At 36.6% G+C, this 72,089-nt stretch overlaps 2 long non-coding RNA genes and 1 pseudogene across 4 annotated transcripts; 2 read left to right on the forward strand and 1 right to left on the reverse strand.

Annotated features, from left to right (window-relative positions):
* Nucleotides 1-20,727: 20,727 nt before the first annotated feature.
* LOC113078464 (alpha-adducin-like) lies at nucleotides 20,728-38,351 on the reverse strand (annotated as a pseudogene).
* Nucleotides 38,352-52,195: 13,844 nt separating this feature from the next.
* LOC113078467 (uncharacterized) lies at nucleotides 52,196-53,798 on the forward strand. The gene is made up of 3 exons (XR_003281521.1): nucleotides 52,196-52,367; nucleotides 52,540-52,727; nucleotides 52,837-53,798. It is a non-coding gene; the product is annotated as an uncharacterized LOC113078467 (long non-coding RNA).
* A 6,221-nt stretch (nucleotides 53,799-60,019) lies between these two features.
* LOC113078482 (uncharacterized) lies at nucleotides 60,020-70,633 on the forward strand. 3 transcript variants are annotated; one of them, XR_003281532.1, is made up of 4 exons: nucleotides 60,033-60,093; nucleotides 64,990-65,045; nucleotides 69,619-69,800; nucleotides 70,014-70,633. It is a non-coding gene; the product is annotated as an uncharacterized LOC113078482 (long non-coding RNA). The 3 variants fall into 3 exon arrangements; XR_003281533.1 differs by having other exon boundaries at nucleotides 60,047-60,093; nucleotides 64,995-65,045; XR_003281531.1 differs by lacking the exon at nucleotides 64,990-65,045 and having other exon boundaries at nucleotides 60,020-60,093; nucleotides 70,014-70,631.
* Nucleotides 70,634-72,089: the final 1,456 nt, after the last annotated feature.

Genomic DNA, 72,089 nt, shown 5'->3' on the forward strand with positions numbered 1-72,089 from the left:
TCCATCATGAGCACCATTTGCCTCTAACATTAGCACACGCTCCACACAGAAATATTTGTACTCATAATAAATATTTCTATGGTCAGGTTTCATCTTAACGAGGTGAGCGTGGACTGGGGGATCAGGCTGGTCAGTAAGCGGGTTTGTGGGCGTTCGTCCCGGACGAATGGGTTTCCTCTTAAGGTCGGAGGTCTCCACCATCCTGAGACCAGACCATCATTACATCATATTAATGAGCTCCAATCGCATTAGAGCCGGCCTCGCATCTGTGAGGAAACACGTACCAGCAGCTGAGAAGGAGTTCAGACACTTGCTAGATTTTCCCAAATTATTTTTTTCTATTTTAATATTTCAGGATTATGTTTTTTTTTTTTTTGTAATGTTCTTGAATTAAAAAATAATATTTAACTAATAAAAAGGATGTCTACAGCAATTGAAATAACGAAACTTGCATGATTAAATTTTTTAGGGCCCTATGAAATTCATTTAATTTTCCCCAATTTCTTTTTTTATTATTATTCTCTGGATTCAGCTTTAAAAGATACATTTAGTTTTAATTTTTTTTTTTACTGTCTAAATGACTTCATGAAACTTACACCATTTTAAAAGTTTATAAAACAATGCAGCCAATAAATTGAATATATGTCCAAATATGTCCAATAAATTCAAATGTTTCAAGTTATACAATTTATTATCAATTAATTAAAAGTATAATATTTTTTTATTTAATACATTTTCCAATTAAATATTTTGGGGTTGTGTTTTTATTTATTTATTTATTTTATGAATTCTGTTTTAATGGTTAAACTGTAAACATGTCTAAATCACTGAAATCATGAAACTTATACAATTTAACAACCATTCATTACAGGCTTCACAAAGCCTGAGTTTTTAGGATTGTACGAAATAAATTTTATTTTCTCCAAAATTCCATATTTTTGTTTTAATTCTTCTGAATTATTTTAATTGTGTAATTACATTTTAATGAAGAAAAAGCATGTCTAATAAATTAAAATAATACAATTTTAACAATTTCAAAATGTGCTACAAATTTTGTTTAATTTTTATTAATATTATTATACTGGGAACACTTTTCCGTCATAATTTCTTCAAGTTAAACTGAACTTTTATTTTGACGGGTTGTGCTGAAGACGCATCCCTGCTTTAGATGCATTGATCTGAGCTAGATACAGAGTTCTCCGGTGAACTACTGCTGCTGATGATGTGTGAGTCTCTACAGATCAACATCGCGTCACACGCATGGATTTGGGTGTCAAAATTTGCCATGCAGAATGTTGTATCCATGGCAACGGTCAATATGTGTGTGTGTGGGGGGGGGGAGGTCCAGTGTGTGATTATTAAGCAGTTGATCTGTAACAAACAACATCAACATTGATCAGTTCAGCTGATGAGTGACAGATTTACTCTCTGTGTGTGTGTTTGTGTGTGTGTGTGTGTGTGTGTGTGTTGTGTGTGTTTGTGTGTCTGTGTGTGTTTCTAATTGCTTGTCTTGTGTTCGAGGGGCTTCTGCGGGAGACACACGTTTGGTAACAAAAGAAGCCCCATCTGACCGCACCCCACACTTCTGCAAGCAAACACCCCTCCCGTTCTCTTTCTGACGGTGTGTGTGTGTGTGTGTGTGTGTGTGTGTGTGTCTCGTCACGCCCTAATTAACTTCCTGCGGCCCAGCCTGTAATGTGGCATGTTTATTGCGGTAACTAACCACTCATTAGCCTGGCTGATGCTTTGTCAATATTAATTCATCCATTTAAACCAAGTCAAGTCTTAAACAAAGATGTCCGCTCTGAAAAATAGACTCGAACTGTTTGGCCCACCTGAGAAACACAGGACAATAAATTAGCAGGTTATTTCCTCCCTTGGCTGTCTTCTTCCTGTCCAGACAGGAAGTGGTGTGTAGATCAATGTCTCTGTCTCTATATGAGTCTCTCTGGTCCACATTACAGCTCAAGTGCTGCTCATTTAGACAGGAAGTGTAGAGATGTTTGAGAGCAGGTTCACCTAATTAAAAAAAATGTCTGTGTAAATATATGCACTACAAGAATATTTTTTAAATAATTAAAACATATATATATATATATATATATATATATATATATATATATATATATATATATTTTTTTTTTTTTTTTTATTATTATTTTTTATTTTATTATTTTTTTTTTTTATTAAAAGGAAAATGTAAATTTTGAATGCAATTTTTTTATTAAATGTAAATACATATTTTGCAGTGCAAATATTGCTGTAATGCAAAAATATATTACATTTAAATAAGCAAAAATTAAACTCAGTACAACAATATTTATTTATTTATTGTATTAATATAATATTACATTACATAATTTGGACTAATTAAAAAAAAAAACTAAAAAAATTCTTTATTTTTTGTAAAAAAAATTCTTGACAGTTTTGCTGAGTTTTACTCTAAATTTCGTAATTACATTTAATTAAGCAGTCATTATTTGATCCAGTAATCCCGACTAAAGGTCGCCAGGAGATGTAATGATCCGTGTTTATTCAGAGACTTTAAGAGCAGCTCTTCAGTCGAGTGTTTAAGGTTAAAGTCACACGTTGCTCACTTCCACACTGCTGGATTTGTGTCACGGTGTTGAGAATCAAAGGCTGGATTAATCTACAAACCGCATTATTACTCTTAAACCGCGACGCTCCGCTCCGGATCACACCACTGCAGCCGGAACCAAGCAGTGAATCCCCGGAGCGCCGGAGGAGCACTGACAGACGGAGACATCCGGTCACACGGAGACAGAGTTCAGATCAATACTGACTGACTGACCAACACACACACATGCACGCACACACACACACACACACACGTTTGTTTTTGTGTAAAGTGTGTTCATCCCATAGGTGTAATGGTTTTTATTCTGTAGAAACTGTATATTCTATGGCCCTTCACCAACCCTACACCTAACCCTAACCCTCACAGGAAACTTTGTGCATTTTTACTTTCTCAAAAAAACTCATTCTGTATGATTTATAAGTGTTTTGAAAAATGGGGACATGGGTAATGTCCTCATAAGTCACCCTCTCCTTGTAATACCTGTGTCATACCCATGTCATTATACACACACACACACTCACTCACACACACACACACAGACTATGGAGAGTCCCCATAAAACACATATACAGATCTGCACACATATTTCTGATGCATTTAATCAAATCACGTGATTACAGTCAGAGTTTATCAGTCGGGTTGTTTTCGCTGCTTACAATGACAATAATATAACAGAGCACATTCATTTTGACTCCTGTCATTATAATAGAAGAAAATGGCTCTGATGATTTTTTTTTTTATATTTCACATCAGATGCAATAAGCGACCGAGCAAACACTCAAATATCATTCCGTGTCTGGGACACAATATTGATTTATGAACTGTATCGACGGCGTATCTATAATACAGCACAATCTATTGTAATTTCATTGCACGTGAACCGCTCTCTGACATCATGGATTATCAGCTCCCATGATGCACTGCGGCCTGCACGCACATTGATCACCGATTCGCAGGCAGGTGACATTTGATTCCAAGGATTTTAAAACAACAAACAGAATTCACTTTTAGGTGTTTGCATTATGTAGTTATCATAGTAGCTTCTAACAGTGCAATGCATTTATATTTAAAAAATATAACTATATAGTCTATATGTGTTTTTTAAATAACTGTTTGATGATATTATACATTATTGTATTATTACATAATTTAAAAAAAAAAATATATATATATATAAATTCAGTTTAATGAAATTATTACTTAAGTTGCTTAAACCAGTGCAATACAAATAATATTTTAACTTTTTAATTAAATGTTAATATTTTATTTAAAATGTTATTTATAAACTAATAGTATTATAACACAAATATATAATGTTGTAATTATAACGGGTGCTGTTAGGATGTGTCTATGACATTGTAAAGTGTTACTATACAGGGTGGTTGCTATGTGGTTGCTGGGGTGTTTCGGGTGGTTGTTAGGACGCTGCAGATCGAGAGATTGACGGAGTTATAGATTGGTGTTTGAATAGTCTTTGGTCAGTGTAACTCAATGGGATTTTGGGAGTTTTGAGGAAAAAACTACAAAAAATAATAAAGATATATAGATGTAAATATATCTAAAATAATATACAGTCTTGTTCAAAATAATAGCAGTACAATGTGACTAACCAGAATAATCAAGGTTTTTAGTATATTTTTTATTGCTACGTGGCAAACAAGTTACCAGTAGGTTCAGTAGATTGTCAGAAAACAAATGAGACCCAGCATTCATGATATGCACGCTCTTAAGGCTGTGCAATTGGGCAATTAGTTGAATTAGTTGAAAGGGGTGTGTTCAAAAAAATAGCAGTGTGGCATTCAATCACTGAGGTCATCAATTTTGTGAAGAAACAGGTGTGAATCAGGTGGCCCCTATTTAAGGATGAAGCCAACACTTGTTGAACATGCATTTGAAAGCTGAGGAAAATGGGTCGTTCAAGACATTGTTCAGAAGAACAGCGTACTTTGATTAAAAAGTTGATTAGAGAGGGGAAAACCTATAAAGAGGTGCAAAAAATGATAGGCTGTTCAGCTAAAATGATCTCCAATGCCTTAAAATGGAGAGCAAAACCAGAGAGACGTGGAAGAAAACGGAAGACAACCATCAAAATGGATAGAAGAATAACCAGAATGGCAAAGGCTCAGCCAATGATCACCTCCAGGATGATCAAAGACAGTCTGGAGTTACCTGTAAGTACTGTGACAGTTAGAAGACGTCTGTGTGAAGCTAATCTATTTTCAAGAATCCCCCGCAAAGTCCCTCTGTTAAAAAAAAGGCATGTGCAGAAGAGGTTACAATTTGCCAAAGAACACATCAACTGGCCTAAAGAGAAATGGAGGAACATTTTGTGGACTGATGAGAGTAAAATTGTTCTTTTTGGGTCCAAGGGCCACAGGCAGTTTGTGAGACGACCCCCAAACTCTGAATTCAAGCCACAGTACACAGTGAAGACAGTGAAGCATGGAGGTGCAAGCATCATGATATGGGCATGTTTCTCCTACTATGGTGTTGGGCCTATTTATCGCATACCAGGGATCATGGATCAGTTTGCATATGTTAAAATACTTGAAGAGGTCATGTTGCCCTATGCTGAAGAGGACATGCCCTTGAAATGGTTGTTTCAACAAGACAATGACCCAAAACACACTAGTAAACGGGCAAAGTCTTGGTTCCAAACCAACAAAATTAATGTTATGGAGTGGCCAGCCCAATCTCCAGACCTTAATCCAATTGAGAACTTGTGGGGTGATATCAAAAATGCTGTTTCTGAAGCAAAACCAAGAAATGTGAATGAATTGTGGAATGTTGTTAAAGAATCATGGAGTGGAATAACAGCTGAGAGGTGCCACAAGTTGGTTGACTCCATGCCACCCAGATGTCAAGCAGTTTTAAAAAACTGTGGTCATACAACTAAATATTAGTTTAGTGATTCACAGGATTGCTAAAAATGTTTGTACAAAATAGTTTTGAGTTTGTACAGTCAAAGGTAGACACTGCTATTTTTTGAACAAACCCCTTTCAACTAATTGCCCAATTGCACAGCCTTAAGAGCGTGCATATCATGAATGCTGGGTCTTGTTTGTTTTCTGACAATCTACTGAACATACTGGTAACTTGTTTGCCACGTAGCAATAAAAAATATACTAAAAACCTTGATTATTCTGGTTAGTCACATTGTACTGCTATTATTTTGAACAAGACTGTATATACACATAATTTATAATTAATGCATGTTCTCATGAATTCTACAAAACTCTAAAATATTGTGGTGCATCTCTAATACCAGCAGCAGTAACACAGACACACACACACACTTTCTTTTGTTTCTGTTGAATGTACACTGTCAGTGCTTTTCTTACACTTGTGTGTGTGTGTGTGTGAGAGAGAGAGAGAGAGACAGTTCAATAGCGCGGCAGACGGCCGGTGTGTCCATGATAAAAGAGTCACAAAGCGACTGAGAGCGAGTCTCTCTTCAGTAAGAGCCTCTGCTCGCTGTCTTCACACACAACACTCTCCGTTTAGCTTCCAGTCAATTAAGCTCTAAACAGGACTTTTAACTTCCTTCCAAAAGGCCTGAAAAAACTGGAGACACGTGATTACAGCAAAGAAGAGAAGAGGAGAAAGAGGAGAAACAAAGGCTCATTGTTTGCAGACAAGTGTGAATTATATTGTTAAGTCCTACAACACACACACACACACACACACGGACAAGCGGATTCCATTCAAACTGAAAGCGTAAGTGGTCATTTAAGGAAGTGAAGCTCATGCAATTTAACATTTACAAAAGACGAGTGAGCAGCTCAAATGAAACAGCCTTGAGAACAGAAAGCAGGACGGTCCCCTCCGAATACAGGATGACTCTGAGGATGTTACTGTGATTAAGTGATTTAAAAGAGAGAGAAAGACGCTTCTGTGAGATCAGTGTTTTCTTGCTCGCTTTGAAGGTCAGTCCACCCAGAAATGAATGCGCTCGTTCCAAACACGCATGACTTACTTTCCTCCTCAGAAACACTAGAAATTGAGCAGAAGGTCTGTGCTGTAATGTATAAGATCAGAAGATCTGGAATAAAGTCATATGAAGTATCTTCCTGGTGTTGGTCCACATTCACTTTCACTGGAGCAGCGTGAACATTCTGCTTAACATCTCACTTCTACGTTCTACATAAGATAGAAACTCACATAGGTTTGGAACGGCATGAGCGTAAATACTGATCATTTTCACTTTGAGGGTATAATATTAAAAATTCAAGTTTTGGGTGAACTATCTCTTTAAGAATCTGAGAGAGGTGCCAGAGTTTAATCAGGACACTTTAAAACAGGGAAAGTGCAAACGCAACAGAAGCACTGAACAAAACCCACCTGGTCACACACACACACACACACACACACTGCAATCTAATTTTATCCTTTGCTCTTTTACCTTTTTTGCTGCATGGAAGCAATTCTGAAAGAGAGGATGCACAGAAAGAAGGAAACAAAGCAAAAGAGAAAGAGATAGGAAACAAAAAAGATCAATAAACAACTTCTTCAGACAATTCACTTGACTATTTAGTCCCATCTGTTTACACACACACACAAACACACACACCAACACACACAAGCCAAGAGAAAAGTCTGACAGGTGTCATCACCTTTGACCTCTGACCTCTGAGAGGCTGCAGTGCTCTTCTCGTCTCCTTCCTGTCATTCTGTGCTCCGCATGAACGTGTCGAGCCGTTCTGAGACGGAGACTAAGCGCTGTCACGTTTGTAAAATGATCATGTATTAGTAAAGAGTTCACACAGCGCTAACATGATTGTGTGTTTGCAGACTGATGAGCTGACTTCTGCGATCACAGAGGAGCTTTCCATCTCTGTCACGATCAGGAGAACAACTCATCCGTCCTGGGAAATATTAGACGGACACACACACACACACACACTTACAGAAAAACAAGCGATCACAACACAAATGAAAACACTCACGACTGATCTGCTCCTTCTGGACTAGAAGAAGCTCCGCCCACATCATGACATCAGAGATGGGGGTGGATCCAGTCTGACCTTTGACCTCTCCAGCTCCTAATATGACAGCGCTTCTCCCACATACTCTATTTATGCTTCTCTTTTACTAATAAAACTCACATTACAAGATATCGAGATGACACGAAACTAAGCAGAAATGAGAAATGCATTATAATAAAATAGAGATATTATATTAACAGAGATGTGGGGCAAAAATGGGGCCAAAATGAAAAAAAATGCAGGGGGTAAAGCATTCAGTCAGCTGACAGCTGTAGAACTGAAAGTGAAATGTGAAAATCAATAAAAAGTGTCATGTCATTAGATTTATGTTTTTATTTTATAATTTTAGTGCTTCAACTAAGAAACGTAGTTAAAATTTTGCATCTAATATTTATATTTTATCTACTTAAATTGGCAAAATTAGCTTTATTTAATAACCCTGTCACTCACTCACACACACACACACACACGAGTCTATAAAGCAATCACTGTTTGCAGCTCTGCTGAAAGGCAGCATTCGTCTCTCACACATCCAGTCAATAACACAGACATGCTTGAAGATTTATCATTTTCTGCTCTCATTTTTCTCTTATTGACATTGTTCTTCCATTTATTCTGCAGAATTAAATCAGTCAAGTGCTGCCCTACCGTCTTACTAAAACCCTGCATCTTCACAGATTAATAAAGACCAGTTTTGATCATATTGTATATACAGTATCTTAATCTAATATATATATATATATATATATATATATATATATATATATATATATAATAAACCTGGCATTGTATATTACCAGTATTGTTGTCTCTTTGATTAATTACTTTCATTCCTCTTTTTTGTCTGTTAAATGCATAAATGTATATACATATATATGTCATACACACATGCATTATATAGCTATATAACTTATGCACATGGCAATGATACAGTTTTACAGTATAAACATGACCAGATTATAGTATAATGTAGAGAAATTAGAAGTTAGAAGCCTTTTCTCATTTGTGGTTATGGTTAAAAAAAAAGAAATCAGTGTTTTTGTTTTTGTTTTGTTTTTATAACCGAGATACTATGAATGTATATATATATGTGAATCATTTGAGTCAGTTTGGGAGTTCAGAGCATGATTCATTTGAGTCAGTTTGGAGGTTCAAAGCGGGTTCGCGAATCATTTGAGTCAGTTTGTGGATCGCGAATCATTTGAATTAGTTCGAGTGTTCGGAGCGGGTTCGCGAATCATTTGAGTCAGTTCTTGAGTTCGGAGCGGTTTCGCGAATCATTTGGGTCAGTTTGTGGATCGCGAATCATTTGAATCACTTCGAGAGTTCGTAGCGGGATCGCAAATCATTTGAGTCAGTTCGGGAGTTCAAAGCGGGATCGCCAATCATTTGAATCACTTCGAGAGTTCGTAGCGGGATCGCAAATCATTTGAGTCAGTTCGGGAGTTCAAAGCGGGATCGCGAATCATTTGAATCATTTCGAGAGTTCGTAGCGGGATCGCGAATCATTTGAGTCAGTTCGGGAGTTCAAAGCGGGATCGCGAATCATTTGAATCACTTCGAGAGTTCGTAGCGGGATCGCAAATCATTTGAGTCAGTTCGGGAGTTCAAAGCGGGATCGCGAATCATTTGAATCATTTCGAGAGTTCGTAGCGGGATCGCGAATCATTTGAGTCAGTTCGGGAGTTCAAAGCGGGATCGCGAATCATTTGAATCAGTTCGAGAGTTCGTAGCGGGATCGCGAATCATTTGAGTCAGTTCGGGAGTTCAAAGCGGGATCGCGAATCATTTGAATCATTTCGAGAGTTCGTAGCGGGATCGCGAATCATTTGAATCAGTTCGTTTGTAGCGGGTACGGTACATCTTTGTGTAGTGTTGATTTAAACACTCAACTTAAACACTCTCTGTACTGTCAGGTATTTTGTCTTCTTCTGAGGGTGGATTGACAAAAAAAAAAACTCTAGGATGTGACTGTTTGACTTGTGGCACTTAAAAGTAAAGTTGAGCTGGAATGAGTGTCTTTCTCTGCTCTTGGTCTAAGCTCAACCTGAATAAACAGATTATGAAATGGATAAAAAAAATAAAAAGGTTTATTCTAAGATAGCATGGAATAAATTATAAAATATGATGTTATAACAGCATATTATACAATCTATTCCAATCTGTCTTAAAATGAATTTATTACTTAATAATCTTAATTAAAATGAAAATACACCATTACAAATGTAACTTCTGAATTCAAAATCTTCAAAGTTTGTAAGCATTAACTTTAACGTTACCAACATTTTAAAAAGTAAAAGCACAAAATATTTCAAGCATTTTACAGCTAAAAAGATGAAGTTTAGCTGTTTTAACTACTGTAATCATTAAAAATGTAGCAACCTGAATATCACTTCCTAACATCATCCCTAACAAGTAACTCTTTCTCCTCTCATGTTCCATACTTTACTGTATTTTCCAGACTATAAGTCACACTTTTTTTCATAGTTTGGCTGGTCCTGCGACTTATAGTCAGGTGCGATGTATTTATGAAAATTAATTTGACATGAACTGTGGCTGTAGACGGTAATGTTCTCTCTTTGTTCTTGGTTCTAAATAAATGCGATTTACAATCCAGTGTGATATATTATATGTTTTTTTCCTTGTCATGACGTATTTTTGGACTAATAATAAAAGAAAAATATTAAAATTAAATAAAAATAAATTATCTTTGCTGTAATGTGAAAAAAAATCTAATAAATAATACTATTTATTGTTGTGTCTTTAATTTTGAGCTGATTTAAGTCAAATACTGTATAACAGTAATACGAATATAACAAGAATCAAGAAAACAAGAATTTTGTCAGTTTTATTTCTTTTTTATGGGTAAGACTTTTTCATGTGTAGATAAACAAGTATCCAAGTTTTTGCAAATAATTTCAGTTTTAGAATCCATTTATTTCAGTGTTTCTTAAACTAAAAATAAAACTATTAAAAATAGTTTTGAATCATTGAAATATGGCTGAAATAAAATAAAATGTAAACAACACACTAAAAACTTAAAAATACATGTTGCCTCAGCAAATATAGTACTTATTAATATTTGTAATTAATTTGTATAATATCTTTTTTAGCTTTAATTTTATTAAAAGCTTTGGTAAATTTGTTGTGTTTTTAAATGTTTCCTTTATATATATATATATATATATATATATATATGTCTATACAGTTTACATCTGTATTTAGCTTTTATTGTTTTTAATATTTTTATTTTTATTTTTGAATTTATTATTTCATATATATATATATATAATTTTACTTATTAATTACTATATAATTCATATTCATTTACATAAAAAACTGCCTTGCCTATATTCTATTAAATTAATTAAGTAAAAAATATATAAATGTCCAGTTGTTTATCTTTAATTTATTTATTTTTATTTTAAAGATTTTTTTTTTGACCCCCAAGTAAAATCGTTTCCAAAAGCAGGCAGCAAAATTAACAAAAATATGCAGTTTGGCCAAATAAAGGACAGCATCACATTGCATTTTCCCACAATGCACATCAACCAGAACCAAGAACAAACTCCAAGAGAACACAAAATCACTTTTAAATACAAATTCCGTTTGGCGATAAAAGTAACATTTAAAATCGTTAGACAGATGAACTAGCAACATCAGGTGTTCCAAATCACTCACTTCAGAGGTTCCAATTTCAAATGTAGCGAATAAGAAGACAAGTTAAACAGCGTTTCATCTGAAGCAGATATCATGCTGACCTGTCACTGAATTGTTTGATTTGGTACCCGTGATAATGTGATGCAGACGTGCTTGAGCTGTGATTGTGAGTTTTGTGTTTCTTCAGTGAGGCATATAAACACAAGCATGTTTACTTCACAGCATGATATCAACACACACACACACACACACACACACACACACAGCGGCTGATAATTCAGAGATGCTCCTGCAAGGTCAAATGTCCGTGTCAAGCATGAGCCGGCCTTGTTAACCCCATCCATCCTCCCTCTGCCTCCTCCCTTAGTGTGTTTTCACAGGGGAACACTTTAAAATTCAGCCCTGCTGCAGTCAGGAGCGTTTCTCAGCATGATTTCATACACACACCACACACGATCACGAGCATGCCAGCATTCACATACAAGTAATCAAAAAGCGACAATAAAAAAAGCTAATTTTAATAAGCACTAATCTATTTTATCCTAAATATATGTGCTGTTTTGCATAAGTGACATACTAGAGAATGCAGACATTAAAAATAAAAGAGCACAAAAAATTGATTTTAATAAATAATCTCACTAGGGTTATTATTGTTTTTCTTTAGATGTAATTAACTGGAATAAAATGTAATATAAATTGAAACATTTTATTTCAGATCGTTTCCAAGAAAACATTACTCATTTTCTAGCTGAAGTGGTAAAATAGTAACGATAAAATAAAACTAAAAAAGTATATTATTTCATAATAATAATAATAATAATATTTAGTAACTAAAAAATTTAAAAACTATATAAAGATATTTTAAATAAATGTACATTAAATCTAAAATAAAAAAATAAATAAATGAAAGTTAAAAAAAATATAAAAACATTTACTAAAATGACTAAAATCTCAACTAAAATTAAAAAATGTGAGGAATATAATATGATTTTATTTGCAGATCTCAAATCTCATTCATTCTTGCACATACAGGATTGAAACTTAATGCACCCAATCACATCAATCCAGATTCAATGCCAATAACAACAAAAGGCATTCGTTTATCATCTTGTGATGATGCATTAAGAGTATGAATGAGTTTTTACAGTCTGAGGGAAGAGACTGTCCTCTGAAGAGAACTGACATCTCTTCACAGACGCTGCTCTGGTGTGTGTGTGTGTGTGTGTGTGTGTGTGTGTGTGTGTGTGAGCGAGCTGTGTGGGATTATAGAGGCACATCCGTGGGCCAGAGCGCTCTCTCATGGTTTAATCACCCGCTCATCCGCTCACCACCCCAGGGGATGCTGGGAAGGGTAAATCCCAGCCCTGAACATCTAACAGGAGAGCCACAGCTGAAGAGTGAAGGTGAGAGAGAGAGAGAGAGAGAGAGACACAGAGAGAGAGAGTGAGACAGAGTGTGTGTGTGTGTGTGTGTGTGTGTGTGTGTGTGTGTGTGTGTGTGTGTGTGTGTGTGAGACGGATCGCTTTCACTGACCCCTGCAGTCCTGTACCTTGCTGAGGTCACTGCTGCCATGGTAACATTACACTGACCAGCAACCATCACTATGGAAACCGTTCCCAGGGGTCAATGCTTGTCTCCAATCAATGGTCCAATGAGACACAGACACACACACACACATCCCCCCCCCTCTCTCTCTCTCTCTCACACACACACACTCACATACACACTCTCTGTCAGATGTTTTATATACTTTTTTAGGTGACACTGTGGTCCTGTTCTAAACTCTAATAAGTTGTCAACTGCCTAGACATCTACAGCTGTCTTCTAAGGCACATCTTCACTGAAGTTGCTGTTTTCCAATACATATTTTACAACCACGCTGCCGAGCTTTTAGATGCTTTTTAGTTGATTGTCTCTTAGCTTTAAGCTCATCTAGATTACAATTCAACCAGTGTGGAAGACACTTATTTTTGTGGAAACTGTGATGCATTTTATTTTTCAGGATTCACAGATAACTAGAAGTTCAAAAGAACAGAATTTATTTGAAATAGAAATCTTTTGTCACAATATAAATGTCTTTAATGTCACTTTTGATCAATTTAATGTGTCCTTGATTAATAAAAGCATTAACTTCTTTCAAAAAAAAAAAAAAAAAAAAAAAAACTGCCACTCACATCAATCTATCGCAGTCTCACAATTTTTGTTATGATCGGACGATATTTGGCCGAGATACAACTATTTTAAAATCTAGACTCTGGGGGTGTCCTTTGTACTTTGCAGGCCGTTAACAATTTGTCTACTTAAATGGTGAAAAGTCCAAGTGAACATCAGTAAATTATGGGGTGCTGCAAGGATCTGTGCTAGGCCCTCTGTTGTTTTCAATATACATGCTGCCACTTGGCAATATTATTAGAAAACTTGGATTTAGTTTCCACTGCTGATGATACTCAGTCATATAATTCATCAAGACCAGTTGAAATTTCTAAACTAGCCAAGTTAGCAGAATGTGTTAAATATATAAAACAATGGATGATCATGAAGTATTACTTATTGGACCAAAAACCTGTAGACAGAATCTCTTCGAATTAAATTTGCAACTAGCAGGATTTACAGTTATATAAGTTGTATGGGTGTTATATTAGACAGCAACTTATTTTTTCAAAATTAATTATTACAAAAGTAGCCTTCTTCCTCCTCAGAAACACAGCTAAGCTACGGAACATGTCATCTGTTTCTGACGCAGAAAAGCTAGTTAGTGCATTACTGTAATGTCAGTAATTTTCAGTCAGTTTCTTGTCTTTTCCTCCCCTTATGAACAACAATATTTTCGTACACGATAAAAGCACCTTGTGGTTTCTCGGTTTGACCGATTTGAGCATCCATAAACAATGCAAAACATAGACATTTTGAGTTTCTGCTAGCGATTCCTATATAGAAAGATCACTTCCTGCCCTCATGACATCATGTGCAAACAACCTATTCACATTTAATTCAAATTCATAAATATAAAAGGCAATCTGACTCTAAACACTGACCAAAATCCATTTCTTTCACAAATCTTTCATTTTCCGTCGAAAAAACCAGGAGCAAATTTTGATCATGTATACTGAACCACAGACTTTCGTCCAATCAGATGCTCTCTAGAATGAGAATGCTCCGCCCCTAAAACAACCTGCCAATCACGAGCAAGCAGCAGAAAAAGCTTCAATGAGAAATACATTAAGACGGGAAAACTGCTCAACTATTTCTTTAAAAGCATTAAGTAGACACATCTCAAAATCTAGACTGGATCTCTAATATAAGAAAGTAGTGCAAATATATAATATAATATACAACTGCACTAACGATTTTATTTCTACTAATAAAGAAGTTTATTAACACACAGACCATAAGTGTAAGAAGTGAACTGAACCTATATAATACAATTAATATAGGATTTTCTTTTTACTAATACAATTTAATAATACAATAATAATAAAAAATACAATATATATATTTTAATCTTCAGTTGTCCTGACTAGAATCACCTACAGGCCTCTTCTCAGACTAAAACTTCTTAATTTCTCTGTAACATACGGCTCTAAATCCTTGGTCCTCCGACACACGCTCGTGATTTAAAGAAGGACTCCATTAAAAAACACTTAATAACACAAGCTAAGCACAGTTTCACAAACCCATCCGGATCAATATTTTCTTTCATTCTGAGTTCAAACCTAAAGCGAAGGGTTAGATCAATAATCCCAGCACTCTCTCTGGAGCCGAATCATGCTCTTTCATAACATTTTTCTTCTCTGCGTGAGAATTCATCAGACAGACACGTGTCTGAACACTGGACACAGAGGCCTGTCGCTCCTCGCTGTGGTTTTGTCCGATCAAAGACTTTAACATGAGAAAGAAACACTGCAGGCCCTTCTGGTCAAAGAGAAGCACTTCCTCTGAAAGGAACGAACAGACGTGTGGCGTGTGTGTGTGTGTGAGAGTTAGTGAGTGATTGAGAGTGTGTGTGTGTGTGTGTGTGTGTGTGTGACAGAGAGAGAGTTAGTGAGTGATTGAGAGTGTGTGTGTGTGTGTGACAGAGAGAGAGTTAGTGAGTGATTGAGAGTGTGTGTGTGTGCTGGCTGTAAAAGCTTCTGAACACATTGTAAAAGACCTAAAACTGTTTTGTTGAAACCATCCAAACATCCACCATCAGTAATAATAAAGTTATTTTTATTTCAACTGTTTTAATAAGTTATTGAAAATCCCATCTTTCTGGAGCTCAGCTGCGTAACTTTGGCCTTAAAAGAGTTCAGAAATTGAATCTGAAGAAAGATCATAAATGTGAAATTGCTTCATAAAAATCAGTGGCAAATTTTGCTCAGAGCAACACAGAGATCGAGATGCTTTAATATCTGTGTGTGATCTTTTTAAAGCAAACTGAAGGACGGTTTTCTGGCTTTGGCATCACATGGACAAAATTAGCACTTTCTGTAAATAAAAATGCATTGACATTTATTACACAAAATGCATACATTTAAATTAATGAAAAATACATTAAAATAATAAATCAATCAAATTAGATAAAATGATATTATAGTATTACTTTTTAAATAATCATAAAATGTGGATCTCAGTAACAATATCACATATAACTAAACTAAAATAAAATATAATCCATTAAACTAAATTAAATTAAAATAATAAAATAAAAATATATCACATATATTTTATATAAAATATAAAAACAATAAAATATAAAATTTAATAAAATGTTGTTGCCAATAAAAATATAAAATATATGGATCACAAATAAAATAAAACGTGGATCTCCGTAAATATTTCACATATAATAAAAATAACATCATATATAATCAATTAAATTAAATTAAAATAATAAATAAATATAAAAACTTGTGGATGTCCTTTATAATATCACATATATTTTATATAAAATATAAAACCAATAAAATAAAATCTCAAATAAAATATGTTGATCACAAATCAAATCAAATAAAATAAAATAAAATAAAATCTAAAATCTCGTTAACAACTTCACACAAGAACACAGGAGGCACAGCATGAGGCCTTTCTCCTAATATTATTTCAGCACGTTTCTGGGAAACCAACATAAAATGCAACTGCTGCAGTCTGACTTTAATGCTTTAATAAGAAAAAAATACAGTAAAATACAAATAATAAATCTTAAAAAGAGAACAGACTCTATCTGAAAGCTGTCCGGACAGCAGAAGCACAGATGAACAGAGCTCTGTCCGTCTCAGAACCGCTGGGCTATTTTAAACACATCATTACTGGACACCTGATCCCAGAATAACTTCCACACGGCTCGAGACTCTCGCTTGAGATCTCAGCTCGTCACACTCACCAAACATCATCACACACACACCAGACAGAGCCGTGTCAGCTTTAAACAGATGTTTGTCATCAGTGTGTGCCGATTCTAAAGTGTTCACAACACACAGTGTCTCAAAGCAGCTTCACAGAGAATCAGAGAAATAAAATTAAAAAAAATAGTAAATGAAAAAAAATAAAAAAATAAAATAATTCAATTAAAATAAAAAAATGTCCATAATAATATCACATATATTTTATATTAAATATACAAATAATAAAATTACATCAAATGTGGATCTCCATAACAATCTCACATCATATCTTATCTTAATATCTTCATGCATCATAGTTGAATATAGAGCTGGGTGATCATATATATATTTTTTGCAACACTATATATTTTTGATGCTTTACTGCAATGCACTTCACTTAGGATCTGCCAAAAGCATCGATGCAATTGTATTTTTAGCCAAATGACCAGAGACAAATTTGACTGCATGCATGACTTTTGACATTAACAACATTATATAGATTTTATACGTTTTTATTTTTTTATTGTTTTTATTATTTGCACACAGCTGTCAGCAGACCCATGAAAACAGAGCTGTGAGATGCTCGTGGAGACACACTGCTCTCTAGAGGACACTCACATCACTGCAGTAAACACACACCTCTGGATCTTCTTCACTTACTTCCCTACAGTAAGCTACATGAGTTATTACACAATACAGCCTCATGGTGACAGACTGAAGTACCAAACGTTTTATTGGAAATCTCATTAAAAACAAAACAAAAGAAAGAAAATAAGACCCATTGTGTCAGTGTCATTACAGAGACTTGCATTAAAATAAGCAGACTTTCATTAAAATAATGCAAAAAAAAAAAAAAAAAAAAAGAAACTAAAGCTGGAGTGAATATAATTAAAAGCTAAAGAGAAATATAAAAAACTAAGACTAATAGAAATGACAAAGACACACAACAAAATACTAAAACTTTTACTAAAATTAAAATACCAAAAATATAAAAAAAGGTAATTTTATGTATTAAAATTGCTTATACTGAAAAATGAAGCCAAATATTAAAAATTGCGAAAATGTATGATGAGTAGGTGAAATGAAGGGTTGCTTCGCCAGAAAAGAGGTGTGGAAAAGTTTTGACCATGTTTATAATGAGAATAATGACCCACCACTAAATGAGCCTATGACTGTTTAGAGTGCTGAGGTGTTATGATGTTACAGAGGACTTATTATATTTCTTTGTTCCAACTTGAATACAATTTTAAAACGTGTAAATGACTCATTCTTGACAAAAGGCAAAGGAGCTGTGTGCGTGCGCACATTTGAATAATGTCGGGTGTAAACGGGTTCGGGCTTTTAAACAGCTGTCAATCAAAATGTACTTGTCGGGCTCGGGTCCTGTTACAGCTCTAATCAGTATCCGGATTGGTATTGTTATTAGCATCGATAACCGTTATCGGTATCAGTATCAGTATTGTTATTAGCATTGATATTCATATCTGCATTAGTATCCGTATCGATATTGCTATTGGCATCGATATCCGTATCTGTATCAGTATACATATCAATATTGTTATTAGCATCGATATCGGTGTCGGTATCAGTATTTGTATGTGCATCGGTATCAGTATTGTTATTAGCATTGATATTCATATATGCATTGGTATCCGTATCGGCATCGTTATTAGCATCAATATCGGTAATTACATTGATATCCGCATAGGTATCACTGTCCGCATCGATATCCGTATCGGTAACAGTATCAGTTTTGGTATCAGTATTTGTATGCGCATCGGTATCAGTATCGGTATTGTTATTAGAATTGATATTCATATCTGCATTGGTATCCATATCAATGTTGTTATTAGCCTCGATATCCGCATCGGTATCAGTACAGGTATTGTTATCTGCATCAGTATCCATATCGATATTGCTATTAGCATCGATATCCGTATCCGTTTCAGTATCGGTATCAGTATCCGTATCGATATTGCTATTAGCATCGATATCCGTATCAGTATCAGTATACATATCAATATTGTTATTAGCATCGATATCAGTGTCGGTATCGGTTTCCGTATTGATATCGTTATTAGCATCAATATCCGTATCGGTATCAGTATACATATCGATATCATTATTAGCATCGATATCCATATCTGTATCAGTATCCGTATCGATATCGTTATTTGCATCAATATCCGTGATTACATTGATATCCGCATTGGTATCAGTATCAGTATCGTTATCAGTATCCATATCGGTGCATCCTTAATATTAATGACAGTAAAATAACACTGGACTGTCTATGCATCCATCAGTTTTTCCATCTGTCCTTCCATTAAATGAGCACCAGACAAATCCATTACACTCATCAAACCCTGATGCAGCTCATGAGTGTGTGTGTGTTTCCTCTTATACTCAGCTCCCATAATACCCAGCTGTGAGTGGATACATAAAACACTAATGTGAGAGAGAGAGATTCAGTAGCTCTGTCGAGTCTCTAATGGGACACAGACAACCATACTGAGTGAGAGAGGCGGATAATAAATGATTATTAGTCAAATATCCTAATAAGTCACATGCCAGCTAATTTTTGGCTCAAATGACATAACTTAAATGAATTTCAAATTAATTTAAAAGGGCTTAGAAGTCCAGATGTTGTCTCTCATTGGTCAAGCACGAGTCGTCAAATTAATATTTAAATGAACATTTTTACTCTTCACTGAGTGAGAAACGGTGTAGGGTTTACTATTTTCAATCAGAAATTGCTGGTAAACAATTTTTTTCAACATCTACTGAAGTTTGTTTCTGAGCCGGTCAGGTACATCAGCAGCTTACTGAAAGGTCAAAAGCCACGGCTTTATTTTGTGGTAAAAATTAAAACCCCAAACAGTCTCTCTGATCGATTCTGTCTCGATTCATTCACACCGAATAAGATGCCTGCGGATCACGAAATGCCAACAACACGGAAAAGGAAAAACATGCGAGGGAAAGTCAAAAGCTGGGAATGATATCAGTGTGAATCAGATTAAAGAGCAGGTCGCTGCAGGTCTGTGTTACACGACGAATCCTGCAGCAAAGGTCAAGCAGGACTTAAGAAGGGAAAGACGGAGCGTTTCCTCTTCGACTGACATTTCAAGCTGGAAGTTTGTGTCTAATTGGTCATAAATCCACAGCGTCTGGAGCTGGATGAACTTTTCAGAGTCTAGAGACTTCAGACTGCTTCTGTGCTCCAGGGACACATATGTATTATGATTTCAATAGGATGCTTGTATTATTACCTACATTATTATTTTGAAAACCATATTTTATTTTATTTTATTTAAAAAAAAGTCCATACGTCCATTACCATTAGATTTTTTTTAATAAAATAATAACATATATTGTATATATGTATTTTTTCATAACTGCAAAAAAAAAAAAAAAAAGTATTTTTAGAAGCATTAATTTTTTTATTTCCATAATCGTATTACAGCTAAGTGGATATTAATGCATTATGGTGATGATGGTTTCAACATAAAATATGAAATAAGAGGGGGTAAAAATATTAGGGTCTTAAAAATACTTTTTATTAAAAAGAATAATAATAATAATAATTTGGGGTGAAATATGAACTATAAAAAAAAACGTATTACTCCAATACAGTAAAAGTATATAGCATATTTGCAACAAGTATACATAATGTAAGTATTTGTTGTCCTAAATGTATACGGATTATAATAAATGTTAAATGGTATATGATTTTCATGATTTTATTTTTGTAATGAGGATATTAGACTATTTACAGTATATGCATTCATGGTCTTATAAATGGGTTACTTTATGCTTATGTTTTTTCTTCTAAATTTGGGCTGTAATATAAATCTAATGCTTCTTTGTGAGATTCACTCAAGAGATGCTGGATCCAGACTTAGATTATTACTTTATTATTCAGGTTGAGTAAATATTTTAACAGTGTTTGTACGAATCATCATCATCATCATCATCATCATCATCAGCTGTTCACACAAGACATTCAATAGTGTCATTTACAACAAAACTAAACCACCTACAGCTATAAAAACAACTAAAAATTAATATATAAAAGCAAACAGAAGTCACTCGTTTTAATTCAGGACGAAAGTCACAGCTAGTTTTAAAACAATCTTTTCATGTGTTTTTTTTTTTTTTGTTACAACAGGAGATACAGAATAAGGGCGACTCTCGCAAGAAGTTCATTTAGTCCAAAAAAAAAAATAAAAAATTAATTCTTAATAAGTACGATTTTTCAATATGGCTTTATTTTCATTGCTATTAAACACATTTCTCTCGAGGCGTTTAAAGATGCGATCTGAAACTGGTGAACATGCAGCATAGCAAAGATTCCCGTTAAACACCAGGAGGAAGTCTTTCATTAATTCATTTCCTCGAACAGTAACATCGGATACATTTGCGACGATACATTGTAGTGGTTTATAAAAACAGACGTGTTGAAGATGCTTAACGAGACGCACTTTAAAGTGCACTTCAGCAAGCATTTATTAAAATAATAAAAACGATCTTTAGAGGCTTTAATTAAAAAAAGATTGATACGCTAAATGTGAACATGGTACAAAAACAAATCGATTTCGACCGCGTTATTGCCGGAGAAAAGCTTCCTCACTGGGTTTCAGACTTCTTTTTGTTTTTCTTAAGGAACGACGGGGTATGAAACTTTTTCTTCTTTGACGGGGATTTGTTGGACGATTCGTCGCTGCCCTGATCACCAGCCACGTCTTCCCCTGTAACAGGCTCCTCCCCTTCTGACTTAGGGGCAGAGTCTGTCTTCTCAGGGGCGGGGTCTTCTGCAGGGAGGGCGGAGTCTTCGAAGACATCGTCGGGGGTCAGATCGGGGAGGTTCTGTTTTAAAGTGGCGTCGTCACTCTCGTCTTTAAACGTCTGCTCCTGCCGTGTCTCTGTGGAGGTAACAGGAATCATTTATAAGGAAGTATTTTTAATACATTAATCAAGATTTGTATTGCATTGATTTTGACAGAACAAGACTATAACATTCATCTAATCATTGTTACACCTTAAGTTTAATGCAGTAAACGACAACCAATCAATTCCAGACGTAACAAGAAACTGCAAATATTTGAATGCATTTTAACTTTGGTCACAACTGCTTATAATGCTTTATAACATACATTGCTTTTTGCATTAAAACTGAAAAATACTTTTTTTTTTTACTTTCTCTTATGATTAAAAAAAATTACATTAAAATTTCTAAAAATTACTAATTTTCTATAAAAAAAATTTCAAGTAAATATTACGTTTTTTTTTTTTTTTACATTTTATTTAAAACAACTTAAAACTATTTAAATCTGTCATATTACATCAAAGCAAAACTTGTTCAAATCAGTCAGTTAAATGTTATTTTATGGATTTCTATTTATTTGTTACATTTATTAATCTCCTCCTTGTATGAATTTATGTGGTTGTGGTTTTTTATTTGAAATTATACAAATTTAAAATGTTATTTTATGGAATTCTATCTATTTAAAAAAAGTCATAACATTCTATTGACCTCCTCCTTATGTGACTAATTTTTATTTACTTTTTTTGTCTTCTTTTGAGTGGTGACTACTGAAAAGTAAAATTAACTAATAATGTAAAACTCTATACGATTAACATCCAATCAAATCTGGATAAAAATCATTCACATTATACAAGCTAAATGTGTTTCGTGCCGTTTGCGGAGTACATCTCTACTGGAGCGGAGCGGATCATCCCTCACAACAGATGAAGCCCAGAGGAACATGACAGAAGATGAGAGTTCGACAGCAGAGGAGTGAGCTGAAGGCGTGCAGCGGGACAGAAGAATCAAGCGTGTGTGTGTGTGTGTGTGTGTGTGAGAGGTGGGGTACTTACTATGGTAACAGGTACTCTTTTGCATTTCCATCTCCTGATTGTGATGCAGCCACGAAGAAGAAAAAGCACAAGTAGAGAGAGAATGAATGTCTATGCAGATCAAATCAAAGCCACTGCGTTAAATTAGAAAGAAACTAACAGAAACCCTGAAGAGAGACACAGAGCACTGGAAGTAAAGAACGGTGCTGAGCCATTCTTAAAGACCCCAGAGAAATGAGCATGAAGAATGAACGAGGACATTTAAGACTGACGATGCATTTCTGAGAACGGATTACACCTGAATTAAAGAAAAAATTATATTCAATTTAACTGTTTTACAGTTTTTTTTTTTAAAAGGCATATAATATAAATATATATTATTGGCCTATTATTATTAAAATAATTCTCATTAATTATTGGCATCAATGTCAAAAAGGTGAAAATGTTGGTGCATACCCAGATATAAAGCACTGTTTATTATATAATCTCAACATAACAGCTCCTATTTTGATCAAATGGGTGTAATCCACAGTAATAAAGACCAAGAGGGTAGAATAAAACCGAAAATAAAAATTTGATTCCTAAAAAAAAAAAAAAAATTAACTTTTTTTTTTTTTTACCCGAGCTTTAAAATTATTCTTAAGAATATATATATTTTTTGTCATTTATCTTCCATTAAAATCAGCTGTCATGCTAACATCAGTGTCAAGCCAGATTCTTGTATAATTATGAGGGTAAACAAAAACAAGACATGAATGCATACCCTTTGGTCTGTTATTACACACAGTGATAAATGTCTAAAAGTGTTAAGTACCGAACAGAGACACACATCAGGCATTAGTGTGGGCTCGTACCTTCCTCCACACGCACAGGTGAGCTCAGAGCATTCTCCTCTTCAGTCTCCGGTGTCTGATCTACAGAGAACACAAGCATCTTTACAGATCAGAAACCTGCTCAAATACACCCATCTGGCTTCAAAACACCAGAAACATTTCAAGGAAGTTAGGGACATGCTGCAAAAGTGGATAATACCAAAGCCCTCATAGACACGGAGTGAAGGGGAAGAAAACCAGTGCAATGCATGTGAATATGATCAAATGTGTCAAACTGAGCCGAGTAATGCACTCTTTCAGGAGACAGAAGCATAAACACTGATCAAATATATCAGAAATGATTCAATACAGATCTGATAACATCTAACTCAATCACCATGAACTAAACCCCAAAAAACTAACAAACATTTTATTTCAGTTAGTTGCCAGGGCCACATTTACATAAAAAAAAAAAAAAAGAATAAAAAAAATACATTTAATAAATTATAGAAACATAAAATTATTAAAATAAACTAAATTAGAAAAATTAAATAATAATATATAAATAATATATGTGTATGTGTGTGTAAAACCAAAATGACAAACACATAAAATGATTAAAACCAAGTAAAATCGATAATTTAAAAATAAACACTAATTTAAAGTATTAATAAAAATATTAAGATACTAAAAACAATAAAATGAAAATAGATCCAGAAACCATTATAGTATACTGATGATACTTAAAATTGACAAACAAAAAAAAAATTAACAAAAATAAACAAAATGATTAGAAATTCAATACAATTAAAAATGTATGATATAAATTTAATACCAAAGTATATTAATGATAGAAGAAAAACAACTTTCTGAATAAATTATATAAATTTGATTCTTTCCGATTTAATAAATCATATGATAACAGTATATTATAGTTTATTGATATAACCTTATAACAGTAATGTTTCATTGCATTATAAAGTAAAAAGGAAAACCACCGAAGCACCATGAAACAGAGAAACAGTTTCACCAACAGCACATCCACATTGAGTCGAAAACGGTTCAGATTCAGAGACGCTCCAGACAGGTTTAATAAAGAGCATCAATCCCACTTCAGAGGACAGCGAGGAGCCCGCGGGGGAGCTTCAGTGCAGGACCGAGACTGTAGTGGGTGGGATGGATACAGACAGGCGTACTGGACCACCACGGTTCGAAACCAGGGACAGCGAGAGGCAGGAAGAAAGACAGAGCCCAGTGAAGTGAGAGTGATCCAAGAGAGAGCTGCTTCCACAGGAGATACCTGCAGACGGCTCACACTCATCACAGCCCAGAGCTCGGAGCACGGCCGAGTGGAACTCCTTGTGAGGGGATGCTGGAGGATCTACAGGGCTGTCCCGACCCGACCCGGTCCCCCGGCTGGGGATTGTGGAGGGCGGGGGGGTCGCAGTGGCCTGTGGATCATCGTTGTCCTGTGTGGATGTGACGACTGGAGTCTGGACTCCTTCGACCTGTGCTGAATGCAGTACAACAGTTTCTCTCCAGACCAGAGGAGGGCGCTGGAGGACTGCGCAGGATTCACGCACAATATATCCAAAGCTTGGCACAAAAAGCTCATTTGTTTGGCCAAGGTTACTTGTGCTCATACAATTGCTCAGATTTAAAAAAAATAATAATTATCATCATAAAATATTAAATAAGTTTTTTTTATTTTATTTATATAAATATATTTTTTCTCAGCAAGGATGCATTACATTCATGCACACATATAATATTACAGAAGCTTTCTATTTTTAAATAAATGTTGTTCTTTTGAACTTTCTATTCATCTGTGAATCCTGAAAGATAAAGTGTATCACGGTTTCAACAGAAACATAACTGTGTTCAACACTGATAATAATCAGAAATGTTTCTCAAGCAGTAAATCATCATATTATTCTGATTTCTGAAGATCATGTGACACTGAAGACTGGAGGAATGATGCTGAAAATACAGCGGAGCATCACAGAAATAAATTACACTTTAACACAGATTCACACAGAAAACTGTTTTTTCAAATTGTAATAATATTTCACATTTTAACTGTATTTTTGATCAAATAAGTGCACCCTTGGTGAGCAATAAATAAACTTTTGAGGATGCATATAAACATATATATCTCATCACAGCTCATTATTTGCATCCGCATCAGTTTCTGTGAGGAGAAGTGTGTTGATTGGACAGTATTTGTGTGCTTTTACCTTCTGTTCCTCTCTGTTTGAGCTCCACTTCTTTGCGATACTCGTCCAGCTCCTGGTCTGTGAGCTTGTTGAAGGGGTTGGGTCCAGTTTTACTGACCACGACGCGAGGCTGGTACTCCTTCTCAATGATGGCTTTAGACGCGGTCACTAGCTCCCCCTGCAGGACAACAGAGGATAGAGACAAGCACAGGTTCAGCGGTGTACATTCACAACAAAAGATCAAGAGTTAAAGAGTTCAACAGGGTGTCATCCAATAAGAGGCTGGACCTGACGCACACTTAAATCTGTATTCACCTTTTATTATAAAACTATTGTTATTTCTGCTGGAACGCAAAATCCCAGCACAGACCTTATTAAAAAAAATTATAATAAAATAAAAATAAATAAACAAACACTTTTAACTTGTTTTAAAAAAATAACAAATATTTTTAGGGGGAAAATCAACAAAGGAAAAATAACTTCCAGAACTACTAAAAATAAATTAATAATTAATTACTTTTAATAAAACTCAAGATGGTAATACATTGGCAGCTAGAGTCAGCAAACATCATGAGACATGCAGAATTATTATTATTGCATGTGTTAAGAGTAATTTCACAACAGTATCATCCTGTTAAGTTTCGACTATAATCAATGAATCCAACAAAACGGAAGAAAAAGGGCAAACATGGCACTGCAAACCAATCAAAATGAATGAAAATGGACCCAGCTGTGGCTTACTGGTCGTGTGCTGTTCTCACGTCCCATAGAGTCACTCTCTGGGGTCAAGAGACACAGTTCAAGGTTTACACACACGAGAACAGAACGTGCTGGATCTAATGGGAAGAGGAGAAGTGTGCGGACTCACCTGGACATAGGAGCGGTCAACTACGGCACCTGTGAGCACCTGCGACTGTGGACCTGCCGTCTTTTTGTCCTGCAGGTTCTGCTCACGGATCTGAGGACGGAAAAAAACACGGTCAATACAATTAGAGAAATAGTTCATTCAGAAATTAGAGTTTGCTGAAAATGTTTTGATATTTGGAGAAATGTAGCATTGCATCATTAAAAAAATAAAAAAAATCAAGCCACTTATTAGTTTAGATCTGTTTAAACGCTGCTTGATTTCTCTCCGGATTCAGACCAGAACACTTTTTCACTGGAGGAAGTGTTATTATGATTATAGACTCTATGTGTTTGAGTTAAAATCATCTTAATGCTGGATGTGTTTCAGGTTTTGTCTTCTCCAGATGTTCACTGATGGACTGGAGTGCTGTGGATTATTGTGATGTTTTTATCAGACTCTCATTCTGACGGCACCCATTCACTGCAGAGCATCCATTGATGAGACACTGATGCAATGCTACATTCCTACATTTCTGGGAGAACCATTCCTGTGTTGTCGTCAGTGAAATGTCTTAAATCTACACGATACCTTGTTGCGCATCTCTTGCACCTCTTTGGGGTTGGTGTTCAGCGGGACGAACTGATTGGCCACAGCAGCCTGCCGGAGACTGTCCTCCTTAGTCCACTGAAATCATCAAAGCAGAGACATTAAAAATCAACCAAAACTAAAGAAAACCTCAAATAAAAACTCAAATTAAAAATACAAATGGTGCAATCATGCCTCTCAAACACAAACATAACTGGTCGATTATAATAGTCCACTGAGCAACGCACCAATGATGATGTACACTTTGCTTCGGGTAATTTAAAAACTCCTCGTGCGTCACAATAACACACAAATTATGAATTCAAAAAGTCAAATTCTTATCTTAAGATAAACTTAATATTACACCACTTGGAATCTGTATGTATTGCCAATCACCACATTATAAATTTGATTATACATCTCTATAATCTATATTTAACATCAGTGAAATAGCAGCCACTATCCTCATCATCATTGATACTGCTGTTGGGCGTATAGTAAGGAGAGAAAAGGCTAAAAGAAAAGAAAGAAAAGAGCACAGATAGAGAACAACAGAATATTTAAGAGGATGATGGGTCATGAGGGAGGAGGGTGTGAGGTGGAGATAGAAGCTGTTCTCGTGATTAGAAAACCCCTTCAGCTAGTGTAACAGGACCACACCACAGACTGTATGAAAACATGGACGTAGTGTCCGTGACGGCACCCATAGGTTTCCAAAGAGAGTTTTTTAAACCAAAAGTGGGCGGAACAGGGCGGAGCCATCTTGGCGGCACGTCACCGTGCGTCAAAAATAGGCAAAAAGGCGGGAGCTAGTTCATGAAGCCACTCCCACCTAGCAATCCACCTGTCACTCAAGTGGCCACGCCCTTAACAATGCAGAACTTTAAGGCTTAATATAATTAAACGGATGAGTTATTAAAAAAATTCACCCCACTCACAGTTGTAATGAAGGGCAAAATTAACTATTTAGACCAAAATATGTTTTTGCACCAAGCTGTAAACATGTTTTTTCCTGCTGTAAAGTTGGGTATTTTAACATGGGGAGTCTATGGGATTGACTCTCTTTTGCAGCCAGCCTCAAGCGGCCGGCCGATGAATTACAGTTTCAGTCACTTCTGTGCACACACACACACACACACACACACACAGGTTTCATCTTAAAGTTTGAGAGGTTTCCTCAAAGCTCTGATGCATGGAGTTAATGGACTTTAAATTTCAAAGAGATGTCCAGATGGTCAGCAAGTACTAAATATTTTCAAAGCGAAGCTAGTTGGCGTTTGGTCTGGGTAAGAACAGCATGAGTTACTTGCCTTAACCAAAATGATATAAAGCTTTAATCACGGAACCAAAAGTGATGGAGAAACGGGGCACATGGGATGAACAGGTAAACATGAAATACTCACTGATCACGATTAGAGCCCCACAACACAACACGCTCTCCCCAAACTAGAGACAATCGTTCGGAGAGTTAACAACCACTCATCAACCAAGGCTTCTCCTTTTGTTTTTTGGATCATGATTTTGACATTTGAAAGTTATAACACACTCATGCACGGGAAGAGTTCAAGAAAATGCCAATCCAATTCAGGAGAAAGACCAGGAAACTCATTACACAAAGAACTGAAATTAAAGTAGTTTTGAAGCAGTTAAAGGAAAGAACATGGAGTCATCAAAAGCCAAGCAACAGCGTAAGCAGACAAGAAAAACCTGCCGTCTCTGATATTTCCTTAAAATCTGATTTAGTTATTCTCTTGGCAGTATTTTAATATAAAACACTACATCTAGAGATTATTATCTTCAATAAATATAGTCATATCAATATGCTAAATTCACTCAAAAGCTTTCCGATGCTTCTGAAGCGAGACATGAAGACTGGCTTTTACTAAAAAGCATAAAAGTCTGTACTGTAAGTCTAAAAAAAAAAAAAAAGCTGAAAAAGCTTCAAATGGAGTTAACACATCCATTAAAACGCTTACAAAAGATGCGAAATAAAGCAATAACTGAAACAAGCAACAACAGAAACGGGGGGGTAACCAATAGCAGCTGCTGAAGGGATTAGCCACACCCACTTTACACATGCCACGCCCTCCTGGTCCTCCAGGGGAACACCCACAATGCATCTGATCAACCATGCAACACAGCATGCACTGAGCAGCTGGAAAGAACCCCGACACGGTCTGTTTCGGTCAATTTTGATATTTTGGCTGTTCACAACTGGTCCAAGATACACTTTTATGTTTTCGGTTTATATCACTTTATCTGTGTGCATCTGTAGATTTCAATTTCAGTGTTTTCTTTCTCCAGTCTAGTAACACTTACACCAAACTTTACAGTTGTACTCCTATATCTTTGTTCTGAAGGTTTTTACTGAAGGGATTTTTTTTTCTTTTCTTTTGGCTCGACAGTATTTTCTGATTCATGTAATGATGAAAAAAGCTAAATCCAAAATCCCCTCAATAAACAGCTTCAACTAATAACTCAACAAATTTAAATGAACCTGGCTTTATCCAATCCTCAGATTTCTGTTATGGAAATTAATGCAAATTAGAGAATATTTCATTAGATAATGCCTAATTTGTGTTGCATATTTAAAAACTGCATTTCTATTAAAATACTATTACAGTTTTTAATAATATTTATAATTAATATTTTGTGTTTTCATTATAATTTTAGCAATCTTTTTGTGCATTTTGTCATTTTTAATAGTTTTTTTTAAATATATCTTTATATTTTTATTAATTTTTATGTTCGTTATAGTAGCTTCGAGAAATGTCAACCAGCTAAAATAAAATATTTTCAAGTTTTTTTAAATAGTTTATTTTAAATGTGACTTATTTCAAGCAACGTATTTTTTTTTTTTGCCAACTATAATAACCCACGATGGTGTTATCCATTCATTTTTTAAATAAGGTTAATTAAGAGTAAATTAAAGGTAAATAAATGTTAGCTCTGCCTTAAGAAATCAGCCGCCCAAAACACTGGAGAGGAAGAAAAACACACCCGAAACTCCATAAATGAGTGTTTTGTGTGCCTCGGTGTCGGGGTGCTAACCAGCTGCCCTCGCTAGCTCTGTAGCGCTACGTTTCTGAACTATGAACAATAAGGTTGGCACAGACCAAGCAGTTGGTAATACAGCTTGGCACGCAGACACCGGACGAGAGAGACTGCAGCAAGGGTTTGACGTGATCGTGTGTAATGTTCGTCCACACCTTAGTCTTCGCCTTGGGCTAGCGCTGCCCTCCTGCCCCTCTTCTGCAGATTCGGAGGCTAGCCAGCGAGTCTTGTCCCGCGGCTGCCGCTGGAAGCTGTGCTTTAACGGGGAGCGCACACCCGAGTCACTGTCCTCGGCGTACGAGTAACCCGTGGCTGAAGGGGGAGTCTCAACATCACTGTACTTCTTTGCTTTATCACGCAGCGCAGGGCAGCGGTACGGATAACCCGTCCTGTATCCCTGCGGAGAGAAACGCACGTCACGTGTCGAATCAAACACAGAGAGAAGAGTCTGACCTCTGACCTACCAGATTATCCAGCATCCTCATCATAGCCTCAAACTCCTGCTCCCCGATCTGCCACTTGGGGTGTGAGCTGGACCCGTCCCCGAGCGGCTCGAGGTGCAGAGGACGGGATTTATACTTGCTCGGGTCCAACATTATTAGGTTGTTAGGACCTCCTGCACTGGCGAGGGTGCGCACCTGTAATATCAGACCACAAAACATTAGCATCCAGCTACACAACTTCAGCTCGACTCAAATCGTTCCTGATTGTGATCAAGTAAAGGTCAGAATAAGGTCAGTGATATCTCCAGATGAACTCTTCCTGGACGGAAGCAGCTCAGCTTTACTTGATTCTCCATCAATCATGTTTATAGAGTATGTTTAAGTGGAGGGTTACCTGAATCTCGCAGGCTGTGACCAGGTTGTGAATGTAGTAAAACGCCTCTTCGACCGTTTCCCCGACAGACACCAGACCGTGATTCCTCAAAATCAACACCTGAACACACAAACCATTATAAATTCTAACTAAATATACTCAACCTCTTTAATATCCAGTCTGTTTTCACAGTGATGATCACACCTTTTTGAGTTTGTTTTGGACATGCATTTGATTCATCACTTTCTGGCATTGTGTTTTAACATCAGATGTGTATTTGTGGTACCTTGCTCTTGGGTCCCAGGTTCTTCTGTATGAGGACGCTCTCCTCCTCGTCCACCAGGATACCGTGGTAATCGTGGTATGAAACCTCGCCCAGAGACAGAGCCTCGGGGGAGATGGGCAGCAGACCACACTTCATTGCAGACACCTGGAACGCAGAATATTAAACTCTTAATATGACTAAATCAGACGAAATTAAAATAAAACATCAAATGTTGCACTTAAATAAATGCAGTTTGTACTATTTATGCTCTTATTTTATTGAATATAATATTTCACAGTTTAATATTTCGAGGTGCATTTGATTTCTCATGTCATTTTAATGAACTTTAAAATCAATAAAAAGAAATAAAATGAAATGATAGCATAAATTAAAAGTGCAAAATGCATTTATTTCATTGCAAAATTTATGGCCTCAATTTTTTTTTTATTGCAACATTTCCTATAATATTTAATAATTTAACTACTGTATTTTGAGGCAAATTTTGTCTTATTTCATATTAATAAAGTTTAATAAATTATTAATTAAAATACATGTTTAAATAAATAGTGCAAACTTTATTTATTGCAAATTTATTTATATTCTTATTTCATTGTATTTTATTTAAATATACATTTTATATATATTTAATACATTAATTTTATTATTTTGATGTGCATTTTTTCGATGTCTCATTTGATTTTAATGAACTTTAATAAATTCATGAATAAATACATTTTGCACTATTTATTTATTATATATAATATTTCATAATTTAATTTTGTCCACTAATACACGTCTGTTAAATAATAAATGTATAAAAAAAGTAATTCTGTTAGTTGCCAAGGCAAAATTTCTAACTTCTGTTAAGTTTAAGTTGAATTACTAAGGTAACTAAAATATAACAGTAAAATAATGACAAAAACTGAAAAAAATTTAAGATTAAAATTAAAAATAGAAAAACTATTTCAAAATATTTAATGTCTAATTTTGATAAACTTAATTTAATAAATGCGCTCATTTCATTGTATTTTTATTCATTCATTCATTCATTAATTTGTTTATCAATCCAAAATGAGACAAAATACACCTCAAAATATAATAACAGACAAAAGTACATTATTAAATATTTTAAAGTGTATTTGAAAATCTGGAATCTGAGGGAGCATAAAAATCTAAATATTGAGAAAATCATCTTAAGAGTAGTTCAAATGAAGTCTTAGCAATGCATATAACAAATAAAAAATTAAGTTTTGATGTATTTACGGTAAAAATATATTCATGGAATATATAAATTATGCCCCATACAATGTTTTTTTTGGCTATTGCTACAAATATAATATTATAAAATGTAAATGATGATATAATTGTTACCGCGGCGCCAGCGGCTGTGTGGATGTGCACGATGCACTTGACGTCGGGTCGAGCAGCGTAGATGGAGGAGTGGAGGGTGAATCCGGCCTGATTTACTCCCAGATTAGTGCTGCCTCGGTCCACGATCTCCCCCTGCAGGTCAACCTTCACCTGAGGACACACAATCCTGCTCAATACAGAAGAAACACACTGCAGGATAATATCTGTCAGTGTTTATCATCTGATCCCCTGAGGAAACTGAAGGCCGGGTTACCAAACTGGAGGCAGTGACTTCACTGTACAGAAGCCCGAAAGGGACAATCAGAAAACGCTCCTGTTCAGAGTTGAGCCGGACCTGAGGAGACACAGGAAGAGAGGTTTGACTGGAGTTCTCACATGTAACGTGTATGTATTTGTGACCCGCTCACCGTCAGGTGGTTGTAGATGAGCTGAGACCAGCTGAAGAGGTCGGTCAGGCGGTAAAACGCAGCGAGTTTACAGCGCAAGAGCTTCTCTCCTTTCTCATAAGCGATGGAGTCTGAACCTCTCAGATCATTCACTGGAGTCACCATCCCCAAACCTGAACACACACACAAACACAGAGAGAGAGAGAGAGAAACACACACACACACACAGAGACACACAGACACACAAGCGCGCACAAACACACACACACACACACACACATCTGTTGGAGCTGCAGTGCCATTTGAACATTAACAAAAAAATAATACAAAAAATATTTAAAATTAAATTAATAAAATAAATTAAATGATATACTGGTGTAGAGTTTTTTTTTTTTAAAGACTAAAGGTTTTATCATTAATTCAAACTTAAACCCTAAAAATAAAATGTATAATAAAAAAATGTAAAAAATTATTTCTGTTAGTTACAAAGACAATATTTCTAACTCAGAAAATAAAATTTTTTTAAATACAGATTAAAATGAAAATAGACTTACTCAATATTTTATATTAGGGCTGTTTTGCCATTTATTATAATTATAAAAGTAAACAAAAAATGTAACCTTTTTTTTAGTTAAGCAAATTTAGAATTTCTAATTTTCATTAAGTTTAACTTGAACAACAATATATTTTTAAAATGTATATTTCAATCTAGTATTTTAAAATCACATTAAAAAAATTAATTAAACAAAAACTAAAAATAACTAAAATAAAAATGGAAGTTTATACACACATACATACATATATACACATACATATACATATATATATACACATACATATATATATATATATATATATATATATATATATAAACTATTATAGTATATTAATGATAGTAAATATAGTAGCCATAAAACACACACACAATATATACATTTATATATAATATTTAATGGTTACATCTTTCTCTCTTCTAATTATATTCTTTATCACAAACTGACACTATTTATTTACTGCTTGTTTTCTTTTAAAAAATCTAGCTTCTCTAATCTTTTTGTATTCTATCTACTTGTTTTCTTTTTATTTATTATACAATTAACAAAAAGGTCTCCAACACTAGCTTGCTTTATTCCTTTTCTTTTCAGTTTTCTATCTGTTCTTTTGTTATTATATGATTTAAATCCTTGCTGTGTGTGCGGTGTTGCACACTCACTCATGTTGAGGGCCGCCATGCCTCCCTGGGGGGCCGCGGGGTACATGGGGGGGGCACTGGTGCTCATGAAGTCAGCGATCTGCTGCAGAGCCAGTAAACTGGTGGGGGTCTTCCCCTTCTTCATCTGATCCTGGATCAGAGACTCCAGCTCGTCACAGAACGCCTGAGACACACAATCACAATCACAACCAGAACCACACGTGTGTGTGTGTGTGTGTGTGTGTGTGTCTGTGACTGTGTGTGTGTGTGTGTGTGCTCTCACGGGACTCTGCAGGATCATGGAGACTCTCTTGCGCTGCTCCATCATGTTGAAGTCCTGCCGCAGGTCTGGTGCCATGTTCCTCTCTCTCTGGTACTCCGGGCTGCTCTCGTCCACACGGTCGAAGTAGCGCTCCTTATGAGGGGGGTTAGTGGGCGGGGGGGCCGTCACCACCCCTGCTCCAGAGTCTCCGTTCATCACACCCCTGCAGCACAGGTCAAAGGTCAGCAGGGATTTTGCATACTTCAGCTATGCACTAAAAACTTCAGTTGTGATGCAAAACGCATATAATCTGATGCTCATTTGATTTTGAAGTGAAATTTGATCCGGATGTGAGACTGAAGCACTTTAAAACAGTTTAACGGCATGAGAGACAGAACACTGCACAGCGAGTGGTTATAACGGCCCGTTTACTGTCGAGCGCTCTGGACATAATGCACTTTCTCCATCCATTGAGCAGAGTCGTTGGGGGGGGGATTCTGATAAAAAAAAAAAAACGTTGATTTTAAAATGCAATTAAATTGCTGAATAATTTGTTGACATTTTTGTGAATATATATAAATCAGACTATAATACTTAAAAAGCAATACTGAATAAAAAATTACTAATAACTATTTTTTTTTTTTGCTTTTTCTTAAATGAGCAATTTTGACAAATATTACTGCAGTACAGTAGCATGTCTTTTGTGAAATATTTATAAAATGGATATATATATTAATAATAAATCAACATCATTTATCATCAATAATCATCATATTTTATTTTACAGTACAACTACAGCAAAATTACAAGACTAATATTTAAATGTTGTCTCTTTTTAAAAGGTTAAATTAGCTTTAATTTTGGTGAAAACTGCAGGATGCCCTTACAGTGTCTCTTTGGTTTGGTTTATAGACATTTCTCCGTACAAGTTTATGTCACGTCTTCATACACACTTTTCGGTTGATTTTAGCATTAGTTTAGTAAACAGATCAGTTAAAGCAATGCTTTTGTTTCTTTGCCTGAAATTGCCAGAAATGGACAGAGATGGAAAAGGAAACTTTTGATGCATCCCTAAATAAAATACGACAGACAGAAATTATGTTTATAGCTCAGAGGTTTATTTTAGCGTTACATTAAGCTCGGCACATGTTTCAAGGGCACAGAGATGCAGTTGCTATGGAAACAAAACATGTTTCCGTGGAAACCGGGAGGATTATGTAACAGTATTCGGTCACTTGTGTCATGTTTTCTGCCCACTCACTGAAACATGAACGGGAAGATCTGCTTCTTCAACATCTATGGTTTTAATATCTCTGACTTCTTACGGCTTCTCAGCTTCTGAGGTCACTTTGGGTTTCAGGTCAACAAGTTAAAAGTCTAAACGGATGTGTATTATCCTTAAAATTCCTACAAATGCCAAGGAGAGAATGAGAAATGGTGTACGCCGTTTACTCAAAAGTGATTTCTCACCAAAAAAATGATTTCTCACCAGGGTTATTATGGTTAAAAATAAATAGTGTTATTTAAATTTAACTGAAATAATATAAAATGACAATTTTAGCCGAGGGCAAAATTTCTTAAAGTTTAGCTTAAAGTACAAAATAATAACTAAGACAAATAAAAAAATCTAAATTAATAATATGTAATTCTGGGATCTGGTAGAGCTTGTGTGTCTGGTGAATGTTCACCAGAGTTCAGCGGCATGTGTGTGTGTCTTATCACCAACTCATGAGGAACTTCCTCATTGACCTAGTTTTCAGAAGAGAAGTGTGTGAATTATCTCAGCCGTAACACTACACAGATGTGAGGGAGGGTGTGGAGCAGCGCGTGTGTGTGTGTGTGTGTGTTTCTGTAAGATCGAGCTGCTGCACGAGTGTTTATGTTGGTGCGATCTTAAGTGAAATGCTTGGAAAGTGACGTTAAGTTTTAAAATTCAAAGATTTAGATTTACAGTCTATAGTCAAATAATCAAAATTTACCTCAAGCCAGACATCAATCCTCTAAAATACCTAATTAAAACTTACATTCATCAGCCCAGAGATTTACTTTATTCATACCCCAAGGTTAAAATTCACTTTATAGCAAAACATAACATAAGAAATGCATGCAAAAATATATGTATAATACTAATAATAATATCAGAGAAAAAAAAATCTACAAAATATAATTATCACGTTATTTTTTGTAAAAATAAAAATAAATAACCTGTATAATATATCCAAGTTTAACAAAATAACATATAATAATAATATAATATATTTTATAATTATAATGCCAAAATAAATTGACTGCTATAAATTAGAGACACTAAAGTTGTGCAGAAAATCATAAAAATTTCAGCCAATGCAGTTTTGTTTAGTGTAACTTAAAATAACTAAAACTGAAATAAACTAAATTCAAAAAATTACAATATTTAGAAAATAGCTCTGTTATTCACAGGTAACACCCTTCAAAATAAAAAATAACCCATTTGAAACACTCAACATATCGCGGTCAACAATAAATGTACCTATTTATATAAATCAAAATATGCATGATATTTTATGCATGATATTCTTTCTTTATGAATTTTGTGGGTTTTTTTTTTTTTACTGCACATACAATTCTGTCTTAGACTTTGCCAAACGAAAGCATCCTACAGCAGCACAATCGCATTTCTAATAGCTTTTGTGTATAGATCATGCTTCAGAATGCTGTCTATGGAAGCTCAACCTTTGGAACAAAATCGTGTTTTACTGTAGATGTTTTCAGATGATTTACACTGTGCAAAACAACAAGAACACACACAAGACTGTGTTGCACACAGCTGCTCATGCAACAGAAAATATTTCCTCTTTAAAGCAACAGGCCACTGCATGCATGAACATCTGATTGACAGAAGAGGAGGAGAGAGAGAAAAAGAGATAAAAATGAGAAACACATTTTCATCTCTCCCGAGGTTTGACGGAGAGAGAGAAAGAGAAAAATCACACTCAATCCAGGGGTTTCAACATCAAAATAGTTGATAAACCTGATCATTGACTCTTTATTAAATGAGTCATGTTCTAATCATTGACATATGTCCATTATACATTAACACACTAAGTTTCAACAACTTCTGACAACTGTAAAGATATTACAGAACTACTACTTGACAGAAGAAAGCAGGTTTTACACCCATTAGCTGTAGATCTGTAATGGCCTTATGGAAAAACAAGCAGACAGACGTTTCAGTCTTTCTCTTTCTCTGAGTGACAGACTGTCAAGACACCAGTGAATATCTGTGATTAGAGCAAACACACACACACACACAACACACACACACATCTCACAACACAACAGACCTAACGATAACTAGTGATGAACCGATATATCGGTCAGGCATGGATGGTCACTTGGTGTCAGTTCCAAGAGGATGGAGTGCATTTTCATGCCACAAAACTTCCTGGTATGAACTAAAGCAAGGGTTTTCAAAGTGGGGTCACAAGGGAGTGAGCCTATTATTGTTAACATATCATATCATTATATTACATATTACAAATATCACTTTAAAACAAATCAAACTGCCAGAAAACAGTCGACTATCTTTCTGAAGTCAGAGAAATGCGAAGAGATTTCTACAATTTGCAGAATACAAAATACTCGCACCTTTGAAAGTGACAAATGCAAAGATTTTATTTGCATTCGTGCGCGTGCACGGCTGTAGTGACCCTTGCGGGTGCGCGCACTCTTTCTACACCTAATAAGCGTTAATCTAGGGTGACAATCGTGTCAGAAAACGCTCGAGTAACCTTAAAATCATGATAAATGTCCAAACATACACGACAAACAGGTTCGTCCTGCGGAAAGCGAGCGCGCTACTAGCGTTCAGGCCGCGCTACTAAAGCCCTCAGGAGAATAATCCAGAAAGAAAGAGAATTAGAAATTAAAACTTACGCTTTTTTGGGTCTAGATGCGCGGTTGGAGTGGACAGCAACTCGGGAACAGACGGGTAGCTCGAGGTTTTTCTCCGTTAGCAGGATTTTGTCCGCTGTTTCTGTCTGCAGGCAGCCGTTTGTTTCTGTACGCGTCTCACAGACTGGGGAGCGCCGCCCACCGCTCGCTGAGGTGAAGAGGCTTCTGATTGGTCAGCGTCACACGAGCTCGCGCCCACTTCACGAAACAGCCTTTGATGTGAGCCGCCCACATCAGCGATGGGCGGGGCCTGTCCGTCCGCTCAAAAACAGCGAGCTATTAGTGTTTAGTTTAAATCTATTTATTTTTTAAATCTATAATGCTTATAGTTTGAACCTGTATATTTTGTAATGTACATGCATATATAATTATGCAATCATTAAAATAATAAAATTAATGTGCATGCTGCAATGAATGTAGTAGTAGTAAAGCAGTTTTTATATTTTTTTATATTTGATATATTAGTTTAATGTTTTATATATAGGCCTAACTCAAAAAAAATTGTAATGTGAAAAATGCATGGCACTAGCAAAAGGTCATCAAGGTCATTTAAAGTGATAAAATGTATAACTTAAATGCAATGTAATTCAGTTTAAATTTACAGTTAGTCATTTAGCAGATGTTTTAATCCAAAGCGGTTTAGAAATGAGGACATTAAAACAATCAAATCCAACAAAAGGGTATTAATATGTAACTGCCGTGACAAGTCTCAGTTAGTCTAACACTGTACAAGTAGCAAGGTATTTTCTTTAAATAATAAATAAGAATAAAACAAGTCAAAAGAATTGAAACAATAATAGAAAATGATGGTGTAAGATACTTATTTTTTATAATAAATAAATAAAAAGCAATAAGATTACTTATTAAGAGAATATAGCATTAGAGGCTCTTACTAACTCTAGAAAGAGTTTTTAGAGTTAGAATAGAGAGCTATTTATTTATATATATTTTTAAAGAAGATTTAAGGTTTGTCATTTCTCAAACTAACCACATGAGGTCGCCAGTTACACTACTTTATTAACAGTAAATTATTAATTTCACTTGTGGTCATTAGTCGTCTTGTATAGATTTTAAATGTTTTAAGATCTAAAATGTTCTGGTAAAAACAAGGTTGACCATGTATATACTAATGTGACTGGTGCCTACAAAGTCACATCCCTCACCCACCTGGGTCAGTCTTTGTTCCTGCTCCCGAAGTATACCGTGTTCGTCAAATGTCTGAAATCTACAATAAGAACAGTTAAAATCTGGCTGGAAGGTGCTGACTCCACTCTCGTCAATCAATTGTGGCAAGGCATACAAACTATCACAGACTACAAAACACTCAGCCAGCTTGGAATCAGCACATCCATCTGCAACTGGATTCTAGATTTCCTTACTAACAGACCTCAGTTTGTTGAATTAGATAACCTCTCCTCCTCCATCATCACCCTGAACACCGGTGTGCCACAGGGCTATGTACTGAGCCCTCTCCTGTACCTGTACTCCCTCTTCACCCATGACTGCATTCCTGTTTAAGGCTCCAACACCATAATCAAATTCGCAGATGACATCACGGTGATGACATCATACTCTGCTTAATACTGTATATAGCAACTCCACTGTACATCACTGTCAATCATAGCTTCACTTACTCTACACTTATATGTATATACAACACTATATCCTTGCACTTCTGGTTAAATGCCAAATGCATTTTATTAGCTCTGTACTTGTATTCTTCATAATGACAATAAAGTTGAATCTAATATTGTAGTTAATGGATGACTGTTTGAATTATTATGCCATTTATACACACAGGTTCCTAGACTTCATTCGGCTCTTGTGCCTCAGGGATGGTTACGGTTAATAAGTTTTGCATATGGACCTTAGTGATGCTGTTGAGTTAGTTGCAGCATATGAAAATGTTGTTTTATGCTCATTTTAGCACAGATTTGTGGTTTGTTACGTGGTTGGATTCCATCCATCAAAAGATCTGGTCCAGAATCAATGCAAAAAGAAAAGCCTTGACACTGAACTCTTCTCTGAGTAAAGGCCCGTTCACACCAAGAACAATAACTATAAAGATAACTATAAAGATAACTATATCATTACAGTTATTGTAATGAATATAACCAGTGCTTTAACTGGGCCGGTACGCACTGGTACTCAGTACCGCCACTTCCAAATATAGCTCTTGAGTGTACAACCACCTCTCCGTCTGCCTAGAACGTGCTTTTAGCGTACCTGTACATTCATTTGGACATCTGTTTTAATAGAGGTTTTAATCCTTTGCCTTCACTGCCGCTTTTCAGAGCCCCCTTCACAATACACGCTTCCTAATTCTTCCTAGTTCGGAGTATGGAGCGTGAATCATTTGAAACAGTTTGGGAGTTCGGAGCTGGATCGCGAATCATTTGAGTCAGTTTGGGGATCGCAAATCATTTGAATCAGTTCGAGAGTTCGGAGTGGAATGGCGAATTTGAGTCAGATCGGGAGTTCAAAGCGGATTCGCGAATCATTTTAGTCAGATTGGGGAACGTGAATCATTTGAATCAGTTCGGGAGTTCTAGCGGGATCGCGAATCATTTGAGTCAGTTTGGGAATTGCGAATCATTTGAATCAGTTCGGGAGTTCGTAGCGGGTTCGCGAATCATTTGAGTCAGTTCGGGAGTTCAAAGCGGGTTCGCGAATCATTTGAGTCAGTTTGGGAATTGCGAATCATTTGAATCAGTTCGGGAGTTCGTAGCGGGTTCGCGAATCATTTGAGTCATTTCGGGAGTTCAAATCGGGTTCGCGAATCATTTGAGTCAGTTTGGGGATCTCAAATCATTTGAATCAGTTCAGGAGTTCGTAGCGGGTTCGCGAATCATTTGAATCAGTTCGGGAGTTCAAAGCGGGTTCGCGAATCATTTGAATCAGTTTGGAAGTTTGAATGCAGTAATGCAGAAGCTCTTTCTAAGGGTATTTTTTCAAAATTCTTTTGCACATTTTATTTATGTTCAGTAGTTCTTTCTAGCTCAAGCAAATCCACAAACTAATAAAATGATTTATTATTAAGGTTGCCTGTTGACTGCTGTATATAAAAGCCTTTCAATATAGTTGTTGTTACCTCAGGGGATGAGGGGAGTCATCAAAAAAATAAAATAAAAATAAAAACAGAATATATATATATTTTGTGGCTATAATAGAGTACCGGCACCTCTTTTGGGCCACTTAAAGCACTGATAACAAAGATAAGGTCAACATTAGAAGAAACAAAAAAGAGGTTGAAAACCAGTTCAGGCGCATTCTCCATAGCTTCATGCATCATAAAATATTTTTGAGACGTTTACTCGGTCACTTCCTGTCCTTTGTTTATGACTAATCTGTCATAATGTTTATTAGACGTCAGAATGGCATGATTTCTCTTTAATATTGATGCATTGTTATGTTTTCTGCAAAGGTTCCTGCCAGCAGGATGACAAGTAAACTAAAAGAGATGCTAATGAGACAACACAATGCAGAATAAGAAGAAGTAAACAGTATGCACTGAAAGACAAAGATTTGTGTGTCCGGAAATGAAAAACCAGACTGGGCTTTTAGTTAAAATGAATAAAAGTGACTTTTATTAAGAACACATGTGAAGTGAAATCCTGCAATAATAAATATAAATATATTATTTCACATATTAAATCAAATACTTACTTATGTTTTAAGTAAGAACATTTAAATTGACTGAAAATGCGTTCACCCCCAGGTCATCCCAGATTAGGATGAGATTGTTTCTTCATCAGATATTGTGATGTTTTTATCAGACTCTCATTCTGACGGCACCCATTCACTGCAGAGCATCCATGGATGAGACACTGATGCAATGCTACATTTCTACACTTTACAAGAAATACTATTTCAGTTGTTCTTCAAAATTGCACATTTCATTCACTGTTACTTGCAGTTTCTTTGAAATAATTTGTTAAATTTACTAGCAATTTCTGAGTGAAAATTATTTTTTATTTTAAGATATATATTATTTGTTTGAGTATCTGCATTATAATGCTTTTTTTTCAATAGCACACACTAATAAATCATCTTTTTAACTGGACTTTTTATTAAGAAAATAAAAATTTGAGATGAAATTCATTTTCATAGATGCTAATTGAGAAATAAACACAGTTGACCTTTCGTTGAACTATAACACACACACTTCTATCCTCATGTTATGTGTGAGTTTATGCATGTTTACTTCAGCTCTCTTTTGATGAGTCAGCACACACAATGTGATTGAGTAATTTACTTCTGGTTCTACAACTCTTAACCTCTACACAAGATCAGCCTGATGTTTAACCAGTTTGCTTCATTTCTATTAAGGACCAAGTGAACCAAATGTTGAATTGAACAAACTGCTTTACATTCAGATGAGATTTGATGTAAATAACATTTAAAATCATTGAAAAATACAACTAAATTAGTTTTGTGTGTGTGAGTGTGTGTGAGAGAGAGAGAGAGAGAGAGAGAGAGAGAGAGAGAGAGAGAGAGAGAGAGAGAGAGTGTGTGTGTCTGTGCCGTGAAATGAGAGTGTGTGTGTGTGTGTGTGTGTGTGTGTGTGTGCGTGAATGTGCCCTGAAGCGAGAGAGTGTGTGTGTGCCCTGAGGTGAGAGATTTTGTGTGTGTGTGTGTCCCGAAGTGAGAGAGTGTGTGTGTGAGTGTGTGTGTGTGTGTGCCCTGAGGTGAGAGATTTTGTGTGTGTCCCGAAGTGAGAGAGTGTGTGTGTGAGTGTGTGTGTGTTTGTGTCCCGAAGTGAGTGTGTGTGTCCTGAAGTGTGTGTGTGTGTGTGTGTGTGTGTGTGTGTGTGTGTGTGTGTGTGTGTGTGTGTGTGTGTGTGTGTGTGTGTGTCTCGAAGTGAGTGTGTGTGGGTGTGTGTGTGTGTCCCGAAGTGAGTGTGTGTGTGTGTCCTTAAGTGAGTGTGTGTGTGTGTGTGTGTGTGGGTGTGTGTGTGTGTCCCGAAGTGAGTGTGTGTGTGTGTGATGCGATCCATTTACGTCATGACCTGTCAATCATCCTGCTCTAACCTTTATACAGTCAGAAAATTACAATGTTGGAAACTTCCAGCTGAACTGAACAAAGAAAGCCCTGTTGTTTCTCAATGTGTGCCTCACGTGTCTGTTCTGATGTAAACAGAAAGGGAAAAAATAAAGTAAATAATCACATGCAACCAACCAAATAATTATGCAGAGTTAAACCAATTAAATTAGAACTACTGTATACACTGAGGGGAAATGATTTTACAGATTGTTCAGAGATCATTTAAAAATATATAATAATAATAATAATAATACCTTAATTAAAGTACACATAACCAAAAATGTTTTGAACGTTCAGAAAACATTAGCAAAATGTACATAATGTGACCCTGGAAAGCAAAAGCAGTCTTAAGTCTCTGGGGTATATTTGAAGCAATAGCCAAAAAAACACAGATTTTTCTTTAATGTCAAAAATGATTAGGATATTAACTAAATATCATGTTCCATGAAGATGTTTTGCAACTTTCTGTAAATATATTAAAACTTAATTTTTGATTAGTAATATGCATTGCTAAGAATTAATTTGAACAACTTTAAAAATGATTTTCTCAATATTTAGATTTTTTTGCTCCCTCAGATTCCAGATTTATAATAGTCGTATCTCAGACAAATATTGTCTGATCCGAACAAACCACACATCAATGGAGAGATGATTTATTCAGCTTTCAGATGATCTATAAATCTCAGTTTTGAGAAATTGACACTCATAACTAGTTTTGTGATCCAGGGTCATATATTTCTAGTTCAGTGACATTTCTTCTTCACATTTGGATGCATTAGGCAATCAGTTGGCTCTCATTGGTGTCTGTGTGAGTGGGTGGAAAGCATCTGAAAACATCCGCCTCACCAAACAAGTTTCATTATCTCTCCCTGTATCTCCCGGTGTGTTTCTTCTCTCCGAGCGCTTGTTCATTTCTCCGCAGTTAGGGTGATATCACAAGATTTTCAGTCACACACAGAGCTGACGTGGATGCTTCTGCTCCTCATCGATTCACTTTATACATTCATCAGAAAGTGAGTAAAACATGTCCATCCTAATGTGTTGTAAAGCTGAGTTTGAAGATGCCATGTTAATGAAAAGGAGATTAATTGTTTGAGTTTGGGTGAATGTTGGCGAATATAAAATCATTGCACTTGTCTTCTAGAGGAGATTGTGGAGGGACGGATCACACGTGGAGTATCAGACAGAAGAGATAAAGGCATTAAATGAGAGATGGACAACAGAGAGAAAGAGTCAAAGCCTAAAGAATCACTGAAGCTTTTTCGCAGAGAAAGCATGCAGCAAAAACCAAACAGTGAGTATTTTGTCTGCAGTTATTATTACAGAAACGGAAGGACGAGGCTAGCTGTCACAGTTTTTGATTCAGTAAATATTAAACAGCATAAAAGCTTTGAAGAATTGAATGAAATATATCATTCAATGATAAAACAAGGTTTGTGGAGGTGGATGATGGTGTGAGATGAGCAGCTGTTGGTTTGTACTACGAGTAACAATAAGCTCCTCCCAAAATGTATTTCCTGTTTAGTTAACACATGTTGACATTTGTGCGGGGCAAGTTGTCACAAAGAAACCTGGCATTACACAGGTTGTTATTATAGGCTTTTTAACACAAAGTTAGAAACATAAAACTCAAATTGTTGGTCTAATAAAAAGTAAAAAAAAAAAAAAAAAGAGTAATTTCTAAATTTCTAAATGTGACAACTTGCCCCTATTAGGCTTCATTATATGTTTGATTCATATCTTAATGCACGTCATTGTGTTTTATTGCATTCCTTTTAATTTGAAAGACTGAAATACACAAATATTATCCTAATTTAAGACAGTACAATATAAAACTACAGCTAAAGTATTTGTGTCATTTACTGAAAAACGTTCCTGAAATACAGACCCCGTGACAACTAGCCCCGGTCTCTCCTGTATGTCATATTCTTTTACTGATGAAGTCCTGATTTAAACTTCAAACTGTTTTTGTTTATTCCAGTGTGTCTGGATTCAGACGGACATGTAGAGTTTCGTTCAGGTGAATCAGAAACTGTCACAGAGGAGGTGAGACAACTGATGTGTGGAACTGAAATAAGAATGAAATGTTTTTTAGCATTTGAAACAAACGATCAACCACATAGCAACATCAGAACACACTAGCAACTTAATAGCAACATACTAAAAAAAAACTTTGATTCGAACTCTCTGGCTAGGCTTTCTCTATTCAACATAAAGTTTGTTTTGACAAATCTAGTTGAAGAGCATTACAATTTCTTTCTTTTTTTTTTGTCTTTAGGTGACTTCAGTACATCCCGCTTGTTCTGAGCTCTTCATCTTCTTCTTCTTCATCATCTGTCATTCAGCAGTCAGTAATGGATCAGTATGTCTCCCTCTGCTGGACACATGCGCGTAGCACAAGATGACAATTAAAGGGACAGTTTACCAAAAAAAAAAAAAAAAAAAATCTTTCATCATTTACACAACCTCAAGTTGCTCCAAACCTTCAAAATTTTATTTTGAAGAATGCTGATAAGAGAACAGATTCTGGTACCCATTGACCTCCATAATATATAACAAATTCAAAATAATGTGGCAGTCAAAGGCTATCAGCAAATGTTTGGTTGCCAACATTCTTCAAAATACCTGCTTTTGTGTTCAACAGAAGACAGAAACTCATACAGGTTTGGAATAACGTGAAGGCGAGTGAATGATGAGAGATTTGTCAGTTTTATGAGAACTGTCCCTTTAAATCTTGTGTTGGTTCTGAGGGAATGACATCATCAGTGTAAAACACTAGATTGTGTTAAACTCTCTAGATCATCTGTGGTATTAAGCTTTTCTGTCATGGTGGTTGATCTGAAAATGAAGCTCAGAAAACATTTCACCAGTATTTTGCACCTCGTTTGACATGTTCCCCTCATTTTACTTGTTTCAGAGCCTAGAGAAACAAAAGATATTTCTGACCAGTCACTGTAACAAAGCTCAGATGAATGCTGCTTTACTCCTTTTCTGTTTATTTTTATATTTGTGTATAACTTGTATATAGTTTTTATTAAATAAAACCTCTGTGATGTGCATTACATCTAATGTTGTGGGGATTTAATCACATTTGAACAATGAATAAAAACTTTATGTTTACTGTTATACACTGAAGATAAACGGTTGTCATATCTTTGTCCACTAGGTGGCACAACAGAGACAGAATGAGTCAGAGATCTGATCTGAAGCTGAATGAAGATCAATGAAAAGAATAGAACTGGTTTAACTACATTAGTCAGTCTCTTTCTCCATCGACCGCCTGCACTTTGAGTTGCTCTTTCCAAACTTTGAGTGTTTTTTTTCATGACTTTTAGATCATGCATGGGACTACATCTAAAAGTGTAATATTTCTACTTTCCGTCTTTCTCTTCTTCAGTCTTTCTTAAACCTGTAGAAAGTCATGCAGTGAGAGACATTGACAGATGAGATATAATAATGATTATTTGTCTGGAGCTTTAATAAAGCGTTATTACTAAAGACCCAAACTAGACAACAGCGCAGGACTATGGTCTGTCTGTCTGTGTATTACACAGATTTAGTCTGAAGATGTCCAAATGTTTTCCTGAAGAATGGACGGATGGCCCTTCAAAAATAAAACATGGATTATAAATGTTTGACCTCAGAAGCTTTTGTTTATGAACAAAGTGACTAAAATCATTTGGGCCAGCCAGGGGCGGATCTACCACCCCAGTTGGCAGCAACGAATTAAAGGTTATGGCCAATTTGAAAATTTACGTTTCATGATTCGTGATCCCGTTCCGAACTCCCAAACTGATTCAAATGATTTGCGATCCCCAAACTGACTCAAATGATTCGCGAACCCGCTACAAACTCCCGAACTGATCCCGAGCACAGAAACTGCACTTGTTAAAATTACAAATGACCTGCTTCTTGCGTCAGATCAAGGCTGCATCTCATTTCTAGTCTTACTTGATCTTAGTGCTGCATTCGACACCATAGATCATGACATACTCATAGATCGATTACAAAACTATACAGGTATTCAAGGGCAGGCTCTAAGATGGTTTAGATCCTATCTGTCCGATCGGTACCATTTTGTTTACTTAAATGGGGAGTCATCATCAGTAAAATATGGAGTGCCACAAGGATCCGTCCTAGGTCCTCTTCTATTTTAAATATACATGTTGCCCATTGGTAATATTATTAGAAAACATGGAATTAGCTTCCACTGTTATGCTGATGATACTCAGCTTTATATATCAACGAGACCAGATGAAACTTCCCAATTATCAAAGCTAACAGAGTGTGTTAAAAATGTAAAAGATTGGATGACACACAATTTTCTCCAATTAAATTCGGATAAGACAGAGATATTAATTATTGGACCAAAAAACACTACACAGAATCTTGTAGATTACAATCTGCAACTAGACGGATGTACTGTTACTTCCTCTACAGTCAGAAATCTGGGTGTTATATTAGACAGCAACTTGTCTTTTGAAAATCATATTTCCAATGTTACAAAAACTGCATTCTTCCATCTTAGAAACATTGCCAAGCTACGAAACATGTTATCTGTTTCTGATGCAGAAAAGCTAGTTCATGCATTCATGACCTCTAGACTGGACTATTGTAATGCACTTCTAGGTGGTTGTCCTGCTTCGTCAATAAACAAGCTACAGGTCGTCCAAAACACAGCAGCTAGAGTCCTTACCAGGTCAAGAAAATATGATCATATTACCCCAATTTTACAGTCTCTGCACTGGCTACCTATTAAGTTCCGTATCCGTTACAAATTATCATTACTTACCTATAAGGCCCTAAATGGTTAGCTCCTGCGTACCTAACTAGCCTTCTACCACGCTACAACCCATCACGCACCCTAAGGTCACAAAACGCTGGACTTTTGGTAGTTCCTAGGATAGCAAAGTCCACTAAAGGAGGTAGAGCTTTCTCACATTTGGCTCCCAAACTCTGGAATAGCCTTCCTGATAATGTTCGGGGTTCAGACACAGTCTCTCTGTTTAAATTTAGATTAAAAACACATCCCTTTCGCCAAACATTTGAATAATGCATCTCTTAAATTGTGAGTGTAGTTGCATCTTATCAAATGTGCATTTTTATTCATTAGCTTGGGTTAAACTAATTTTACTTTGTTGGATCAGCAGCTATGCTAATGATGTCTGTATTTTGTTTCTATGTTTTGGTCACTAGGATTTACACAAGCTCCAGTCTGGATCCAGAACACCTGAGAAGAGATGATGCTGACCTTCAGAGGACCTCAGATGATGCTAACCCTGAATCAACAAACAGAACTAACATATATTGCTACTAGTGTGACTGCATCATAAAATAATTATTAATTAATAATGTTAATAATGTTAATCGTCTGGCTGACTACTTCTTGTATTAATTTTTCTAAAATTCCTGTCATACGTGCACAAACTGACAGTCACCACCATAAGCTACTACTAAATATTGTAGAAACATAATTTTCTGTAAAGTTGCTTTGTAACGATTTGTATTGTAAAAAGTGTAAAATGATTCGCGATCCCGCTCCAAACTCCCAAACTGACTCAAATGATTCGCGATCCCGCTACGAACTCCCGAACTGATTCAAATGATTCGCGATCCCCAAACTGACTCAAATGATTCGCGAACCCGCTCCGAACTCGCAAACTGACTCAAATGATTCGCGACCCCGCCCCGAACTCCCGAACTGATTCAAATGATTCGCGAACCTGCTACGAACTCCGGAACTGATTCAAATGATTCGCGATCCCCAAACTGACTCAAATGATTCGCGATCCGGCTACGAACTCCCGAACTGATTCAAATGATTCGCGATCCCCCAAACTGACTCAAATGATTCGCGACCCCGCCCCGAACTCCCGAACTGATTCAAATGATTCGCGATCCCCAAACTGACTCAAATGATTCGCAAACCCGCTCCGAACTCGCAAACTGACTCAAATGATTCGCGACCCCGCCCCGAACTCCCGAACTGATTCAAATGATTCGCGAACCTGCTACGAACTCCGGAACTGATTCAAATGATTCGCGATCCCCAAACTGACTCAAATGATTCGCGATCCGGCTACGAACTCCCGAACTGATTCAAATGATTCGCGATCCCCAAACTGACTCAAATGATTCGCGACCCCGCCCCGAACTCCCGAACTGATTCAAATGATTCGCGATCCCCAAACTGACTCAAATGATTCGCAAACCCGCTCCGAACTCGCAAACTGACTCAAATGATTCGCGACCCCGCCCCGAACTCCCGAACTGATTCAAATGATTCGCGAACCTGCTACGAACTCCGGAACTGATTCAAATGATTCGCGATCCCCAAACTGACTCAAATGATTCGCGATCCGGCTACGAACTCCCGAACTGATTCAAATGATTCGCGATCCCCAAACTGACTCAAATGATTCGCGACCCCGCCCCGAACTCCCGAACTGATTCAAATGATTCGCGATCCCCAAACTGACTCAAATGATTCGCGACCCCGCCCCGAACTCCCGAACTGATTCAAATGATTCGCGATCCCCAAACTGACTCAAATGATTCGCGATCCGGCTACGAACTCCCGAACTGATTCAAATGATTCGCGATCCCCAAACTGACTCAAATGATTCGCGATCCCGCTCCGAACTCCGGAACTGACTCAATCTGCCTAGGGAACCAACTTCCAGAGGGAGCACCATCCCAGTTGCTCCAAAAAAAAAAAAAAAAAAAAAAAAAAACTTCCTCCATTCTCCCATCCGCGCTCGCGACCGCTCGACCCCATGCTTATGGGGTATGGTCACTTATTCCTTATATGAACTGTTTCCAATTCAAGACATTGATTGCATGAGATTAAGTTTGTAAATGATAGCCTGTGTCCTTTTGTAGTGTGCACATATATTTATCATCAAACTGTGATAAATGTGACTAAATTCAGTATATATACGTCTGCCATATGTTGCCACCCCTCAAAAATTCCTGCCCCCTTCTCACCACCCCCATCAATATTTTTCTAGACCCTGGGGCCAGCTCTATAAAACAAGCAAGAGTTCTGTCAAGTGTTCTGTAGATATAATATATAGTATTATATTATTACAGTAGTACCAGTAAATATACAGGTTTTGCACACAATGCAATCTATCTGCTTGGACGTGAATGGCGTCATCGAGAGCAAAATAATAAACCTGCCCAGCAACAAACTTGAAAGTCAAAGCAGGACACATTGTTCACATAGCATTGTATTACACATTAACCCCAACAGAGTTAACATGACTCCATTAACAGAGCTGTTATTCTTTAACCTCTTCTGCTTTAAAGGTAAAAGGTAAAAAATGCAAGTTTTAATTTCTATAGTTAAAACCGGTTCAGCTTCCAACATTATCAGTGATAGAAGAAAAGATTCTCGAAGCTTCAGAGCAGAGAGAGAGATGTTAAACATTCATTTACTGATTGAGCGTGTGTTTGTGTGTGTGTCTCTGTGTGTGTGCGCGTGCGGGTGTGTGTGTGTGTGTGTGTGCGCGCGTGCGCGTGTGTGTGCGTGTGTGTGCGCTTGAGTGTGTGCGTGTGTGAGTGTGTGCGTGTGCGCGCGTGCGGGTGTGTGCACGCGTGCGGGTGTGTGAGTGTGTGTGCGTGTGTGTGTGTGTGTGCGTGTGTGTCTGTGTGTGTGCGCGCGCGGGTGTGTGTGTGTGTGCGCGTGCGCGTAGGTGCGTGTGTGCGTGCGGGTGTGTGTGTGTGAGAGAGTGTGTGCGCGTGTGTGTGTGTGTGTGTATGTGCGTGCGTGTGTGTGTGTGAGTGTTTGTTAGTGAACCACCTGTGTGAGGCAGTAGAGGAGTAGTGCCTTTGTTTTTGTAGCTCATTCAGCCTTTACCCTTTGCTCCTATTTTTGGACAGGTCAGGGTGAGGTTAGATGGTTGTATTTTTTTTATTTTTATTTTTTTTTTGGTGCACAGGGAAGTTGGTTTATTTATGTGAAGTTAGAGGGTTGTTTGTTTGTAGTTTTATGATTTGCTAACCTCTGATCATTTGCCTCAGTTTTCTTCTAATTTGTTTATTTATTTCGGGATTGTTTGTACTCAAATTGATCCAAAGATCAACCGAGAGAATAAGAGTTCATTGTGCTGTCATTTATGTTGCGGTCCTGACCTATATATATTTCACAATTTGCTTGATTGTTTTTCGAATTATTATTATTTTTTAATATAGTACAATTAATTGTTAATATATTTGCAATTTACTGTTATTAATGGAAACATATTTGTAATACAATAAATTGCCAGGGTGAAATAAGCCAAAAGTACTACGGGCATAACACAAAAATAATGCATTAATATCTGGTTTTTATGTTTTGATGACATTCTTGATAAACTTGATGATCTAATAAGGTGAATTTCAATCAAATCGATCTTGTGATTAATCTCTTCATGGACTTATTAAATAGAGCATATTAAATATACTTGAAGTTGCTTTAATTCAACACATAACTGCAGTAAATAGACTTTAAATTCTGCTTTACTTCAATTTTATTACAACTTATACTTAGCACAAAATACGTTGTTTGAAAAATAGCTACATTTAAGTTCAGTAATCATGAACACATTTGATGCACACCAATCATTAATCTGACTGCAAGTACACTAAAGTAAGCCGAAATTAAACTACTTCTCATATGTATTAAAACGCTTGCCAAAGATCAGTGCAAAGCGTTATTAAACCAGGAATGCAAACCCTAAAACAACATAATTCTCCTGAATGCATGAGGTGAAAATTCAGCACAATTCTAATCAGTTTATAAGCAGTAATTGATATACTGGAAAGTGGTATTTCTCACCATATTAACGTATTGTCATAATTATACACACACTGGTCTATATATAGCTCAAATAGTTTGAATGCACTCAATTCTTCCAGACTATAAATGCTAATGAGGTCATAGAAAGAGTGTACTTCCTCATTGCATCATCGGTTGCTGAACTGGTTCGGTCAGCTCAGACTGTATTTAGTTTCCGTATAAAAGCAGAACACATCCATGAATGCAGACCAAACCTCTGCTGGCTATAAAACAAGGATCCTCCCTTTGGATCTTTACTACTGCGTGACTTTGGTCATCTACATCTCTCTCCGTCTCACAGGTGAGAAACATGTTTCTAACACACCATTTCATTCATCGTTGATCCCTTTTATACCGAAGAGCTGTGACGGGTTCTTTGGGCATTTATTAGTAATGTTATAACACTGCATTCCTCGTTTCATATCGTATAGCACAGCTGGCTTTTTAATCAAACTGCATTTGTGCAATTGTAGACACGAATGGAGTGTAAAAAGACAATAAAGGAAACAAAAGCTACAGGAGCATCAGAAAGCACAGATGAGCAAACAACGAGGACAGAGAGAGATGGAGGTCAGGAATAGGACACAAACCTGGGAATCACAAGAGAAGAGCAGACAGATATCAGCTAGATGTGAGAGTATGGAGGCGCTAAAGCCGTACTGTGAGTGTGTGTCAATCATTCATCACGTCTCAGACACATTCAGACTGTGTTTGATCAAGAACATGCTCATGTCACTGAGGATAATCTCACATGTGTTTGTGATTTCTAGTGTAATGTGATCCAGAGAAGATGATTCTGATGTTATAAGAATCCCCTTCATCGCTGAAGTCCATCATCATCATCATCATCCTCATCATCAGACGTCTGATCAGCTTTTACACTCGTCTGAGCACAAACACACTTCAAGAGCTTGTTTCCCAGAGAATGCTGCACTTTACTCTCAATCATAAGATTGTTTTGATTTAACTAAATTTGTTTCAGTTACACTGCCTCATATTTCATGCATTTTCATTTACAATGCATGTTTTTGCATTCCTGAAATTTAATCGCTCATCCTGATTGGAATACAAAAACATGCATAGTAAATGAAAATGCATGCGATATTATATGGATGATATTTATAAGATTTATATGACACAATATGATATTGTGATTTATTTCATCTGATTTCAATCAGAATGGCCGTTTGTGAATTGAATGCATCTGGCTTCGGCTCTCATGCACTTCCAGTTATTATTAGCTGTTCAAAACAGCTGTTTAAAATAGCAAAACCTGGGTTTTATTATGATATTTTAATGAATTGTCATTATTAATATGTTGTTCTGTAGTGCAAATTGTTATACAATTTATGACACTCAAATCTTAGTATTTTCATGAATCTGAAGTCTCTCACGTTCAGAAAATCCATTTTGCTATTTTATTTTGTGTCCTTCCATACCGTTTGTTGTATGTATTTATGAACTTTTCTCCCTATTCTTAATAGACTGTAATGATTCAGTATTCTGTTAGTTATTTGTGTACTTTAGTGTCCTCCGTTCTCAAACTGCTCGTCACATGTAGTTTATATCGATGCTGGAGTCTCTCACACACACACACACACACACACACACACACACACACACACTCTCTCTCTCTCTCTCTCTCTCTCTCTCTCACCCACACACACAGATCTCTGTAATGTATCAAGTTACTGTAACTGTGAGCTTCATGTTCTACAGGTGTGTGTGTGTGTGTGTGTGTAATAAATGTTTATTGTTCATTAAACAAGTTTTAAACTCTTTCTGATGTAGATCTGTAGAGCTCTAAACTCAATCATCATAAATGTCTTCAGTATTCCTCAACAAGTATTTCTAGGTGTTTCTAGTGAAGAGCAGGATCTGATAACATTGAGCACAGCGCCACCTTCAGGCTGAATAACACAATGACACTATATGAATTGTGATAGAAATGAGAAATGTGGAGGGAAATCTCTACTGGATTGATTTAATAAAGTCCCAAGAGTTTGTGAGGAATCACTAAACACAGACAGAATGTTTGAGACGTGACTGAAGTGGATCTGCTGACTGGAATACATCACTTCTGCTGATTTCATCTGAATCCAAGATCCGGATTCACAAAACATCTGAACGCTAAAATCAGCTCAGAACTCACCAATTTAGGAGAAAATCTTAAAATAATGCTCATGTCAATCCTAAATTGTCGTGTCTAACAACGTCGCCCAGCTGTTATAAATTCACTGTAAAATTGAAATCTCTTTTTATGAGCTTTTGAAGGTTTCTTTGGTTTTGTTCGATAATTGAATTATTGATTATTGCTCTGTGTGTTTCTTGTGTTGTCTGAGTTTCAGTGGCTTCGTACAGGACCAGACCTGATCTGACGCTCATGTTTCAGGTTACAGTGTGTGTGTGTGTGTGTGTGTGTGCACACTGTGTCTTTTCCACATTCCTTCCTTCTTTGTGTAAGCATAGAGTGTTTCAAATTTCTCTCTCTTTCCTGATTTATTGAGGGATGGAGATCCTGGAGATAAACCTCTTCTGAGCTTCATCACGTGTGTCTGCTCAAAACACTGAGGCTCAGAGCAGTTCTGTCTTAGTTACTGTATATATTTGGATATATCTGAAGGTTGTACCACTGGGCCCTGTTCGAAATTGTTTAATTTGTAGGAGTGCAGCGGTTTCCTCCTACAATGCTCGCTGGTCCTGGAGATGCAGCCGCACTTGTACCCCACTGAGAGATCCAAGGTAGCCTTTGTAATTTCTCAACTGCAAGGTAAAGCACTACTGTCGGCAGATTCAATATGGACTCAAAATAACCCAGTTTTCCAGTCTTATTCCAGCTTCATCGGCCATTTGCGTGAAGTTTTCAGCAGACCTGCTTGGGACTCTTCCATTGGTGAGAAGCTGTATAATCTCAAACAGGGGAAAATGTCTGTCAATGAATATGCCCTTCAGTTCAGGACTCTAGTGGCCTCCAGTGCCTTAGAACATCTCCGTGGTGCCACTCTGTTCACCAAGTTGTACATCCGCAGCGCCTATAACCTCATCCGGATACGAGAGGGGGACGAGTGGAAGACTGCCTTCATAACCCCTACTGGCCACTATGAATACTGCATGATGCCGTATGGACTTGTTAACGCCCCCAGCCCTCTCACCAGTCTCCTCCGTAACAAACCCAAATCTCTCTCCTGGACTCCTGGCGCCTCAGAGGCCTTCCACACCCTCAAGGAGGCCTTTACGACCACCCCACTCCTGGTTCATCCCGACCCCGACCGACCCTTCGTGGTGGAAGTTGACGCCTCAACCACCGGAGTGGGAGCGGTCCTTTCTCAGCAGCAGGGGAATCCCAGTCGCCTCCACCTATGCGCCTTCTTCTCCCGGAAACTCAACCCGGCGGAGGTTAATTATGATATCGGCAACCGGGAACTGTTGGCCATCAAGCTGGCCTTGGAAGAATGGAGGCATTGGTGGGAGGGAGCCAAACACGCCTTTCTGGTCCTCACAGATCATAAGAACTTGATGCTTGAAATCGTCCAAATCGTCCACAGATGATTTGTTTTCCTGAAGGTATCATGAGTCCGGACCCAGTGTTTCTCCTTCTCACCACCAGAGGGAGCCATTTTCAATTCTCCCAGACTCATTTACCTCAAACTCTACAGTCTCACATACTCACACACACAGCTGTCTCGGACTATATATTCTCGTCTCACTCACCACTCTGCCTGGCTGAATTAATTGTGTTTTGCATTCCGATTTCTACTCGCATTGCCAGTGTGATTTCATGTTTGTAGGGTGGATGCCAGCACCTTCTGTTGCTGCACTGTGTCCCGGTCTTGTCCTTGTTGGATCTGTTTCTGTTTTGTTTTTGCCTTGTTGGCTTTTTTTTATTAAGAGGAGTTTCTAACCTGCATTTGGACCCAGACCCTCTTTTCCCACAATGCATACTTACAGTGCCATGACAGAAGGAAATTAAATTTAAGTGAAATAGCGTGCGGCATTCGGGTATACTATGTGTACGCATGCATAGGGTGCTGCCAAACGCTATTTGGCCAATAAAATTGGTGGGATGGTATAGGGCAGGGATCCTCAAATCTGGGCCTCGAGATCCACTTTCCTGCGGAGTTTAGCTCTAACCCTAATTAAACACACCTGAGCATGCTAATCAATGCCAGTCAATGTATTTGGGATCATTAGAAAATCACAAGCAGGTGTCTTTGGTCAGGGGTGAAGCTAAACTCTAGCGCATTGGACCTCCAGGGTAAGATTTTACACTGAGAGGTGTTCCCATACGGTGACTTCACTGCAGCATCGAAGTGACCTGTGAAAGGGAATCTTACTGTGCGTTCACACTGCCGGCGTCGAGAGCGTCAAAAATCGCTCTTGCCACCCTGCTCCCGATGCTGCAGAAAGATTCATGAGCGCTCAGATGCTCTGACACAGATCGAATCATTATTTTGTATTTAAAGTGGCCGCAAAGCAACAAGCTTGTTGATCTCGTGCAGACTAACCACAAGGAGGGTAACGTTATAAATTAATCTAATAAAATATTGTTGTGGACGAAATATTAAGGTCCTTTACTTAAAATGAACAATCTCAGACACCTTGGTCCACGTATCACTTTTAATTTATTTTTTATGTCCCTGTACGCAAACAGGGACACATCATAGATTATTGAAAACTCGAAACAGCAATAATCAACCTGTCCTCCATTGTGCTGGGAACTAATGTGGTCGGAGCAGGCGGCAAGGAACTCGACCGGAAGTTGAAGTCGGGTGGGTGCCGCCATCTTTTAGCAGAACTTCACTTGCGTTAGCATCCCATTGACTCCCATTCATTTTGGCGTCACTTTGACAGCGAATAACTTTACATCTGAGGCGTTTAAAGACTCTGTTTGTCCATTATTTATTTCTAAAGATACACGACAATGTATAAAGGGCTCCATTACCTTCTATGTTACATTATGGCCCCGTATAAACAGTTTTTGTAAAAAATAGGCTAACGATTGCGTCATAACCACTCGTCTCTCTGTCGCATTACCGTACAGACAGGTGGAGAAGCTCGCAGGCAATTAACTTAATATGGCGTACTGGCGTTACATTTTAAAATACTATACAAAATAATTAATCAGAATACTTACTCCTGCTCACTCACGACAAAGAACTCCCCGCTCAAGCTCGCCGTCTCTGCAAGATTAACGATGGCAGTTTGCACGCACAGCTACTAGAACATTTACATCTGTCAGACAGGTTGCTGACGTCATCAAGCTTCGTTTGAGTCTGCGCGTCAGAAACGGAAGTGCTAAAAAACGCTAAAAATGGGCTTCACTTGTCTCAATTGAGTTCCAATGGGGTCGCTGTGTCCATTTCTTTTACTGTCTATGGGTCGGAGCTGCGGTCTCTGGAATCCTCTCAAACGGTGGACTTCTACGTTCCGATTGGTTGCTGCCTAACTGCGTCATAGCTCATTACCATAAAGTTGCCCTGATTTCAACGCTCCTCGCCGCCAGCTTACATTGAAAATGAATGACTTCCAGCCACTTTGACGCTCTCGACGCCGGCAGTGTGAACGCACAGTTAGTTCCAATAGTATGTTCCTGCACAACCGGAGGCTGCAGATTCAGGACCGCAGATCTGGGCCGCAGTTCTAGGACCCTAGTTTTTCCTGACAGCGCCACCTACCGTACTGGCCAATATAGCGATGGCTGCAGTTTCAGGAACGCAGTTCTATTACCCTGTTGGTTTAGTTTGCAGTCACGTTACTTTGTATATAGCATCAATATATTAATCTCAGTAGCATGTTTTTAAATGTGATTTTTGATTCAAAATGCAGCAGAGTTAAATTGCAAAGTGTGCTTTGAGTCACAATTTTAAATTTAAACATGAATTTGCACAAAATATAAATGAAATATCAATTTTGTAAAATTGATGTATATCAATGTTAAAACAATTGTAAAAACTGAAGAACCTTAAAAGTCTTGAATTGTCTCTTGAATTATACAGTATATTGATTCACTTCCTTAAGGTGAATTAGCTCATTATCAGGTAAGTTAAAGTTGGAATCAGTGTATGGAGTCACTAAATTACTGCCAATATTTTAAAAGTTGTTGAGAGGCAAGACAAAACACAAGAATGATTCAAGAATGATTATTTATATACATATATACATATTATATATATATATCAGACCAAAAAGTTTGGACACAGCTTCTCATTCAAAGAGTTTTCTTTATTTTCATGACTATGATAATTGTAGAGTCACACTGAAGGCATCGAGGGCTATTTGAGCAAGAAGGAGAGTGATGGGGTGCTGCGCCAGATGACCTGGCCTCCACAGTCACCGGACCTGAACCCAATCCAGATGGTTTAGGGGTGAGCTGGACCGCAGACAGAAGGCAAAAGGGCCAACAAGTGCTGAGCATCTCTCGGGGAACTCCTTCAAGACTGTTGGAAGACCATTTCAGGTGACTACCTCCTGAAGCTCATCAAGAGAATGTCAAGAGTGTGCAAAGCAGTAATCAAAGCAAAAGGTGGCTACTTTGAAGAACCTACAATATGACATATTTTCAGTTGTTTCACACTTTTTTGTTATGTATATAATTCCATATATAATTCCACATGTGTCAATTCATTGTTTTGATGCCTTCAGTGTGAATCTACAATTTTCATAGTCATGAAAATAAAGAAAACTCTTTGAATGAGAAGGTGTGTCCAAACTCTTAGTCTGTACAGTATATACATGTCATTTTTGTGACAACATCACAACAGCACCAAAGTGAACCCGTTTTCCATCAGTTGCTGCATGGATAGAACAGCTGTAGGCTTCAACTCTAGAGAAAGAGAGAGCGAGAGACAGAGAGAGATAAATAAGAAACATTTGTTTAACATATTCAACTGGAATATATATATATATATATATATATATATATATATATATATATATATATATATATATATATATGAAAAGTGAAAGTCCTTGCAGCATGTGGTGCATCTCTTCAATTCGGGCAGGAATTTCCCTTTTTGATTGTTATATGAATCTTGGAAAAGAGAGAGTGTACTTGTTAGAATATTTTGAGATCATGAAAATATCCCTAGTGCCTTTTTTAATCATCTGTCCTACAATGAGCCTAATCGAATCCATAAAATCACTTCATATTGCCATGCAGAACATGACAGAAACTAACACATGAAAGCAATGTATAACTGTATGTGGAGTAGACCTGCAGATTAGGCCAAATTGTAACAAACTATTAAAATTGCCAAATGCCTAATTTATCATTGCAAAATAATGCCAAAACAACAGGCTAACACATACTGCAACTAGGCAGTCAGTGCAGTTTAATTATGAAATATATTTTATACCTAAATATGGTAAAACAACGACTATTAAGCCAGTATTCACACTACTACATTAAGCTGCAGGTAAATCTTACAAACCTTACATCAACCATGCTCTTGTCATCTGATAAGTTTAATTAATGTGCAGGCTAGATTCACTTATAATACTTCGTCATTAAAACACAATTAGGATTTATGAAATCATAGCCACGAATTAACGTCGTAGTAATTAATAAAACTAGCTCACAAATTCTTAATTTGTGGGAATTAATTATTAATTCATAGTTAGCAGTTCTCACTATGTAAACTTTGCACCGTTTAAACGTTATAAAATAAAACTTAATTAAATATCGATACTCACCGTCTGTTTGCTGTCCACGTCGTCCATCTTTAATTAGTGTTGATTCAGAACAGTAGGTGGCGCTGTCACAAAAATACTAGGGTCCTAAAGCTGCGGTCACAGAATTGCGGTCCTGTAACTGCAGCCTCCGGTTGTGCAGGAATACCCTTCTCGTTAGTTCTGCCTCTAACTCAATGTATAAAGCTATGAACTTATAGCGTCATGAATATGCTAATTAGCGTATGGCGTCATCACTTTTCAAACTGACCTTAGCTACTTAGAATACTGGGCGGAGCCCTGCTCTGAAGGAAGTGAAGTTCATCAGCAGCAGCAGCTGAACGGAGTCTGCAAGGGTAAATAAAAAAGATCTTGTTATCTGAATAAGGCTAGTGTTTTCTTTATGTCTATAAGACGGTTTCATCGGGCGCACGCGCCTGGACCTAAGTTAACTTCCGGTCTGTGTTGTGTATATCGGTCTGGCTGCGGTGCCATCTATAAACGCAGTTAAAGCCAAGGTGATGAGTAATAAACATGAGTAACGTTACGTAACGTACTGCACGTTTAATAATAATAATTCCTTACATTTATGTTTAAATATCAAAACGAGGCATGGGTGTTTTTATATCGCTGTATTTCTGAAAGAAGACGTGCATGTTATATGCCTGATAAAGCAGCGTGGGAGTGTACCAGCTCTGCTTTGTTTACAGCTGTTACTAGGGAAATGTACTCTATTTCTCGCGCTTTATGTCTGTGCTTTAAAACATCTCCTGCTGGCAAATAATGAATTAGCATTTTCATTAAGTCCGCCTGATCCACACAGAAAACACATTTTGTTTGTTATCAAAAAATATCTACTCTAGAGGGACTTGGCTGTTGTTATTGATTCTATTTGGAGTCTACCGGAAGTTAAGTTAGGTCCACAAAAGCGCTCACGCGCATTAACGTTTGTTTATGTTGATGCCGTTGAAACCGTCTATAAAGGCTCATATTTGATGTATTTGAGGTCTGAGACATGTGGAACCGGAGAGAGAGAGATAGATTTCGCCATCTAACGTTATTCATATTAAATACTAGCCATGTGCACAGCAGCATTTCAGATTTTATAAAATGAGAGTTTGTCCATATGTATTTTACAGCAAGAAAACCTGAGCGCTCATAAAGAGCTCCAACTAACTCTGTGACCTGTTGATGAAAACGTGATTTTAACAACGGACAAAATGCACATGTTAATTCACTGATCAGAAACCTGTAACTGCATCTGAGTTTAACAATATCAGCCCCTACAGGATTTCGCGATCGCTGAATTTATCGCTAAAACAAGCAAACCCCGCGTTTTATTGAGTTACTGTATATGGTGAACGAACCGAAAGCGGAACGAATCCGCACTAGTTCAGTCCACACAGCGAAGACCGTTTATCTGCTCGAGCTGATCTAGACACCGTTATACACAGCGCTGGGATACAGTGAAGAAAGAGTTCAATTCACAACAGAATCAACATCTCTGTCAAATCTTGTGAGGAGCATTCAGATTCAGAGGAGAATTCTGTTAAAGCTGATATCAGAACAAACACCACTGATGTGAAAACCAGGAAAACTTTGTTCAATAAACACAAATAACCTCCATTAACATTTAATTTAACAGTAAACTACAGGAACAACTCGTGGAAGAATTGTTATAATGTTTTCTCGTGTTTTTAAATGCACTTCAAAGCTTTAAGTATTTCCGAATTTGAAAGTTATATTTAATGTGACGATATTTGTTCATCCCTACTATAGGCTATAATTTAGGCTATAAAACTAAAAGTTTAAAAGTATAAAACTAAAAGTTTTATAACGTAGGAAAGCAAACACTTCTTTAAAAATACATATATATTAAATGACCACTAGATGGCTGCAGAGATGTACTTAAAGACCATTTCCACTCCCTAATATCGCCTATATATTTTGTAATCATTAAATTATATTTAGACATTATGAATGACATACTAAAAGTACATTTTATCAGATGTAATATATCTATTACATCTGTAAGACGAAGGGCCGTGCAGAGACCTTTGGAGGGGGAGGGGCTCAAAGTATAAAAGGCGCACAGGGAAAAGGGCTTTAAATAGCGCGGTTAAAAATAGCAAAACAGCAATATATTGTGATGAATTCCTTGACGATTCGCGTATCGATATGGATGATTATGTATTGATACGTCAACAAATGCTGCGATGCAGTTTTGAAAAAGAAACTGATTAGAAAAGACAATTTTAAGTTTAAAAGTATCATATTGATAAATATAGGGAAAAGTAGTGTAGTCTATTAGCTACAAATAAAACCCCGACTTTTTGCTTGAGTGCCATATCATGCCATAAAATATTTTTAATACGACTGAATTTGCATTTAATGTAAATTTTGTAAGTTATTTTAACACTTTAATTTTACAGAGAGTAAAGAACATTAACATTATCAAAGAACATTTTCATTCAGTCTAGCCAGAGTTCAGGCACTCTCAAAAGCACCCATTAAAATCACTGAAGCACTTTACATTACATTATGCACATCTGCACTTTTTGTTGTTTCTGAGAGAATTCGCTAAATCAATCAGCGAGCAAAACACCGTGTTTCAGTGATGACTCTTATGTCATAACAGCACGCGAGCTGGTTTTAAGTCTACCATGTATGGTTACGTTTTTATGGCTTATATCCCAACTGTCAATGCAGAAATTGCATTGAATTTTTACTTTCGGCACCATCTGTGGGCGGAACTGTGATGCTCTATACAGGCTACACACAGAAATACAGTCATAGCTGGGGGCGTGGCTAGGGCGGAGTTGGCGTGGGGGAAAACACTGCGAACATCGTGTGTATCTGAATGGCAAAATGCACATATTGAGCACTCATTCCCAGAGACACGTAGAACAATTGTAGTCTCTTTTAACTTTAATATTCACATACACTAGTCCATGTCGATATTTGATTCATTTTACAGCCCTAATGTAGATGTATTCATTCAAAAATAGCCAAATTCCGTGACGTTCTGCTTTATACAGCAAGCTCTATTTTTGACTGGATTCCGCGATTCAGTCGTTTCTCAAACACAGACGGGGTGAATTTATGAATGAAAGTGTAAAAGTTCTGACACAAAACTAAGTTTTTACGTGTTAGGGTTAGGGGCAAAGGGACAGGTGCTCAAGCACCACACCACAAAATCAGTCATTTTCATCATAATTTTTTTTTATAAAAATAAAATAAAAACAGTGAAACCCTGGAGGGACTGAAAAGTGATTGATCCTCGTGAGCTAGCTAAAATATATTTCTGAGAAATCTCTTCTTTGATTTATGATTGCTGATACACTTAATTTACTATCATTGAATTGTATGGTTAATTCATACGCTGTCAATATGCAGGTATTCTCTAGCTGGCTAATTTTTGAATCTAGTAGTATATATACTCTCTGCTCGTTTTCACATGTATAAACATAGTTAAACTTACAGAATCAGATCACTGTGAAATATTTATATTTCATCATGCAGAATGCAGTTTTATATATAGACGCGGTTTCATCGGGTGCACGCTCCTGGACCTAAGTTAACTTCTGGTCTGTGTTGTGTATTGAGAATGAGGAGGTGTCGTCATAGCACAAAGCCCCTCCCTCAATATCACGTTCTCCGCCATGTTGGCAGGACACCAGCGGGGAAACAGGATTGTTTACATGTGTTGTTTACTCAGTAGTAGAGGAGGTTCTCGCAATTCTGCACCGTTTTACCATGCCTGGAAGTTACTGCTGCGTTAAAAACTGCTCCAGTACCTCACACGATACATATGGAGAACATAGGAACAATGGAATACAGTTTTTTTAGGTTACACCAAGCGCAAAACAGCGGTATTTGGAGAAGCTCTCAAGCGGCACAGAGACCTGGACCATTTACCTCCAAGCACACATATGGACACTGGGAATTATATTGTTTTTGGTTTAAGTTACTACACAATGCAGGAGTTTAAATGCCACAAGTCTTTGGAAAGTTACGAGGCTTTCTGCTGTGGCTGGGTCCATCTACAGCAGGTGATGAAAACAGTGTTGTACTGGCCAAAGTAAGTTTATTCACATGCGTTTTAGCGTATTGTAATTACATTGCATTTAGAATGCACTTGACAAAATGACAAAGTATAGTAATAATTAACTGCGACTGTTTCGTAAACACTAGATTGTAATGAGATGTTCAATGTATACGATCGCTTCCAACATGTTTTGATGTAGGCTAAAGCTGTGTATGTTTAGTTATAATTTGATTTTAACCCAGTGACACATACTGTACCAGGTTTTTTTTGTTGGGGGCTGCAAAGTGGACAAACCAGTTCTGGGTTAGCTAGGGTAGTTAAATGTGTGATTGCGAGATGTAAATGTCCGGGTTAGATTAAGCCATTAACAGCGTGAATGCAAGTTGATTTACATCGTAAACAATATAATTCCCAATATCCATATGTGTGCACAGGGGTAAATTGTTCAGGTCTCTGTGCTGCTGCAGGGAGCTCGTATGGGTCGATATTTTGGATGCCTGAGAGCTTCTCCAAACACCGCTGTTTTGCGATTGGTGTGAGCTTGTTCCTGTAAGGTCCCCTATCTTTCGCCTTATGTTTTTGCATTGCTTTACTTTCGTCATTTTCTTTCTCGTATTCGTAGATCCGTCTCGATCTGTTGCGTCGACAAAATAAATGTGCAAAATATAAAGAGCTCTGAAATGTTTAGTCGCGACTCTCTGAAGTTCTGAAGGCATTGCCCCTGGCAACAGATAGCATATCCTTCCATCAGGGACGACTGGCTCAAACCCCTCCCAAATCAACCCAAATCGCCATGTGAAATACTTGCATGTTATATATGCCTGATAAAGCAGCGTGTGAACGTAGCAGCTCTGCATTGTTTACAGCTGTTACTAGGGAACATCTCCTGCTGGCAAATAATTAATTAGCATTTTCAATTTCAAGTCCACCTGATCCATGCAGCAAACTTATTTATATATATATATATATATATGTTTGTTATCAAAAAATCTCTACTGGTAGTTAATTTAGGTCCACAAAAGCACGCATGCGCAGTAACGTTTGTTTATGTTGTTGCCATTGAAAGCGTCTGTTTTTTTTTTTTTATATATATATATGTTGGATTAAGAGGGGAGAGCCCTGGCACAATTCAAACTTTTCACTGAAACTGTACATTTCAGATTATTTTATAATTTTGTTCATTGCTGTCTTATTTTATGGAAAGTGTAGTGAATAAGAGACCTTCAAGAGAGGAACATCCCTGGTCCTCCACAATATCAGGTTTGTGAAAGTGTGTCAGATATGTTATAGTAATTGTATGGCTGTAGTTTCTTATAATCTCCTGTTTTGACTTGAACTGTGTTAGACATAATTATTTAATTAATTATTTATTATTAATTAAGTTGGGAAACTTGAGAAAGCCAACTTAAGGCTGGTTCACACGGCAGGATAATTGGGCCGATTTTAGCCCCGATTCAGCCCTTCCGACAATCTTAGGATGCTCCGATTATCGTAAAATAATCTGATCAAATATTCCTGCCGTGTGTGGTGTGTTAAGACTGCTCTCCTCTGCTCGGAAGAATGTCGGGACCGCTCCGATCTCAAATCGGGGATATCCAACATGTTGGATTTATTTTGCCCGATTTCTTCTCGTGTGTGGTGTCCCCCGAGGACAAACAATCACGCAGCCTGTGGACTGTGGCGTGTAGCCAATCAGAAAGCGAGGTGACGAGGCAGTGATAGTACCGGGAAACAAAATCAAAACAGCCGGCGTATATAATATAACAAATATAAATAAAGTCAATGGGCATAACTACATCCACAACTGCAGTCCACCAGAGTACACGGAAACGAATATATGAACGTTTATTTCAACGGTTATTAATCTGTGTAGTACGTAACAACATTTATATGAGATAAAACAACAACTTATTTCCATATTATGATATAGCAAGTATAGTCCATGCTCGCGTTGTCTCCACCTCTTTGACCATCGCCTTTTCTTGTTTTTCTTATGTTTTTTTTTTTCAGTTAAAAACCAAGAACAAACTATGGCCACTGCATCCTCTTCGTCCGCCATGATTGTTTACTCTAAAGTCACGTTTGATCTCGAGGGATTTTGCGAGATTTCCCGTCTGACCTGGGAATGCTCGGGAGTCAAATCGGTTCGTGTGTGATGTGTTGATATTGCCGTGTGGCTGCACACCACACACGGAACGACCAAAACTGTTAGACCCGTGATTTTTTATCGCTGTGTGTGGGGTCTCTCATATTTGGAAAATCGGCCGACAATTTTAAAATCGTCCCGTGTGAACCAGGCCTTACTGATCTGCTATTTAAGCTTCTTATTATTATTCTTATGATACTAAATTTTGGAACGCTGCTCCTCCTAGAGCTTTCAAGCTAGAACCAGTAAACTCAGCCCAGCTCTTCAGAGTGATCTGATCTTAGTGTGCTATCTTTTTAGACTGATCTGACTTATAGTTTTCATAAAACTGAAGATTAAAAATTAAAAAAATCCCGTAGACTTGCATTGAAATGTCTCTGCTCAACTGAACATTCCGTAAACTCCAACTGTCAAAAATTCAAATCTAAACAAACTGAAGCCCATTAGACTCAATAGCCGTGTTTCCACTATCGAGCTAGGACCGGGCGTGCTAGTCTGTGCCAGGGCCAGTCGCGTTTCCACTGTCACTTCCGGGGCTTGATCGTGCCTCGCCGGGGCTTCCTCGGGGCCAACGGCCAGGGTTTTTTTGGCCCGACGAAAACCTTGGGCCAAAGCGGGCCAGCTGGGGCTAGAGGAGGAGTTATGAACAAAGGCGGAGTTTCTCCGTGTCTGGAGAGCATCACTAAACAAGGCAGAAATATTTATAAGTGATGTAAAAGACTATGCACGCTAAACATTAACATTACACAGTAAACATGGTAAATATGACCGCTTGGATAAAATCAGACGTCAGCTTCTTATTCTCTATCACAATTGTGTATTTATTAAGTAACATTTTATCTGTCGACTGGTTTTGTGAGTTTAGCTCCACGTTGCATATCATCAAAATATAATAATGATTTTTGTTCGGGAGCTTTTATAAAAATAGAGAGTCTGCGCTGAGGATAATTTCAGAAAGATAACAGTTTTAACACCAGCATTAAACACTTTTTTAAATAAGTCGAGCTCAAAACTCTCTTTCAGTCAGCAGCGAGTGTTTGAAATAACTTGATCTGATGTGGATTATAATCACCATACAAGGCAGAAATATTTATAAGCGATGAAAAAGATATGCACGCTAAACATGTTACCATAGTAAACATGATAAAATATGACCGCTTGAAGAAATCAGTCGTCAGCTCCTTATTCTATATCACAATCGTGTATTTATTAAGTAACTTATATTATCTGTCACAAGCCTCGTCTCGAGAGTTTAGCTCACGTTGCCTATCATAAAAGAATATAGCCTAATAATGTTTTTTGTTCGGGAGCTTTTATAAAAATAGAGATATTATCATTCATTCTAAATATGACGGCTACTGTGGCTAATTAACGGAAACAGACTCAACTAAATAAGCAGGCTATTTTCATAAGCGTTAAAAATAAATAAATAAAATAGAAATAAGTGTATTTATGTGTGATTAATTTTGAGTCCTGATAAATTAAATAAATTCTATAGTTAAAACATCGATGCTTTTGAATTTAAATATATAACAAAGCATGCAAACAAACGGCCGCTTTTATCATGTTTGTTTTGTGATCGCACATGTTCCAGTGACTTATTTCTTAGTTTTCTGATAACTTCTCTTTGTTGGTGAAATGATGAGGTTGCATGATGTTGTTTTGAGAAGCGTTTAAAGGGCGTGTTTTAGTGACGTGCAGCGGTGCTTCAAGCTTCACTGTGGAAACCCTGCGCTATTGAGACTTCACGTCTATGTACTATTACTAACCCATTCAAACTCATCTCTCTCTCTCTCTCTCTCTCTCTCTCTCTGTCTATCTATCTATCTATCTATCTATCTATCTATCTATCTATCTATCTATATTCTGACTGTTTCTATAAATCTATCTATCTATCTATCTATCTATCTATCTATCTATCTATCGTAGCAACATGCTAATAATATTAGAAATATGCTAGTCACATGCTAATCATGCTAGAAACAGTATTGACATGCAAGTAACTGGCTTATCATGCTAGCGAAATGCTAGTCACTTGCTAATCATGCTAGTAACATGCTAATAATGGTAGAAACATGTTAGCGACATGCTAACAAATTAATAAACATGCTAGCGACATGCTAGTCACCTGCCAATCATGCTACAAACATGTTAGCAACATGCCAGTAACCTGCTAATCATGCTAGAAACATGCTAGCTACATGCTAGTAACTTGGTAATCATGTTAACGACTTGCTAGCCACTTGCTAATCATGCTAGGAACATGCTAGTCACTTGCTGATCATGCTAGTAACATGCTAATAATGCTAGACATATATAAGCGACATGCTAGCAAATTAGTAATAATGCTAGCAACAGGCTAGTCACCTGCCAATTATGCTACAAACATGCTAGCAACATGCCAGTAACCTGCTAATCATGCTAGAAACATGCTAGCTACATGTTAATAACTTGGTAATCATGTTAGGGACGTGCTAGTCACTTGTTAGTCATGCAAGGAACATGTTAGTCACTATCTAATTATACTAATGACATGCTAGTATAATGCTAGCAACATGTTAGTAACTTGGTAATCATGCTAGCAACATGCTAGTCACTTGCTAATCATTCTAGCGAAATGATAAACACTTTTTAATCATGCTAGGAAAATGCTAGTACCACACTAATCATGCTAGAAACATGCACATCCTCCCAGCAGCACTTAAGAAATTACAGTAGTTTTTACAAATAGTTTTTGCTAAAGGTCACAAACTCAACCAATCACATCCAACAGATCTCAAATCCTTCTCAGAGACCTTATGTCACTGTTTTTGGGATTTCACCCTTTGAGCAGTGAAGGTGCCACCTAAAAACCTTCAGTTGATACTTACATTTGAGCTACTCACAAGGTAATAAAAACCATTTTATATTTCATTGTTTGTTGTATTGTTTTATTTGAATCTGAACATCTGTCTGTTTTCAGAGAAACTGAAATGTAAAATGTGAACATTAACATTATAACACAAAGATTAGTTATAAAATAATAAGTCATTTTGTGATATTCCATGTAATATTTTTATGTTTACTAATTATGATCAATCTATTAAATACCATCTATTAATATTTTTTAACACTTAGTTCATATATACAAGGACTTTTTTTTTTTTTTTGCAGTTTTAGTCATGTCAAGTAAACACTTATCTTTAAATCAAGACAGTTGAGTAAAAAATAAAAAATAAAATAAAATAATGAACTGATAGATATCACCATTCTTCCCCAAGTAATTAATGGCAAACATTTTTTGTATTAGAAGTTTTTTTATATATATATTATGTTTAAATATGCAAATGTACTAATTTGCATACACTTCCAGCACATTAATCTGACTTGATAAAGGAGAGTTCAAAATTCTTGTTTGATTTTAATTTAATTACTACATAAATCAGAAAAATAACTACCAAAAAAACACTACTACCTTTTTTATTTTTTTTAGGAAGAAAATTTATAAAATCAGGCAAATTGTATATGAACAACAACAAAAAAACACCCAGTACATCAAGGAATGAAACATCACTCTGTTTTTAAAATAGCACAAACATCAAGAGTTCTTAAACTGTATGACTTCGTCTGAATTTGATGCACTGATGTTTGATTCATTAATGCACCAGCTGTAACTTCACCGTTCATGTTGTCTGCATGATTAAATAGGAGTAAATGAGATGAGGACATGAAAAAACACACGCAGAAAGATGCTGGAGCAGAAACCACAGAGGAGCAAAGAACAAGAGGAAAGAGAGAAACAGAGGACAGAAATGAAACACAAACCAGTGGAGAGAAAAACAGACAGAAGCTTGTTAGATGTGACAGTATGGAGGGAAGAAGGCCAAACTGTGAGTGTTGTTCATCATGAAACTTATCTTGCTAGATATTATTCAGAGTCTTGTCATAAAGTGGAAAATCAAACATATTCAAGACTTCCTGCAGTCAGAGATGAACACAATATTCAGATGTGTAATTGTTGCATTGATGTATTACTTTGATAATACAAAAAAACAACAAATCAAAAACAATGATAATAATCTATATATATTCATGATTTCTAGTGTCAGATGATCCAGAGGAGCCTGTAAAAATTTATTCTGATCTTTTCAAGAACACATAACACATCAGAGCAGACCAGGAACAGAACAACATCATCACTGACTCAATCTGAAACAGACAAGTGAACGGATCTTTCCCTGATGACGGATTACTTTGTGTTTTACTGTGCTGCGGTGGATGCTGTGCTGATATTTTCATATTATGATTGTTTTCTGGATAACACAGAAACCTTTGTGTTTTACAAAACTGTGTTTAATATTGCACTGCCTTTAATGTATAATGTATATATTTGTATTACTGTATATTTTGGTATATTTCTGTATAACACACTGTACATCACATATGCTGAAATACTGGATCACAGATATTATGACACCCGCAGGTAAATAAAGAAAGAAAAGTGTAGTAAAACACACTATTTCAGAAATGTTTCAGTAATGATTCCAGGCTTGCCGTGTCAAAGGGTCTTAAAGTTAAAAGTGTGGTATTACTTGTCAGTGTTCCACTCTTCATCTATTGCTCTTTCATTCATGTTATTTTCCACTACACCGTTCCAATGATTCCTGCTCACTAAAATCTGCACAGATATATTCACTTATCACCTAACATGCAGTAATGCTTTACACATCTGACTAGCTGGTTGGTAAAAAAATCGGTAACGCTTTAAAATAATGGTCCGTTGTTAATAAGTAGCTACGCAGGAAGTAATAGGTAGTACTACATTAACACTTAACTTAATACTATTAACTAATATAGAAGCAAGATTAACTAAGCAGTAAGTAATAGCTCATTTAGGACATAGGTAGTTCCTTATTAGTTATTTGATAATTACTAAAGAAAAATATCGTCATTGAGAACTACTTTGGAACTATGGCCAACTAATGAAGAATAACCAATTAATTACTAATCACAACAGCTACGTCTATAAAGTGAACAATTAGCTTCTTTATGGAAACGTATATATATATATATATATATAGCCTATCTATATGATATATTTAATGAGCTCCACTAAGTTCAATGTCTCCAACTCTAATAACTTTAACGTTAGTGATATCATGCTGGGGAGGGCTTCTCTTCAGGAAGTGACAATAAATAATGATGTTCTCTTGTCAAAACATATTTGCATCCTTCATGAAAACATTGACTGCATTTATAGTGTTAAGCACAAAACAACATCTTCCAGATTATAATGTGTCTGGTAGAATATCACTAGTTTTATTTTTTTTTTTATTTTTTTTATTTTTTATTCAGTTCCATCACACAAATGATTAACGTGAACAGAAAAACATTGCACATCTCAAAGCATGCAAAATAACTGCGGCAACAACAAACAATTACAATTAAATTTAAACTTACATATAAACAGACAAATAAGAATACAAAAAAAAGATACAAATTAAATAAATAAAAATAAAAACTGCATTAGGGCAATTACATAAATTTGAAAAGCTTTAGAATTTGTATTGTTTTTAAAAGCTTCTTGTTTTGTGATCTTATATTAGAAAGGGTTTCAAAATATATTTTAAGATCAGTGTTACAAAATGTAATATATGATGGTTTCTTTTGAAATACTTTTGACTTATGAATATAAAACTTTGCTAAGATAATTAATAGATTAATAATATACATATGTTTATCAGAAATAGATGGGTTTTGATAACAAAGTAAAATATCATGAGGTTCTAAATTAAGGACTTTGTTTATTTTTTTTGTTATGTCTATTTTAAAGTCAACCCAAAAAGAAATAGACCAAGGGCAATAGAAGAATAAATGTTCAATATCCTCAACAGATGCATTACAAAAGGTACACTTATCACAAACACTATGAATGTATCTGCTAACAACTGCATTTACAGGATAACATCTGTGAATAATTTTGTAAAGTACTTCTTTTACTTTATTAGAAATTACATATTTATATGGCAGCATCCAAATGTTGCGCCAAGATATACAGTGAGGTTTAAGCCATTTGGATTTACATGGAGGACTGGATCCAACATTAAGGGAGTTTCTTATAAAACTATTATTAAAACGCTTGTCAAAAATAGAGAGACCATTTACAAAAAGTTGGAGAT

This window comes from Carassius auratus, unplaced genomic scaffold (genome assembly GCF_003368295.1).
Source record: "Carassius auratus strain Wakin unplaced genomic scaffold, ASM336829v1 scaf_tig00025783, whole genome shotgun sequence".
In the NCBI taxonomy this organism is placed as follows: Eukaryota; Metazoa; Chordata; class Actinopteri; order Cypriniformes; family Cyprinidae; genus Carassius; species Carassius auratus.